This window comes from Acomys russatus, chromosome 23, assembly GCF_903995435.1.
Source record: "Acomys russatus chromosome 23, mAcoRus1.1, whole genome shotgun sequence".
NCBI lineage: Eukaryota > Metazoa > Chordata > Mammalia > Rodentia > Muridae > Acomys > Acomys russatus.
Window position 1 is genome coordinate 38,421,254 of NC_067159.1, and position 72,089 is coordinate 38,493,342.

Consider the following 72,089-nt stretch of genomic DNA (forward strand, 5'->3'; position numbering starts at 1 on the left):
AGAGCAGCAGCCAATACTACTAACTGCTAAGCAGTCTATCTATCTCTCCGAAAAGTTTCCAATTAGATGCATCTTTTATTGTTTCACTACACCTATAACCAGCAAATATGTCATAGTAAAATTTCCTGTATATTTCCTCCAGTGAATATGTTAAAATAATATTGAATTAACAATATATAATCTTTTAGATTGTTTTTCATATTCTAATTCACTGAGAAACCACCAACTTCTCTTATTTGAATTTTTATTTTGCTTTCAACTTCTGCTTCATACATGAAAAATAACAAAAACACTTTTAAATCAAGTCTCAATTTTTCAAAAATCAGGAATTAATGAAGAAAATTTGATAGACATATCAAGAAGTGGGAAGTCAGGAAATAAATATAATTTTATTGTGTATTTTCTTTTATGTGCACTTGTATTATGCAGGCATGCATGTCTGTACACCACATGCATGCCCACTTTTTGAGGAAGCCAAAATTGAGCATCAGCTCTCCTGAAATAAATTGACAAATGGTTATGAGTTTCCCTGTGCTACTGGGAATTGAACTTGGGTCCCCTGGAGGAGCAGCCAATGATCTTAACTCTCTCCAACCTCCAAAAAAAATTTCAGTGTCTCTATACTATATGATTTATTTCTCCTGAAAGAATATATATTTCTCTTCTGTTATGTGTTTATGTAAATACCTACACATGTATAGATACATATTGCTGGTTTCTAGTTCACCATTGTGAGTAAATGTGTTTTCAAAACTATTTGGTTGCACATTACAGCCACATAGTAAAAGACTCACAGGGCAGCTTGAATTCAACTTAATCTGTGCTATGCACTGATGACTCCTGAGGAGGACATGACCTTCAGATAAGACAATCAAGACTTCATTATTTTTGCCAAATCTGCCAAGAAAAACCAATTGCTTCCCTCAAAAACAATTTCAGTAACAAATCTTTCCCAAGGAAGTTACACACATTTGTTTATGTGAGTTAAGGTTGGTTTTGTGTTCCAAAATTCTTTATTAAGAATGTATTGTAAAAAAGTGAGTCTAAACAAATAAAATTTTGGAGTTTTGGAGATGATAAAATTTTATGCATAAACAATAGCCAGAATAGGCACTGAAACAAAGATACTCAATAAGGGGTATAATTTTTTTTTATCAATTTTAGATGTTGACTTCCTTACACTATAATTATTCACTTAATTACAGAACTTTCAAGAGCTACAAGAAATAACAAAAGGTGTTATTTCTTAATAGAAATTTTTTATTCCCTTGAATTTATAGCTTTGTTAATGTAATTTTCTGCTCCTCCTCTGAAAGAATTCAATGTGTCCTTCCTATGTCACCTATATGCTTATTTCAAGCGACTGCACAAACTCTGTACATAAAAGAGATAGCAAAAGATTAAGAATTTTATTTTGTAGAAAGGAAGGTAAACCAATACAATTATATTGTCATGATTATGTCACTAGCATATACATGTAAGTATATTACAAGAAATACATTTATGAATATATTGCATTTTAACTAAAATATAGTACATGAAGCATTTGTTAAATATAATGAAGACTGTTAACTTAAAGCTGGAAGGTTTCAATCTTCAGTATTTAAATTAAGCACCAAACAATCAAAGGCTCCTGTCATTCTTATTCTTGAAAGGGGTTCTCTGCATCATGTTAGAAACCCTTGGCATGTTTGGATGCTTCTTGTGGCAATAGTAAAAGAATTTGTCTGACAACCAGTGACATCGAACAAAACAATGCACGTATCCTGGGTATGCTGCTAAAAGGGCACAGAAAACTTACATCAAAACTATTTTCCTGAAGCGATAGCAGAGATGTATAAATCCGTCACACACAGCTAGACACACATTTGTTTGTGCTTATGGCATGACATGGGTTCATTAGGTAGTACTGTGTAAGAACATAAACCTTAATAGCAGAAAAATCTCACTGCAAATCTTTGCTTATGGTCAGATTTCCTAACATCTAACCCTTGGTTTTCATTCATGGAATTGAAAACTGCTTCATACTTAGAAAACATTTAATGGGATTCTTGTACATACTAAAAACTCCTCCTTGTTACTATGAGGAAAAATTGTGACATTAAGCGAGTGAAAATGCCTGATGTGGCGGATCTGGGCCCAGAATTCCTGCTCAAACTATGGCACCAGCCAAAGACAGTACATGCAGTAACTTCAAACCCCTACCCATATCTAGCCAATGGACAGGACATTCTCCACAGTTGAGTGGAGAGTGGGGACTGACTTTCACACGAACCCTGGTGCCCCATTTTTTACCATGCCCCCTTGATAGGGAGGCCTGGTGGCACTCTGAGGAAGGATAGCAGGCTACCAAGAAGAGACTTGATACCCTATGAGCATATACAGTCACAGTCATAGGGGAAGGGAGTAAGGGGGAAAGTGGGAGGGAGGGAGGAATGGGAGAATACAAGGGATGGGATAACAATTGAGATGTAATATGAATAAATTAATAATATATAATAAAAATAAAAAAGAAATACTGAACACACACACACACACACACACACACACACACACACACACACACACAGAAAATGCCTGATGTGATGGGCGCAGTGTTTGACACACAGCTGGGATTTTTGGCTGCCTTTACATCACGTGTACCTGACCTTTAAAGTATGGTGTGTGTCTCCACATTGCACCACCTCTACATTCTGCCTTCAGCCCTGGTCACACTGTCTTCACTATTCTACACAAATGAACATTGACAAGGAAAATTCCCATGCTTATGGCATGACCAAGGAGATCACAGTGATGTTGTTAGGATCTCTGAGGGTTTTTGTTGTCTCAGAATAATGTCAAATACACATAACCTCATTTGGCTTTGAAAAATAAAAAGATATACAAGTTGTATAAAGTATAGAGTCAAAAATGTTTGTGAAAATAGTGAAGGCATCCTACTACGAAAGGCTTTCTCTCAAATATTTTAAAACTAGGACAGAGATTCAAGCCATTCACACATAAATATTAGGAAATATAAGTGAAACCTCAGCTATAACTTTGAGTGCCAGTGAGGAAGGTGATTATGTCATTGAAGGTATGCATACATTTATCTGCTTTCACCGCTCTCAAGCAATACTGCTTTTTGTATAACAACAAGAGGCTCCTTGATCTTCTGGGCAATCCTAAGTCTTGTGTTCATTGTTGTCACTCATTCAGTGTTGCCTTTTCATTTGAAGGGTCACGTGATCAGAACTGACCAGCACTAGCTCCACGCTAAGTGTGACTTCAGTGTTGCACTGGGTTCCCAGAGCTCCGCGCCGCACCTTCCCAAACAGCTCATGCCGTATCTTGAGGTTGATCAGGAAAGTCTTTGTGAACAGCCAGATGGTATGTTGACCAAAGGAAATGAGCCTTTAGCTACTGGAAATCCACTGTGCCAAGTACAACATTCCTAAATGAATATGGAAGAAGAAAACATTGTTTTGGTCTACTTAGTTATCCCGCGGAGTTGCTGAGTCCTGGCATTCCAGTTAGGCTGAGGATGGGGAGGTGCAAAGAGACTCGGGAGACCACTTGAAAGCCTTTCCCCTGCTTAATTAGGTAATAAAGATTTTCCAGGAAACCGTACTTCCCAAGAGCCAGAAGAGCCTTAGTATTGCTGACCTAACACAATTCAAAAATAGACACACGGAGATCCATTTCCAAAAGTCTACCCCATCCACTCGACTGCTGTCATCATGCTGGCCCTAACTCCAACTCGTTGTCTGTCCTCTGAGGCACTTGCAATGGACTACTGGTCAAGCGCTCATCTAGTCATCCCTACATACACGTGACAGATGAACTATTTTAAACTATAAATCAGACTGTGGCACTTTTTTTTTCCTGAAATTGGCTCCCTATCTAACTTCTAACTCTATACAATAACAGACAAACAAACAACAACAAAACCACAGTACTGAAAATGGCCCCTAAGTTCTAACTGACTTTATGTCTGAATCCTGTCCTCAGTCAGCCTTCACTCAACAGACTTACCCTGTTTGGCTTTACTTGCTGGACTTTGAACATTGACCTGGACCCATCTCAGTGCTGGCAGAGCTAGTGTCCACTCTGTGAGAATGCTGGTTCAGTACCCAGTGTTGAGATAATCACACAACTCTTCTCTTTGCCACATTCAGGCTTTTGTTCAAATCATATTTTCTCATGATTTCTTTGATCACCCTATATATAATCCTAACACTCTCTAATTTCTGATGCCCATTACACTGTTTTATAATTGAATTTCTCTACTCTTACAAACAGTATTAAATTGTTTGTTTACATATTGCCTCTGTACTGTCAGAATGCCAACTCCATGCAGATTGAGATTTTTATCTAGAACACGTGGTTCAGAGAAGATTCTCAGTAAATAATAATGACTAAAGAAAATGGATGAAGTATAGCACAGATCAAGCCTTCCTAATATCCATGGATACAAGAATGGGCCTACAGTCTGCTAGGGGTTGATCTTGAGAATCAATTTGATGGATTTTAGAGTCTCCATGGAAACACAAACCTTCATGTGTTTGCGAGAGTATTTCCAGACAGGATTAAGTCAAGTTAGGGGAGACCTAACTTGAATACGAGTGGTATCTTCCCATGGGCATGATTCCCAGAATAAATGAAAAGGAACAAACAGAAAATGAAGAGGCATAGGGGTTTGACTCTTTTCTTTTCTTTCATTCCTTTCCCTTTCTTTCTTTTTTTCTTTCTTTCTTTCTTTCTTTCTTTCTTTCTTTCTTTCTTTCTGTTTGTGGACATAATGTGACCAGCTGCCTGATGCCCAATGTCCCTGTTGTCACAGCACAAATCATTCTTTCCACCAGACCTTCTTCCTCAAACTGTGAGTTATAATAAATCCCTGCTTTCTTAATGTATTTTTGTCAGATATTTTTCACAACAGCAAGAAAAAAAATACCAAAAACAGTTGCCGAGAATGGGGTCATTGTTTTGATGGACTTGATAGTGTGACGCAGAGGCTTTGTGAGCTGGTTTGCAGAAGGAATGGAGAAGAGTTTGGAACTTTATACTAATTAAGACTTCAGATGATGTCAGGAGAGCTTGTCAGGACATTCCGATGACACGTTGTAAAGCAAAGAGCCCCAAAGATTTGTAAACAGTGGATTCCCAGCTCATGAGGCTTCATAGAGACACCATGACAACCAGAAACCGGATATGGCATTCATACTCTATTCTGGCAAAGAATCCAACTTCATTCTGCCCATGTCCTGAAAGTTTCAGTGAGTCTGACCTCAATGGTAAAGACTAGACTAACGTTTCTCTGACAGAAGAAATTACAAGACAAGAAAGCATTCAGGCTGGGACATGATTACTTTTCACCGACATTATCTATGTCTTCAATGAAAAACAAAGAGTAATAAGTTGTGAAAAACATACTATTTGGCAAGGAAAGAAAAAAATAAGTGATTTTAAAGTTGCGTATAGTGAAGGTACAGACATAGTGTCTGTGTCTAATATAGAGATTGGCACCATGAAGGGTAAACATCAAGTTCTAGTTTGTAGTTGGAACAATAGGAAAAGTGCCCTGAGCACAAGACCCCACCCACTGAAAGATCCAATATGTGAAAATGAAATTTTATTTGAGAGGAGAAAACTTGAAGCAAGATTGTCTTCCACTAAACAAACAAACAAACAAAACCAGCCAATCAACCAAAAACAAACAAAAAACTATCTGTGGAAATGGCTTTCTGTAGTCCTCCCTGAGAATAGACATAGGCGACTTTAATTGTGGTTCAAGGAAGCCAGACTACAGGGTTGACAGCGTCATACGTGTGGCCCTGGCTTTATGGGCATGAAAGATGCAAAGGATAAGGGTCCCATGAAAGCTTTCACAAAGGTTCTAAAAACCCAAAGAGGTGACTTGATAGCGTAAGATTCCCAGCAAGAAGGCTGTGAAAGGCCATTGCCTGATGCTGGAAAAATGAGGCCTATGGTAAACAGAACCCCAGGGTCTTGGACTTGCCATCACTAGCTAATGCTTGCCCTGAGGAGAGCTGATGCAGAGTAGAGCCATCTTGAGGAGATAATATGTGCTATAGGCAGCAGAGTTGGAGGGAAGAGGCCACCCATGTCCTTCAGAGTCAGGTGATTCCATCAAGACCTCCCATCTTAGACATGCGACTGACGGCTTAGCATTTGTCCCACTGTGTATATTTATTGCTTTGCTCTGATCTCTTCTTTCTATGCTCTTACCAATCCGGTATATAGACTATTAAAGAGTTTCAGGACTTTTAGAGATGAACTAAATTTATATTGCATTATGAGCTGACAATGAAACTTTAAGGGTAATGGAGTAGAATGGTATGATTTAAAATTATGTACTTGGCTGTCAAATTAACAGGGAATGGAGACATGACAGTTAACAGTCCCTGTCAACTTGACTGGATTTAGAATTGCCATGAAAATACTGCCTATGAAATAATTAAAAAAAAAAAAAACTTCACCAAAGAGGAGACACAGATGTCATTATTCCAAGAGCTATGGTCTCAGACTGAATAAAAATGGAGTTTACCACCAACACTGATCATTCTCTGCTCTCTATGAATTCAGTGTCCTATCTGTAAGCCAAGCCAAAATAAACTGTTCTTTCTTTAAATTGCTTTTATCAGGCATCCTGTCACAGCAATAAGTAGGGGGCTAGTACATGACTGTGTCAATGATCTTACCTTGGCTGCCTACTAAAAAACTTTTAACTGCTTCTCTTCCACCCAATTAGCTAAAAGTCAAAGGACTTCCTTGACGCTGCATGTTAGTCCTTGTGCTGCTCCCAGGCACCTGCATGCCTTTTAATACACAGGGCAGCCCCATTGAGGTGCTAGGCTTTTAAAAAATTATTTATTATTTTTTTGAGAATGTGATACAATATTTTCTGATCATATTCACCCTTATTCCTCCCCTTAACTCCTCCCTAATCGACCGCATGTCCACACTTAACTTCGTGTCTTTTGTCGCTGTTGCTGTTGTTGTTGCTATTGTTGTTGTTGTTGTTGTTAATAACTCAGGGAGTCCAGTTTGTGTAGGTGCATCAACTGAAGCATGATCCACCTCCCAGGGGCCACACCCTCAATGAACATTGACTCTCCCATAGAGGCTATTCATTGTCCACTGGGGTGGTTTTAAGAAGCATTTTGTTTACACAAGTCTATTTGTATTATGTTTCTTTTTCAACATATACATTTATATTATTGCATATGAGTAAAATAAACTACATACAGCAGGAAGAACTATGAGACAATCAGGAATTACATAAATGTTATCTGTCTTTCAGTTAAGCTTAGTAGGTTAGGGGTTAAGAAGCATTTTTATGAGTGACTCTCCCAGAGGAAAATGAAATGTCTAGATTCAGTCAGAAGTAAATCTAGGTAGTTTTTAACGTAAATCCTAGTAGTATTCTAAGTCAGTAACAGAAAGACGCTGTTTACTTAACACTTCTGTACATGTCTCATAGCTTAGACATATTCATGTGTGCCAGCATCCTCACTGACAAATGCAGAAGGCAGGCATACATGAGCCGAGCACATGGACAACGGGTGCTGTTGAATGGCAGATGGAAGCAAACTTTTATCTTATTCTAAGCATGTGAACTGCATTAACGAGAATAATGTATTGGTTAATTCTTCTTTGGTACTATGGACAAATTAAGTCATTATAAAATCCAATAGATAAAAGAATAAATTTTAATTCCTATTTAAGATGCATGTAAATCATGCTACCTGCTGTTAAGGTTTGATTGGCAGCTATCTGACAAAGTCAAAGTGTCATACATGTGATAACAAAATCAGGCATTATGTACTTGTCTCAGAAATTTTCATTTTCTTATGAAATACTGATTTATGTATACTTAGACTGAGGAGAAGTTTTCCCCAAGTAAGAAGTAACAGAGGCTAGAGAGATGGTTCAGCAGTTAGAAACACTTGCTGCTCCAGCTCAGGACCTGGGATCAGTTCCCAGAACCTACATAGTGGTTCAGAAGCATCTGTAACTCTAATTCCAGGACATCCTACACCCAGGTACACATGTGGTACATATACATTCATGAAGGCAAACACTTATAAACATAAAATAGCATTAAGTCTTAAAAATAAACAAAACAAATGAGGAACATATAGTTTATGTATGTCTATTTCAGAAACATTGTTACAAAAGACAATAATATTCTCAGTTAGTAGAGGGCATTACATTAGATCGTTACTTTATTTTCCATATGAATGATATAACTGCTTATCAAAAGTTACACCATTTTGTGAAAATACTTGAATATGCAGTCTTACTATTTCTCTGTTTCATTCGTGACTGATGTGATTCAGACAGGACTTGTGTTGACAGTGACAGTGGTCTCCTAAAACACCTCATGATGGTGGACCTCAGTTCCTGTAACTGAGGCTATCCCAGATTTGGGGCAGCACAGTTCTCAGTATTTCACAGACTTGGTCACTTAAAAATCTCACAAAGTAGAAATGTTTATGCCCATTTTCTAAGAAGAAAGCTTATGCTCTGGAGAAGACAGACATTGCAAAGAGCTGGCAAAACTGAGATTTCAAGCTAATCTATGATGCCCACAGCCCCTGCACCCTGGTAACTTTCCCAAATGAGCTTATATCTGAATCAAATTTATCCCATATACACATGAGAGAGTAGCCTGCAAGAAGAAAAAAAAGATGAATTAGTATTTACTATGCATAAGCGTGTGCTCAGGTGGCTCTATTGTTTCAAGAACCCATTGAAAAATACTGAGAGGAAGATGCCATTATCTCATCCTCCAGAAGAAAAAACTGACTTTTTTTTAAAAGACAACTAAGTACACAAAGATACCAATGTTCACATAGGGGTTCTCTCTTAGATTTGCTGAGCACTAAAGAGATGCAACAATGCTGTAGTGGATACTCAGGTGGCAAAGGACCCTGTTCCTAGAACCCACTTTACCCAAGAGGGGCAGAGGCCATGCTACTGCAGGAATGTTCACGTTGCGCTCTGAGTTACCTGCAAATGCAGCAAACAGGTCAAATTGTCTTAGAAAGAGAGAAAATACAAATTATGCTCTGTGTTTGTCATGGACAGACAGTCTGGCAAACATGGCTGAACAGTTTCACCTTCATCAGGGAGCCACGTGAACTATCCTGCTTGTCTCCCATAGTCACCCCTTCCAACATGCTCCGGGAGGCCTGTTTCCAGTTAAAACAAGTGTGTTAGAGAGGAGAGGGAAAACAGACTTAATAGCCTGAAAGGCTTTATTTTTATTTCCTTTCCTCTTAATTCCTGAAATTTTCATGGGGGTGGAGGACATCGTGTTTTCTGTCCTCAAATTTCCCATTCATAAGCCAAATGTAGAAAGCCATCTGACATTCCTATGTTTTAGACACATAGGCACAAAGCAAATCTTGGGTGTCACAGATTGTAACAGGTGCATCCAAGGCATCAAGAAGGAGAAAATTGTTTAATGGATTAAAACGTTCCTACTAATTGTCTCTCTGGAATTTTACAGCTTCTCTGCCAAATAGCTATTGCGTTCAGCTGTTGGGAAGTGCCCTTGCCTTGAAAAGACTGTCTCATGTTCTGACTACATTTAGTGCAGGAAAAGCAGTTTGTTTTTATGCTTTTCCTTCCACTCTAAGTGTATTTTTTATAGCTTCAAGGGACAGAAAATAATATAGGTGCATATTGATATCAATAGCAAACTTTAAAACGCTCACTAAAATATTTCCCTGGGTTTTCAGGTTGTGATTTTTTAAAAAATCTAACATAGATGAGATAAATTTACAAAGCAAAAGGAAGAACACACAATGCAAACATGTGACAATAACCCAGCAATATTTTCACAGATGTCTTCACATACTATAGGATAGTGGCACCTTACCTGTTCAATAGACATTTAAGCTGTTATCCTGACTTGGCATAGCACACACACACTCTGTATTAGTTTCAGAACCATATACCTAATAATATGGAACAGATATTTTCCCTTGGGCCACGCACATGAAGAACAGAAAATGCCAAGAGCTGACGTGAGTCTTTGAAATCTCACTGGTGCTTGAATCCTTTGAGAACACAAAGGCATGTCTTTCCTGTGAAATCCAAGGGAACTAGTGACAAGGGACATGATTTCCTGTTTTGATTTTTGTTCCTGTAGTTCATTTTATCTCTCTGTGGTCCCTTACCTCTTATAGTTTCTCCTTTCTAAAAAGAGAAAAATGAAACCTTATACTTTCACATCACTCTAGCCAAGTGTTATGTTCCAAAGCCGATATACGTGTCATCAACAATTCCTGTCTTAAGACTAGTGTCCACAGGCCACTGCGGTCTGCTGGGCCAGCGGTGCACACCAGGCTTCCCAGAGGAGAGTGACAGGCTGCAAGCACACCTGAGAGCTATACTCCAGAGATCATACACGAGGTAGTTAATTTCAATGGAGAGGTGACATTTCTGAAAGAAAGCCGGCGTTCCAGTGTGGAAGAAGAGGGGATAACTTGTTGCTACCAGGTGGCACGGTGATCTCTCTTCCAAGACATCTTCTGATCGGAACCCTGCCACTATTTGAGGTTTCAAGGCATCTCATTTGTTTTTCTTTTTGCTTTTGTTTTTTGTTTGTTTGTTTGTTTGTTTGTTTGTTTTTTCCAGACAGAGTTTCTCTCTGTGGCCCTGGCTGTCCTGGAATCACTCTGTAGACCAGACTGGCCTCCACCTCTGTAGACTAGACCCACCTGCCTCGGCCTCCTTGAGTGTTGATATTACAGCGGGCCCGGCCTGCCTAACCAGTCGTAATACAACGCTTCTAGCTCTTGGTGCCAGGCTGCTCCATGCACACTGCTAGGGAGGTTTAGGAACAAGATAGAAGGGAAATACGGTGCCTCTGCAAGGTCCTGTTTGCCACTCCTCCTTCAGAATTACCAGCTTTGGAAACCTTTACAATCAGTGATAATTTCATTTTCACCCCAACTTCAGTGGCCAAACCTATTTATTTATCAAGAATTTTGCTAATAATTTTTCCCAATTCATGGAAATGTACACTATTGTACATTTTCTCTTGTTGAAAGGTTGTTTTAGAGAAACAAATTGAAGTCTAAAGTGGAAAAGCATTGTATGAAATTCTTTTATTGAATGCTATTTGTGTTTAAAGAAGAAAGTGCACTTTATTGTAAGGACTTAGAGCATATGGGGGTGGGTATCCACCAACCTGGCAGTGGATAATAGTGAGACTATGCACTGAAGCTCATCGTGACTGTTCAGAGATCTTATCCAGAAATCTACTTTCTTTCAGATATATTGATTTTTTTTCATAGCCCTTATATGCCACTCAAGAGGAAGGGAGGTAGAATTGGCCTTACTTTCCTTCTGTAGACATCTCTAATATGCTGAGAGAGTTCTGTGAGCTGGGTTTTAGCAGACACCCTCTATGGTCATTCTTTAGCTGAAACATAAATTATATTTTATATAAACATAAATCCGCTGGGAAATGCTTTATTTTAGGATGCTTAAAGTCCTTGTGGACTTTAATTCCGAATCCAGCTGAAATGATCCTTCTATATCTGCCATCTTCCACAGGGATGAGACCGCACCAATCCAGCTGCCGTCATGTATCTTTTTCAGTCAGGTAAGCCATGTGACCTCTCTAACTGCTCCCATGGAAGGAGACTAAAATGGTCAGAGTCCATCCCAAAGTCACATCTTGAGGGCCATCATTTTGGACTAACTAATGAATTGAGGGCTATGTATTTCAGCTTGGAAATAGAATATTTTTTTTTCAGATTACTTTGTTTCCAAGTCCACCTTTAACATTTTGACGATCTTAAGACACAGTTTAAATTTATACCTAGAACCAAAGAATAAAGGATAATCAAGGAATTTTATTTCTTAAGAAGATTCTCAACAAAGTTCATGGACTTGAAGGATTTGCCTGCTAAAGCTTTCAAAAGAAAAAAAATCAGGGTACCACTTCTGCCCTCTACTTGTGCTTACCATCTAATCTTTCCCATTTGCATCCTAGGAAAATGATCAGCTGTGGGGTTCTTTTTACCAGTGAGCAAGACAAATCCGCAGAACTCAGTTTAATCATCATTTCTCTCAGAAGGCAGATGTGGGTGAGATGAGGTGAGGCCATGAAGGTGTGAGGTAAAGGAAAATGGTTTCCTTTTCTTTACAGAGCACAGCAAATGTTGCAAGCCTGACCAAGTCTTCCAAACGCTGACAACAGCTCAGCCTTCTGTCCTTGTCGTATGATTCTCTGGGGACCCTGGTCCCTGCTAAGAACACACAAGTGCTGTGTAAAATTACAAATTCCTTTTCTCATATTCAATCCTCTTAATCCAAGTATATTTTCCTGGTTCTTCTCCATTTCCATTAATGCTGGCAATTCCCACATACCTCTCCTCTAGGCAATAATTCAAGTTACAGGCCCAGTGTGCCAGGATTGGTAACATCATCTTAGTATATATGAAGAAATGAAGACTGTGCTCAACACATTACTGCTAGCTAAACCTTTAACTGTCCAAATTTTATTATGATAAAGTCATTTTTCCATGATACCATGTTCGAGTTATTTATAGTTTTTCTTTGCTCAAGTTAAAAAAAAAAATTTCAGGTATTTTTTGATATGGTGACACCAATTGTTTTTCTGTCTAGTCCTTTACCATTGTTATCTGGGGAGGATGGTGTGTCACACACACAAAAAATGAAGAGGGTGGTGTCTTTGGCCAAGGAGTCCCATCTGTCAGACTGTGGGCAAGAATGTAATTGAATTTAACCTTGGTTTCCAAGGTTATAGATAGAGTAGATAAGTGGGAAGTGGCCTCTCCTCCCACATCCTGCTCATGGAATGTAGGAAGTGACTAAAATAGGGAGCATGGGAAGTTTACTGCTTGAGGTAGCAAGGATTTGGTTCCATAGTACTTAAAACAAAACAAAACAAAACAAAACCAGGAACACTGTTGTAAGAAAACTCCATTTCAAGATGAATTAAATGATTTGGAGACTTCTGCAAAAGCAATTTCCCCCATTTACATTTGCCATTCAGTAAACAGAGAATCTTATCCATTCAACCGAAACCTATTATTTTGTTTTCCCAGTGCAAATAGAATTATTAAAACACTGCCGACTTATTCCTCTGGCTGCTGCTCAGTAATTTGCCATTTACCTCTCCTTTTGATGACTCCAGTATTTTACAAAAGCGCAGTCTGCCTTTGACTGAAAGCAGAAAACGCAGGGGTGAGGATTTGTCTAGCTTTCCCTCTGACCAGCATGGCATACTGTGTTGGTACCAGCACCCACATAAGACACTTGTTTAACTTGCCTTAATGAAGATAGGAAAATAACAAAGAAGAATAAACACATAAGCCAATGACCTCGGGTTCATTCACGGCCTTGTCTCTTGTGGACACTCAAATCCGATTAAGGGCAAATCCAAGCTGAAAGCACGCATTCAGGATGTGTGGGAAACTGAAGGCAGACCTGTGTGTCCTGCTGCTCATTGTTCACAAGCTGCTTTCCTGACGGAGGGTTTTATGTTTGCACCGATTTGGGAGCTACTGGGTCATTTCCTCATCCAGTCTGCTCCCTTGTCCTGGTCTATCAGGAATCCTTCTGGATGAAGAGGGAAAACGAACACCCTTCCCCACATGAAAGGAAGGTTCAACACTCATTTCTCTTATTGTGAAAATTCTCCATCGTCCCCTCCTCTCATGTGGTTATCACTGCTCTTTCATGTACCAGCCCCGCCTCTTCCAAGTACAGACCGATGAGTTTCCCACGTGGAAGGCATGGCATGAGAATGATTGACATATCCTAGGGAGTTTAAAAGCACAGTTTGTTCCTGATTTGTTGTTTTAGAAATGGAGACAGATGAATAAAAATTCCTTTCTAAAAGATAAAGTAAGAAAGCTGGGGTGGGAGACAGAGGGTTGTTTTGATTTTCTGTTGTTTTTTGTTTTTTTCTGTGTGAGTCCTCATTGTCCTTCCACTGACATCTAAATAGAGTGGAGGAAGTCATTTCATGTGCTGAAAGCAAAAACAGGCCCAGGCCCAAAATGAAACCAAGTTTTAGAAGCAAACCCCACCCGCCTGTCATGCAACACTTAGTGTGCACAGGCAAGGGAGGAAGTTGGCAATGGGGGTTGGGGGGCATTCCCCGGGTGTAACATCACAGGCATACATGAGTGGTTTGGCGACGTGGCCATTCCCCATGGTCATTTTTAAGAATGCTGTTGAAATGGAACATGAGGAAGGGCTTCCCTCTTGTGTGTAAACCCAGTGAGATGCTTTGAAACTCTCCAGTACTCCTTATGGTTCCTTGTTCATGTAGCCTGTGAGCAGAAAGTTCTGGAGCTACTGCCAACCCCTCGGACATTGATGGTCCAGATCATTTAAAATCTGTTTCAGATGGTGAAATTCGGGAGTCCATGTTTACGTGTTGGTTTCTCTTTATTATTCTTCCTTTTCCATTTCTCTCCCACTTTTTTCTCTGTTCCTTCTATGTTTCTTCTGAAATATTCCATGGAGCCCTGATTTAAAACTATTACTCAGAAACGTCTAGAGGAACCTTTTGAAACTTCTAAGGAAATAGCAGAAAGTAAAGATTCATTGTAACACTGTAAGCTAAAAATGTGTTCAACCGTGTTATGAATCTACAGAAAAAATGAAATAGAAATCTTAACAATCAAATGCAAATCTATTCTATTTAGTTCAATAGAACTAAAGTAAGTTTTCACCACTGTAACAGGAACATATGTCATAATACCCGTTTGGTGCCGAATACGCCAGTATACTAGCCACCTTCCCTTGGTATGAACATTTGGCCTCATCTACTAAAATTTTAAATATACATATGCTTTGATCCAACAGTTCTAAGTGTGAGAACTTTGTCTTAAATATCTACTCATTGCATCAGGTAGGAATGTAAGATTGTTTAGTGCAACATTTGTATACTAGTAAAAAGTCAGGGGAAATGTCACTGTCCGTCGGCAAGGCACTAGCTGAATAAACTATGGAAAAACTAATGTGTGAATTTTATGACAGCTTCTTAAGACCACCCCTTCGTTTTCATTTGGAGAAATGCTGAAGCATAACAAGTGAAGCAAGGGATTCACACATGAGGTGTGAGTTCCAGAGACATGGAGAATGCCCACAGCAACTCTCCAAGGAGCAGGTACAACCGGTGGTCAGGAGTATTTTCTGGTTTTTATCTTGAGCCCATGTTAAATCTTTAAAAAAGGATTTTGTTTTGTTTTGTTTTAAAATCATATCTTGTTTTTTTTTAAAGAGTAATTTTGAATTGGACAACTGTCAAAAGTACTTCCTTACACTAGTGAATTTATAGTGATAGTTTATGCAGTAAATTTCCTACTAGACTTTTCTGAATAAATAATGGAAAAAAACTTTTCTTAATAAATAATGAAGAAGTGTACTCGACAAAAGCTCCAGGCCAGTGAGTCTCCTGGAGGTGGGAGTCACCAAAGCCCCAGGCACTGCCCAGACCTCCAAAGAGAACCACATATCTTACAAAAGAAGTTCTCTCCAGCCACTGTGACATCAACTTCCAGAAGCCTGCTTTTTTCATTCCATAAGCATGACTATGCTTTATGCTTCTAAAAATGCCATGTGCATTTGATATTTAATCATTTGCTCACAGAGGGAAAAAAAAAATCAATGCAAACACTTTCATCAAATCAAGATCTCTCTATTTTATCCTTGGAAAAGAAAGATAAGAAGATTAGTGAAAATGCCATCTGGTATTTGGAGAAGGCTCTTCTACTCAAGACAGTGACATCCAATTCATAATGCATTTCTATGGATCACTGAACTAATGATATAGACTCCTCGTGTGTGGCAACTCCGTCTACGCCACATCCCTGCTTGAGTCAGAAAGTGAGCATCTCATACTCCTGTAATCGCACTGAGGTACCTCTAGTCTGTCAAATTGTTTATGTCTGCCTTCGAAAAGATGATACCTCCCTTTATATGAGGATGCAGATGTATACAAAGGAAAATACATGACTGTATCTTTAGATCTCTATCTGTAGACATGGAAAAAAGAGAAAAGCCTGTGAATTATTAGAGAGGAGCACAGAGAAAAGAGAAAAGTGGACACACGGCAGAAAATAAAGGGGAACAAAAAGAAAAGAAAAAATGGAAAGCACTCAGAGAAAACAGATAAATAATAAAAGATAAAAAGGGGGAAAGAAATCTACATTTCCCACAACGTTTCCCTGAGATTTTCTGGCAAACGGCAATGTCAGGAGACACAAATTTTACATTCCCAACCTACAATATTACTCTATATGCTAATAATTAGAAATACAACCTTCAAGCTTTCAACAGATCCTTGTTTTACTGTCTGGAAAACACTGTGGTGATTTCTAGGCATATGGTGGCTAACAGAAGAAATAAGTTCCTTTTGTTTGTCTGTTTTTCTGTTACAAGAAAATAAAGGAGGAGGTTATCTTTACAAAGAAAATGGACTTAGGTTGCTCATAGTTAATCTTGAGTTTTCTCCCTTCTGCTGAGGACCCGCTGGCTGCATCAGATGGCCAGAGGTATGTGCTAAAGGGGACCACATTGTCAGACAGGTAATCTTCTTCACAGAGCATGCACTCAATGGGTTAATGCCTCAGTAACCTTCAGTGACCTCACCCCTATCATATCACCACAGTATAGATCATGCTTCAGATAGGTAAAATATTTTGGTGACACAGTACCTTGGCTACTTGGTAGAGGTGGACTTCTTCCAAAATAACAACTAGGCAAATTAGGCACTTCTTGGCCGTGAGATTTTTGTTCTTGGGTTGTCTGTACCTCATCTTACCCTTCTCTAGCTCTTAAGATAGTCTGGGATGGCGTGGATGGAGAATATACTTGCCTTGCTAAATTTATGCATGTATAAAATATCAAAACATTATACTGTCTAAGAAAACTATATTTTATTTTATTTTATTTTATTTTGACCCATATAAACCCAGAACATGCAGTGAGGATTTGACACTAACAACAAAATAAAATATCTCCAGATGAACAAAGAAGTATATTTCAAAGCCCCTATGGTGACAGTTTTGCTCTTTGAGTGTCTATTCTGAATTTGGTTGCCATGAGATGTTGGGGGCATGCACTAATCTTACAAGAAATACTGTGGTTGCTTGAAGTACCAGGTCACTACATTGCCTTAGGTTTGGTTAAGTGCAGCTTGTTGATCTGAGTAATAGACACACTGCATTCTCTGATGCTTAGCATACGCAGCTTTATGTTCATTCTCTTCATAGCCCAAAGACAGAACTCTGTGTCTGGGTAATTTTAAGATTTTTCTCCCCTTGAATTCCACTGTGCAATCCTGCTGCCAAAACTATCATCCATTAATTAAACAAAACAAAACCCTTACCTACTTTGATGGGATTTCATAGAAAAAAATTTTTTTTTAATTTCAGGGAACACATAAGCCAGCAGATGGCTAATCATATTTTCATTCACACACTGAACACTAAGGAAGAGCACAGGAAGTGGTGCAAGGCTATAAACCTGTAAGGTCCACCCCCCCCACCCACACACACCCAGTGATGTGCCTTCCTCCAGAAAAGCTCAGCTGCCTAAGGATCCATAGACAACAGCACCAACAGGGACTGAGTACTTGAGCCTGTGAGTGACATAGCTTACTTAAGCTACCACGCCGCACCCCTGGTCCCCATGGGCTCATGATCATAGCATGATGAAAAAACTTCCATATGGCTTTAAAAATTCCCATCATCCTTAACAGTCTCAACACTGTTCAGAATCCCACAGGCCAAAGTCTCTTCTAAAACTCAAGGAAATCACTTCAACTGTGACTACACTCTAAAATTAAAACAAAACAAACAAACAACAACAACAAAAATACCCAAAACAAAACAAACAAACCAAAAAGTTATGCACTTCTAACATGTAAAGACTGCACCAAACAAGATGAGAACCCACCAAGGCAATACCAAATCCTGTGGATCTATGTCTGGGTTCTGGGGCTTCATTTTCTCTTCTTTTATTTTTCATTTATTTTATTTTATAATTTAATTTACTTATTTCATGTATATGAGTGCTCTATCTTCATATACACCTGTATATCCCAGCTTCCTGCTGAGGGACAATGCAGCCTTAACTGGTGTTGCTACTTTCTCATGTTTGCAGCAGTGGTTATTATTAAGTGTTTGAGGCTCAAAAATGAAACGCACAAAGACCTTGATTTGGAGGGTGGCTTTCTAAACTGGAATATGCAGAGTCAATGTCACATAACTGAAGTAAAGGAGAAAATTTCACAATGTGTGTCTTATGCCGTCTTGAAGCAGAGGCTTTTTCTCATCACTCTTAACTCAGAAGTGAGTGTTATCTTTTGATGCAATAGCTCTGTCATAACAGAAACTCTCCTATGGATCTCCAAACCTTACAATGTGTTCATGGCTGGTGAGTTCCTACGAGACTTTGCTTCATACTTTTCTCAATGTTTCTTTGTTGTTGTTTGTTTTTGTTTTGTTGTGGTACTTAGGCAATATTAACTCAGCAAAATGTCCACTCCATTGGTCTTCCTTCTGTTCATTAAACATGCTATAATGTGCTCGCTCATCCAGATACCTCTCCTCGTTCCTCCCTCAGGCTTCCCCACAAAGGACTCCTCCTATCATACAGAGCAGCTGTGTAGATTAGCCTATCAAATGCACCACATTTGTGTCACTGGCTATCAAATCATCCTGCAATAGCTCAACAGTAGTTATCAGTACCTAAAATAGACTGTCCATCCCAGAGTCTTGGTCTTTTATTTAAATACATTTTATTTTAGTTTGTTTTATTTATTTATTTTTTTGAGACAGGGTTTCTTTGTGTAGCCTTGACTGTCCTGGACTCACTCTGTAGACCAGGCTGGCCTTGAACTCACAGCGATCCACCAGCCTCTGCCTCCCGAGTGCTGGGATTACAGGCATGCACCACTGAGCCCGGCTCTTGTTTTTTTATGATTACACCCTTGGAATGTAATTCTGAGAAAATGAGTAGTGAGCGAGCATTCGAGGCTTTGAGAGCATACAAATGTAGCTCCTAAATTACAGAAAATTGTGTTATTTACTTAGAATGCAACACTCATTTGAAGAGATTCTATATTATTTGTATATAATTCAAATAACTCAGAAGTGTGATCGAGTAAAAAAAATGGGGTCAGGAAAAAGGAAGTTAGAAATAAAAACAATTTTTAAGAATGCATCACAATGTAACACATGACTTACTATTAGGGTATGACAAGTTAGATAATTTTAATGCACTTTTAATTAGTTCTTGATTTCAAGTTCTGAAAAAAAAGATAGCTGTGCCATGAAAAAAAATGTGGGGACATTTGAAGGAGGCTTATTTGGCTGACATATTTAACATGGCACATATTGAATGAACAGCTCACAGCATCCTTTGGGGGCATGCTTAGTATGTACCCGAAAACAGAATTTTGAGGCTGGGGGCACAGATTTGGAGACAAACCTGGGAATGTCCCTCACAGAGGTAGTAATAGTATCTGTGGGAACCTGTGAGGTCATGTAGAGCATATTGCCCTTACTCCCAGGCAGTCATGGAAATCACCTCTGTAGAGTTCTTCCTTGGGATTTTCAGGGCTTCTTCTTATGCATCAGTGAAAATGCCTGTAGTTTCGATGGCAAAGTTGAACTGATGGAGAGATGGTTCAGCACTTGTTGCTCTTGAGGAGGAGTTGGATTTCATTTCCAGCACCTACTTTGGTATCTCACAGACATATGGAACTCTATTCCCAGAGGATCCAAGACTATCTTCTTGTGAGGCATTGTGATAAAAATATCTCTTGCATCCTAAGAGACTGGAACTTTTTTTGCTGGACTTCACTGCCAGAGTTAACAAGAGACCTTGAGGCTGCTAAGGACCGAAGACTGCTAGCCTACTATGTGCTCCGTCAGCTTGTTTAGCCTGCTATTAAGAGAACAATGTAACAATCAACATTACCTGCCTTGGATTTCCTATATTATCAACTTTTATAACCTAAGCTGAGGCATAGCTACAATCCTAAAACATGTACTGTTCCAGGCCCCTGTCCCAGAATAATGCATGTGTGTCATTTGATGACAGCAGCAAATACTGAGGTTGAAAGCAATCTTGTAAGATCAATATCCTCCTGTGGATACTGATTGACAAACAATGGCATTTTTAGTACTGTTTATTGTCTGAGTCAGTTGAGATCAGTTGGAGTCGATGGCTTAATCCCATATAGACCTCTGTTAAGGATTTTGATGAAGGTATCTTCTGATTTCTTCTCCATGTGGTGCTTTCTGTGCTGCTCAGTAAGGAGAGAGAGAGAGAGAGAGAGAGAGAGAGAGAGAGAGAGAGAGAGAGAGGGAGGGAGGGAGGGAGGGAGAGAGAGGGAGGGAGGGGGAGGGAGGGAGAGAGAGAGGAGAAGGAAGAGAGAGAGAGAAGAGAGAGGGAGAGAGAGAAAGGAGAGAGAGAGAGAGAGCGGGGGTGGGGTGGGGTGGGGCAGAGAAACACAAACACAGGGACAGATAGACAGGACAGATTCAGACCCACATAAAAGATAGACACAGGATGGAAGACAGTGGATCATGAAGTAGAGAATTCAAATCAGACAGACTATTTGTTAAATTATTCTCAGAGGAACTGATTTTTCTATTTTATTTCTTTCTTCATGGAATACCGATATATTAGTGGTAAGTAGGAGTTAATCACAAACCCATTTAATCCCTACGTCTTCTGGCCTCCACAGGCACCAGGCACACATGGGGTGCACATAGATATGCAGAGGGAAAAACTCATATACATAAATTAGAAATAAATATTTTAAAATAAATAAGCTGTGAAATTATTAACATAGAGGCATTAGACAGTGATAATATTTCTAGACATTTTGTAAATATACTGATGCTGATAAATATTGGCTAAATCTGCAAGTATATATTAATGTATGTTAATGTAATGTTAAGTAGGGGCTTAGGTAACCTGGATCTGGCATCTCCTGAACAATATGGACATATTTGCCTTAATGTTAGAATTAGTGCTTCCTTTGTGGATGTGGTAGTGTATGTCTGTAAACTCTGCACTTGGAAACAGAAGCAGAAGTGTTGCTGAAAGTTCAGGGTTAACATGGGCAGCACATTAACACCAGAGCAGTCTGGACTGCAATATAAGCCTGTCTCAATACAACAACAACAATAATAAATCAGACCAGTGATCTATTTAATAAACCACTTGCCATTTTAAGAATGCAGGCGAACTTACAACAGAACGGAGTTGCATATATCTCAAGATTTCTTATTGTTTTCCTTATGAGTCTTTTTTCAAAAGTTTTAAGCAATCAGATTCAGTGAGAACATTTTCAGTGATTCTAAGGTTTAAAAACATAAAGTTGTTAGGTCATTTGGTGGAAATCTCTGGAAGGCCTGCTCTTTCTTGTGAGAGGGGGCATCAGAAGGAGTGGATCTGTGAGAAGAGGAAAGGGAGAAGTGGAGAGAGAGAGGAAGTCACAGTAGAGATGCCATGTGTGAGAGAAGAATGAAAGTGCTAAGAAATGAATTGAGGAGGACAACTCATTATGACATAAACCTTTGAAATGAAAAAAGGAAAACCTTCATTGTTTGGAGTATTAAGATTTACAAGGAACTGAATTTTTTGTGCTTCTTGTAATCTCTCATATGATATCAACTGTGTGTTCCTGGCTAGCAGATACGTTATTTCTAAATTGTAATGTTAGCTTATCTGGGCTTTGTTATTTGTGATGCTTTCCCCTTTGTGACCTTTAAGAGGGAGCACTTTGAAAAGGCACATGCTCTTTCCATTGGTAGCCATAATCCTTTGTAGGATAAACAGACCCGAGAAGGTTAAGCTTCTCCTCCAAATCCTGGTTTACAACCTGTTAAAATCGTGTTGCTACAGGCATTTTAAATCACCAGAACTACTTTGGTACTTAGAAAAACAGCTGAAAGTGAAGTTAAGTCTTTAAGTGAAAAAAAAAAAAAAGGTTGCTTTCATCATTTTGGAGGCATAGGCCATATTCGATACTACAATACTTGAAGGAATTCTGTTTTAAATAAAGGAGGGCAAGTATGTTTAATTTATTTAGAATGTCTAAGGACATTTTCTAAAACACCACACAAGAGGATTAGAAAAATTTTGGCAGGTAAAACATGAGAAAGGATCACTGTTTTGGAGTTTTAAAGTGGTTCTAAGAAAATGCTCACACAGTTGAAAAGAGTAGTCAATATTTGATGGAGAAAGTTATAGGTAATTTAAGGATTGCCTTGAGGGTGTCCATTAATGGCTTATAAGAAAAGGTGACTAATAGGCTATTAAATCTGGCTCTCTTGACATTCTAATCTACTCAAAAATAAAAAAATGTCACTTTGGTTAAAAAGGAAATAAAACACGTTTTTTGCAATACACTTTTGAAAAGAGAAACTAAAGAGAAAAGAAACTACGATAACGCCTTTTAAAATTGAAATCTTTATTGTAGATCAGAAATCATACAAAGAAGCCATGCATTATACGATTCAATTCAATTATCCAACTGGCCTGAGAAGTAGCTAAAGATTCATGTCAGATGAGACTTGAATTTTTCAATTGAACTCGGTAAGCATAAAATGTGATAACGAGAACCACAGTTAAGACCATGTGGTGTTGTTAATGCTACAATGAAGAGTTGTTGTTGAAGGCTTCCTTTAATGCTATAGTGGAGAATCACTGTTGAACACCTCTTTTTCCTTGGTAACATACTATAATTTTCTTTATCAGATTATTTCTCTTAATGTCTTGGTCTCTTAGTGAAGTTATAAAACAATATGTTTTCCAAATACCGGGGATGGCCAGAACAAGCCCAATCTCAGTTTTACCAGGGTGGAAAATATATTTAGAGATAAGACCCACCAGATTTAACTGTCAATAAAGCTATTATTCAATTTCTATCGCTCAGGGTCCCCATAACTGCCCTAACTCTAGAGTTTCCTATGATATATTGTCTCAGGAGCCTCTGTGGTCTGCCAAGCATCGAAAGAACCTTTCTTTGAGTTCCTTCTGTCTGTAAATAATTCAAAGTTGATCGCTAGTGATTGTAACTAAGTGGGTTCAGTAGAGGAGAAACAAAAATTTCTGACTCTCCTTTTACTAGTTCTACAAAACTTTCTAATTGTGGAAGTGCTATGTCTCCATGAGAGAATCTGAAAAGGTATGGGATGTATAAAGAAGACCATAAAGTACTCTTCAGTCTCACAGGAGACAGCCACTGACACCTCCTGATTTCCCCTTTGTCTCCGCGTGTGCCTGTTAGTGCATGTTCACAGCAAAGAAAATTGGGATCATATTTACTTTCTACTTCCTCTTCTTGATAGTGTAAATCATGAGATTTATCCAAATAGCTATTTAAAGTTCTTTGTTTATATTTGTTTTTTGAATATAGCATATTTGTTTTAATAAAAAAAAAAAACTTGTTCAAAATGCCATGGACAGTCCCAGTTATCACCTGCAGCTTTTTAGCAAGTATAATTTACCTTCATTATGAGCTACGTTGGATTTCCTCAAATTCATATGTATAGCTCAGAGCCCTAGGACCTCAGAGTTTGACCGTGTTTGAAGATGGACCGTGTTTTAAGCAGGTGATTAGGTTAAATGAGGCTCGTGAGGTGAAGTCCAGCCTGATCCAACGAGTGTTCCAACAAGTAAAAGAAATGTGGGCATGCAGGAAGGTCGTTGGGGAGGCGCATGCAAAGAGGCAAAACCACGTGAGGAAACAAGCTCGATTGCACTGTAACCCAAACTAAACTTGCCAGACACTTGATAACAACCTGCAGAAATGCAAGACATTAAGATGCCTGGGATGTGGCGCTTCATTACAGCAGCTATGATAAACTAATATCGGACGTTAGTGCTGGAAAGAACGATTCTGCTCTAACTGATGTGAACATAGTTTTGTCAGGCCATACTGGATAGAAGTGGGTGGAGTTTGGGGGAGCAAGATAGAAGAGCCTGGGTTTCAGGCTGGAGAGATGGCTTGGCCATTAAAGGCTAGGCTCACAACCATAAATATAAGAAGAGCCTGGGCTTCTTTGATGAGCTATTGGCAAAACAGGGGTGCTAAAGGTCTTCCGGTGGACCTCAGATGGAAACAAGAAACAAGCTCCTTGGCCCCAGAGGAAAGGTAGCCTTCATGGGGCAAAGAATGTGGCTGAGTTGTGTTCTGTTGTCTTCTGAAAGCTACAACTTGTAAGATTTTCTTGGATTTTAAGTTTAAATATTTCTAAACAAAGTTGTGGACCTCTGGTTGCTCTTTACATAAATGTAAGAAAAAACAGGATACATTAAAGAAGAAGTTGTGAAGCAAAAACAAAATATAGAAGACTTGAAAAAAATCATAGATTAAAATTTTGCTCTATTTTGAACATGTAAGAACTGAGCTACTATGCTATGTCAGAACATCAGAGATACAGTTAAACAATCACCTGAGGAAGAAATTTGAGAAGTGACCTACAACTCTGATCGTCTACAAAGTAGAAATGAGAAGAGGCACAGCAACAGCACAAAACAGGCTAGACTGCAGGGTGAGAGGAGGAAACGGAAGAAGCCTGTGTGGGCTTCTCAGATGTTAGCATGGGAGGCTGAGCTGCCAGGCCACACCATTGTTCAGGGAAAAGAAAGAAAGATCCCGGAGGTGGACAGGACCTCAGCAGCTGTCTCCCTAGTTGCAGAGAGAAAGTAATACTCAGAGCAGGGGTTAGAAGGTGAGCCCATCTACCTAGGGACAGATTCTGAATCTAAACAGATCTATTCTGGAGTCTTCACGTCTGAAGATATTTTCCTGCAAATTTTTATGTTTACTTGGACCCTGAGAATTCATCTCTCTCTCTTATTTTTCCCTTTTGGAATATGATGAATATTTATCCTCTATCTATCACCACATTAATTTTGGAAGCAGACAATTTGCCTGGTTAATAGATGGAGAGGAATTTTGCCTTAGGATAAATCACACTTCCAGACCCACCCGTACTTTATTTAGATGACATTTAGATGAGACTGGGGACTTGAGTTGGTTCTGGAGTTAGCAAAGTTCTCTGGGCTGTTTTTATAGGGTGTTTTTCCCTGAAAGGCTACTAATTTGGGGTATCATAAAGGTGGAATGATTTAGGGTCCACCAGTTCATATACGGAAGAGTTTCCCTAGTAACTTAGGAATGCTTTTTCAGAAGTGATCAAATGAAGATGATGCCATTACAGGAGGATGAATTTAGTCTGGCTGAAAATCTTTATCAAAAGGTTTATGTAGGCATAGAAGGAGACAGCTGAGATGTGCACTCACAAAACTGCCCTGTGTAAAGTATGTAATTTCAAGTCAAAGAGAATAGCCTCAGAAGACAGTGATTCTATGAATATCTTGAGTCAGGTCTTCTAACTCCACAACTACAAGACTACCCATTCTGTCATGTAAAGCACCAAGTCTGCGGTGTTTTATTTTAAGGATTGTATTTATTTTTAATTATATATTTATGAGTAATTGGCTGTTTGTATGCATGCACACCATGTATACACCTGGTGCTCATATAAGCCAGAAGATGGAGTCAGATCCCCTGGAAGTGGAGGTTATAGACACTGTACACTGTCTTGTGGATGCTGGGAGCCAAACACAGGCACCCCGCAAGAGCAGCAAGTGCTTTTAACCACTGACCAATCTATATGTCCCCAAATGTATGGTATTTTGTTATGACAATCACAGAAACCACATTTTTGTGTTAAATGGGTCATGGTTAACATGGTCTTTTCATCTAGAAGTATCGAGAAACAAGTTGAGGGAGCTGAGTTTCACCCTCTCCAGTCTTTGACTTCTGTATCACTTGCATACTAAACTGCCCATCTTGTGCTAAACTGTCTGAAGACTCTGATTCCTTTCCCATTTAAATGTAAAGCCTTGCTATGTGATGCTAAGCTGCACTCCTCCTGGCACAACACTCAGCTCAACTGCCACACAGTACATCTGGCAATCAGTGCTTCCCAATAGCACAGAACAACATCAGGGCTTCAAAAGGTTTCCCAGCCAGTTGCTTCCCAATCCCTTTTACATTACAGGGAAGTCTAAACAACAAGTGTGACTGCGCTGTTACTGTACATAGAATGTTGTGTACATTTGAGTTGATTATTATTCTCAATAAAAAAAAAAATAAGATTTCAAAGAAAGCCTGGAAAACTTTTTTTAACACTAAAGTGTATGTGCATTATTATGTCTACAATGCAGAACTTGGGGACTAGTAGTAACATTTTGTGAAGCTTTTCTTCAAACTTTTATTTTTTGCTTATATAATTGTGTCCATGGTAATGTAATATATACTCCTAAAATAAAATTGCTTATGGATGCAATTCCAACTCTATGGAGACAATTTGAAAATAGTTGTAAAATTATAAAGAAAACAAATCAAAGCTAAGAATATTGCTGAAAACTAGGCAATATTGATGTGGCTTTAACTTATCCTCTATTACACTTTTTGTGCCTTTGAGCTCATGCATGTAAATATGAACCCAGGACAAAAACAGCCTGCCATGGCTCCTAGACAATAACACAGGTAGGATTTATTACCAGTATTTAACTTTGGACTTTTTCGCTGTCACTAGTAATAAAAATAAATATAAAAATACCTAAGAAACTCAGTATGTCATTTTTAAAAAATAAGCTGAGAACCATTACTGAGCTTTTGAGCCATTAAAATGGCCATTTCCTCCTTTCTATCTTCATCCATGTGCCAAAGAAAGGGGTCCTTATTGATACAGTGTTTTTTTTTTTTTTTTTTTTTTTTTTTTAGCAGAACTCACTTGCTGTTTATTGACAAAAGTGATTGAAAATTAGGTCATTTTTCTTTCCTGGCAAGTGACTTATTTGTTACATCTGCACGTAGGTCACACTGGTAAGTTATGAGGTTTCTGATGTAGACGTAATCTTTGGGGGCGCCAACATTCAACCCTGTAGCTTCTATTACAGAAAAAAATTATTTAGAATATATTATACATAGTATAAACCATCAAACTTAAGTTAGAAATCTCCTTGGCCCCTACTCTTGGTTCCATTAAAAATAAGTGTCCCAGGGAGCAGGATAGAAGGATACTTGCCGAGCATCATCTGCTGGCAGCCATCGTTGTGTCTTGGTGTCTACATGAGCATGAGGTTCCGCCTTTCTCCCTTTCTCTTGGATGCACAGTGTCTTAAAAACACAAATAAATTTTTTTTGTGAAGAGTAGCTCAACCACAACCAAACAGTTACTTAAAGGTCATCAAATATTTTAGGGGTTGTTATTGTTGTTTTTGTTATTACCGATAGGTAAAATAGATTTTTACCTGTGTAACAGTGAATTTATAATTAAAGTCAAATTATGCTGTTAAAATAATGAAATAAGTCAGAGGTAAAGTTAAGATGAAAACAAAGGATTAACTTTAAAATGAAAGCAAAATTCAACGATATGGCTATATTTCATATTCAAAATTTAATAAATTTACCAAAAATCCAAGCAAAGAGAAGAAGTTGGAAAAGAATGTCTAGGAATCAATTTTATTTTTAAACATCACCTACCTAGTTAGAAGGGATAGGCTTGAAAATGAACTTTGTGTTATGTGTGTGTTCCTGTGGTATATTCATTTTTTATGGCTATCATGACAAAGAATCTGAACTTGGATGGCTTAAAGCAATAGAAATGTGTTCCCTCACAGTTCCAGAGCTGAGAAGTCAGACCCTCACTGCTACACCGACACCCTAAGCATTCCTACGTACCCTGCCTCTCTCTGAAGGAACGAGGGAGAATTCTTCCTTACTTTCGCTGCTATCGTCTTCAAAAGTCTGAGTCAATGGTCATACTTCTTCAATGGTTGAAAGTCAACTCTTAAATTCACTATAGCCTTCAAGAAAGAGCTGGAAGCTAAGGACTGGACATGAAAAAAGATATGAACCCATGGGGCATGTTTCAGATTCAAGTCAGAACATATTGGTACACTTAGGATAAATTCTTTTTGAAACAGAAAAATTGTTAAAGAGATGTGACTACTCCTCTCTTACAAAACTAATTTGTATTTCCTTAGAAATATGTGGTGCAGATTGCTTCATGGTAAGGATTGAAAATAATTTTCTGCCCGTATAATCAAATGTCACTGTATTAACCTCATAGGAAGCCTTGTCTATGGAGAATCATAATTCATAATTCTTTGCTTTGCACTGAGCAAGGTAAGCACATAACACATATTACCTCAGCTAATCTTCAAATCAGCCTGTTAAGAAGTGTAATTCTCATCAAACAGAATGAAATCGAAGACAGAGAATTGAACCATGCTGAAAGGTCATTTGAGCAGTAGCTAATTTCAATTGGTTGGATTCTAAGAACGGTACAAGTGACTATAAATTCTGTGATGCTTTTATTTGGGGAACCCAAGCAGCCATTACAAATTAATAGTCAAAATCATCTAAATCGATACTCTAAGGTCTGCTTTGTGAAATAGTAATATATGATGGTTTCTGCTGTGACAAATTTGTCCATAATCAGGTCCCCATGATTGTACAGCCATTGCATTACTCCATGATCCATCTTCCCAGCCCCGAGTTCAGGAGCTCTGCCGAGTAACCAGAATACTTGTGTCTTTGGTGTTAGGGTGATTTTGTCACTGTAAAATAAGCTTGAAAATATTTTCTTCTCTTCAACTTTATAAAAAAAACCTCCAACTGGGGAACTGTTTCGGACATACTAGAAGCTTTAGAAAGTTCTAGTTTAGAAGGTTACTAAGTTAAAGTAATTAGGTGGTTAGTAGTGTCCCCTTGGAGGCTCTATCTCTCCCTCTGGCCTCTTCCTTCTCTTCATCAGCATCTTGGCCACCAGCATGTGATCAGTCTCTGTCTACCATACTCGCCTGCAACCATCATGTTCTCACTTGTTTGAGGCCCAAAGTAAAGGGTATATGTGACTTTGGACTCAAACTTCTAAACCATGAGCCCAAATAAACAGCTCCTTCCTTCAGGTTACTTCAGTCAGGTATTTGTCCCACTAGTGCCAAGGCTGAGTACCACTGGAAAAGCAGTGGAGACACTGGTTTTACAAATTGCTTGAAGCAAAATTGCTGGCAGTATTATTGAAATGATGCTTCTTTTAAAAACACTTAGAATTCTATATTTACCCCCACACAGATTATGGCTTTGAGTAGAAAGTATTACTCATCAGAATGTTTTTCTTTATCATTCTATTAAGGGAAGATACTATTATTATTATGGAAACAAGCGAACATAAGAGTGTATTTATGTGTGCTCTACATCTCAAACATTCTTTCTGGGTTTTATTCTAAATATGAAAAGCCCCACCCTCCTAGGTTCATAAAGATTTGGTGCTATAATGTAAATGAACAATGTCCACCCACCTGGTTCATATGTTAAAGTCTTGGTCTCCTACTCGGGGAGCCCTCTTGAGAAATGCTAGAAACTTTAGTAAATGGTGTTCAGTGAAGTAGATTATCATTAATGTCCTTTGGGAGTTCTCTAGTCATAGAGTTGAGGTAGATGATAGCCAAGCACCCCACGAATTATTCTGATTTTATCACTTGTTTGTGTATACACCCACACATAAGCAGAGACTAGAGAAGGTGAGGAAGTGTGTCTGCAACGCTGTTTGCGGTGGAGGTGGAGGTGCTCAAGGTGGCCATTAGCAAGATGGTCAGTCTAATTCTGACTTGAAATTGTTTTCTTTACCTCTTGCTTCACACCTACTATTGCCTCATTTGCCTTTACTTAGAATATTTACTTTCCCTTTGCCAAGGCACTGTCACTTCTGGTATAAATCAGGTGGCAGAGGATTGTGGTTTCACAAATTTGGGACTCCCACAGTGGCCCCTGCCCATGATGTAGTCTCGTAACATGTGACTCAGCCCTGGAAAACAAGTGGGCTATTGTGCCTTGGCACCCAATGTTATATGCTTGGCATGCCAAGTTTTTTTAAAAATCCCACTGGATAATTAAGGAGTTCTCATAATGCTTCTTAAGTCCTTTCCTTGGCAGGCATTTCATAGGGCATGCCATTTGGGATGATATAAATGGTATAAATTAGAAAATCATAGGTCAGACGGAAACAGCCATACAGATGGGCTGTCTGCTAGTGAAGACGATGAGGAAGATGATCAAAACAGCACACAGAAGTCCATTTCAATTAACATGTTCAGAAACTATAATCAGGAGCCCTCTGGGTGATGTTGCTACAAGTTTAGTGCTAATGGCCATGAGGAGAGTAGCAGGCTCTGTGTTCTAATGGGTCTGAAGGACCTGTGGCTAGACTAACTACAGTCGAAACAGAATGCCCCATGTATATGTAGATAAATATGAGATTACAAGGTTTCAAATGCCCTCAAAAGGAAACTGGATACAAAGAAAAGACCTGCTATGTGACCAACAAGGGGTATGTGGGTTATAAAAAGGGAGCAGGTGTTTACACATTTATGTATATCCAGGTATAAAAGGTAAGATAAGTAAAGCAGCTTCACAGATTGGCTTGAGAGCTATTGTTATGAATCTTTGTGTATGGTGTGTGATGTGTGAGTGTAGATACAATTGATTGTGCTCTTAGGTGTCGCACAGCGTGCATGTGGAAGTCAGAGAAAAGTTTTCAGAAGTGCCTTTTGGGTTTTCCACTTTGTTGGAGATAGTCTTTTCACAGATGCATAAGCCAGTCCAGACTAGCCAATCCATAAGCTTCAGAGACGCACCAGTCTCTGCTGCATCTGGCTTTTATGTGGGGTCTAGGCATCTACACTCAGGTCATCAGGCACCAATGGGTAAGCACTTTTACCTACTGAGCTATGTTCTGAGTCTTTGTGCAGCTTTTGATCTTAGCTTTTTGATAATTGATTTAACACATTATATATGAGTCACTGCCTTAATCTTTGGTGAACTATTGGGCATAACAGGTGTTTATTACTTACGGTATTTGAAATGCCTTTATATTTTCGGTCCAGTTTTTAACTGATCACATCATATCAAATATATTCTCAAAATAATTTATTCAGATGACAAGCCAAGACAGCAATCATTCATCCGCTGCATTTTGACCCGTAACATCATTGGATTTCAAAAACAAGCAAATATCTAAGCAGTACAAGATTTGACTTAAAGACTATATCTTTCGAGGAATGCTATTCAGCTACTGGAGCTGTGTAGCTCCTAGGTAAATCCAGATCGATTATGGCTAGTAAATAAAGCAGTTGACTTTATTTATGTACCTTGTTAGCAGTTTAAGGAGAACCACATTTACCAACTGTTCATTATACTTAGAGGGTCCTGAGTCAGAAATATCTCAACTCACATACAATTATACCAGATATTAACAACTCATATCAGGTTGATAACAAGTCACTCTGGTCATTGTGAGAAAAACAACCAAGGATTATTCTGTTTTCTTTCCTTTTTTTGAATCCTCTACCTTTAAAAAAATTGTTCCATGCATGCTAAATGCAAACATTATTTCTCCTAACTGATAGAGGATTGTTAAAAATACTCTCTATCTTGTAAGAGTTTACAATGAAGAATGGAACAAAACTAGTATAAGAAATATAAATGTAAATGTTATGTGATAGGGAGTATGCTGAAAAGACATACAAAGGGTCAGTGGTCCCAGAGGCAAGTTACTCTTGCCAGTAGGGAATGTGAAAAAGGTATTTATAAAGACTTTCTAAAAAAAATCCTCCCTAGATTCAATCAGAAGAGTAAGGGGGCTTGGGGTGCACAGAAGAGAAACTGTTATTACACAATAAGGGATGCACTGGGGGAAGGGTTGAGTCAAGAAAAGCACTGTCACTATGTTCTCAAATCCCAAACAGCTGCAATACCTGAGAAAAATAAAAGATAATGGAAAGGAAGGAGACACACCAGGGAAGAAGAGCTGCAGCTGGATCTCAAAGAGCTTTGGGTTGTGTGCTAAGACATCCTTATGTTTCCTGAAGACCACAAAGAAGGAACAGTGGGAAGTTCAGTGGAGAAATGGCTTAGTAGTGCATAGCATTTGTAGCCATCTTCTCTTTTCAGGATAACCTCTGTTTCCGAAGAGTCATACTCCTTCCTTCCAATATGACTTTGCCTACCTAGCACAGCACGCATTCTGTGATTTAAGTTGGAGCAGCCATCTGTTCACTAGTAGGCATTTGACTTTCTAAGATGCTGTGTTCTGGGTGAGCTGGAAGATGGAAGCTATGGGGGTATTCCTGTATTTGGAAAGAAAACTAAGATGCATAGAGCTTCCTCAAATGGAAGAGTCTCTATTATGTAAAAGAATGTTTGAGATTATGATTAGGCTGTGAACATCAATCTAAAAGGATGAAAAAATATATATTTTTTAAAATGCCATTGTATGTATTCATTGTTCATTGCACTGTGATGCATAAAAACATTTTCATTAACATATATTATACATTGAGCGTCTGTCCCCCACACCCATTACCCACTCTCTATCCCTCCCATTAGCCATTTTATTTCCTTAGACAGTTTCTCGTCTACTTTCATGTCACATAATCATACATGGTTTTGTGTACTTATATAAAATCTAAGAAGCACAAATGAGATAAAACACTCTATATTTGTCTAGGATGTGTCATAATGTATACCAAATACCCAGGATGATGGACCATTAGGGCTGAGAAACAAAACTTTAAGATAAATTGTAATGTGCTTAATAGTAGCAGATGGTTGAGTAGAAATAATGGTGCTGATACAGAGAACAGCATAACCAACTAATGGCATGAAAGTGGCTCTTAGTAGAAGGTAGTAATGTCTGTGGGTAGGCAGCAATGCGAAGCAAGAGCATTGGGAGTAATGAGAAAATATGAGAAAAGAGATGCTCATATTTGTGTTTATGTGAACAGTCAAGGTTTTTACATTATTTTGTTTTGCTGGGTTATGAGAGACAGAATCAAGAAGAAAAAATTCAAAAGAGATACATATAAAAAGTAAGTTGTCTTGGAATGGGAGTTTCAGAAGATCACTGGGTACCTGGAATGGGAGTTTCAGAATATCACTGGGTACATACACACAAAAATGAGAAGCACAAAGCCGAGTTGAGGGAAAGCACACTGCATTAACACTCTCTTGAGGTCCATCTCACTTTGGCATTGATGAGGAGACCAAATGTCAAAGTGGCGTTCTAATTATAGCTAAGTTAACGGCAAAGCCTAAGTGTCTACAAAGTGTTTGTGGGCAAGATTTGACTCAAAGCATAGTTTCATTTTAATGCTATTAAAAGCTCATCTCTTTGTTCTGTTGACAGTGTCTCCTGCCTTACAGAAGCTTCTAGTAGGCTAGCAAGAAGAGACTTGATACCCTATGAGCATATACAGGGGGAGGAGGTCCCCCTCAGTCACAGTCATATTGGAGGGGAGTAAGGGGAAAATGGGAGGAAGGGAGGAATGGGAGGAGACAAGGGATGAGATAACAATTGAGATGTAATATGAATAAATTAATAAAAAATATTTTTTAAGAAGTCATAGTACAGCGTTTAAGCCTACTACTAAGTTAGAAAAGTTTAAACATAAACAGGCCTACAATATATTTTCCCTTTGCTACATTTTTACAGGACATAAAATGGGAATCCCAAATAGGAGGAATCTCTAACAGTTTTCTATTAATATGAAATTTGAAGTTAAATTATTTTAACTTTGTTTTTTTCATGAATGGGCTGGTTTTTTGTTGTTGTTGCTATTGTTGTTGTTATTGTTGTTTTGTTGTATTCCCTTATTGGTTTAAGATATCTGTACCATGCATGGACTGGACCTAGGCCCCCTACAAAGATGTAGCCAATGAGCAGCATCTCAGCCTTCATGTGGGTCCTCTAGTAAGGGGAGCAGGAGCTTTCTTTGGCATGGACTCTGTTGCCAGCAGTTTGATCACTTCCCCCTGGTGGGACTGCCTTGCCATGCTTCAGAGGAAGAGGATGATCTCAGTCCTGATGCAATCCTGCAGTGGACTTGGGGGAGGGGGAGAGGAGGAGAGGGTAGAACTAGGAGGTTAAGAGGGATGGAGCTTTGACCAGGTTGTAAAGTAAATAATTCATTTTTGAGAAAACAAAGCTCATCTCACCTTGGTTGGAAAGCTTTGGAGAGAATAAGAAGTTATCCTTCTTATGGGCAGATACATAAAACACATGAAAAAATAAGAACAGTGTCTGTGATCTAACAGGAGATGAGGTGCTTCAGAGCAGGCTCTGGAAGCAGCCTGGTTTTATGTCACTGTGACACAAGCTAGTATCATTTGGGAAGTGGAGGCCTCAGTTGGGTAAATGCTACCATCAGACTGGCCCTTGGGCATGCCCGTGTGAGCATGTTCCTGATTAATGATTGATGTAGGAGGGTCTTTCTTACTCAGTGTGAGCCATGCTACCCCTGGACTAGTGGACCTGGGTGTTTAGGAAAGCAAGACTGAACAAGACATCAGGAGCAAGCCAATAATCAGCACTCCTCCATAGCCTTTGTACCAGTTTGTGCCTTGAGCTCTTGCCCTAATTTCCCCCAGTGATAGGTAGACTATGACCCAAGAGTTATAGGCTGAATAAACCCTTTCCTCTATCTACAAGTTGTGTTTGGTAATGGTGTTTTGTCACAGCAATAGAAACCTTATGACACTGTGTCCTCTGTGAGAGCTGATCCTGGTCATTGGCTAGAAATTCTGAAAGGAAGACTGTATTTTATGCTGATGATGTGTTGAGACCCATTTTAACACATTATTTTGAACAATAAATTAAGCCCCAAAATTATACAAATAAGTAAAATTAGATTTCTTCTGAAACAATTTATTATGTCTAAATATTAGTATTTTTGTTTACTGGCTCTTGTAATTACCATGGTAGTGTTTGATTATCTGAAGGAAAATAGTAATTTAGTGAAAATATTTATTGTACAAAATGCTTACTATGCAATCTTATTTAGTTCTTGTAACAGACCAATGAAGTTAGGTGTAATTATATTTCTTTGACCAATGAGGGAGCAAATGAGTACTCAAGGATGATAAGTATAGCAAATAAAAATAATTTGATAGCTCATGACTTTATGTGTAACTGCCACTGAGTTAATGAGAGATTTTTTTCATGTCACATGCACTTGGATGTATATGAATACAGAATATCATATGTACAGGTGTGTGTGTGTGTGTGTGTGTGTGTGTGTGTGTGTGTGTTTAATCATTTAGGATAGTTATTTATTTTTCTAAATATTGTGCCTAGACATTTACCAATCTCTTCTATTAGACACTTTTGTCACCACTGTAACAAAAGCATCTTAAGGGGGAAAGGTTTTATCCCAGTTCAAAGTTTGAGAAGACGCTCTATCATGGTAGGAAGGCATGGTGACAGGAGCCTGACGTAGCTAGTCACATTGTATCTGTAGTTAAGAAGTGGAGTCGGGGATCCTGACCGTGGAATGGTACCAGCACAGTAGGATAAATCTTCTCACCTCAATTAACTCAATGTAAATAATTCCATATAGACATGTTCAGAAGTTGTTCCCCAAATAATTCTAGATGCTGCTGAGATTCAATATTATCATCACAACTATTACTTCTGAGATGTCACAAGTTTGGGCATAGAATATAAGACATACCTAAATAATTAAGATTTCCTACAGATGGACTTACCCATATTAATAATAATTATATATTTTCCAAAATGTAAATGATAACATTATATTGAAATCTTTAGGTTAATGAAATTTTTAGATTTAAATATGAAACAAATAATAGACATTTTAAGAAATAGATTGTAGGTGAAATAGATTATCTTCTTAAACGAATTTTAGCAGGTTAAATCTCTATGTAATTTAATTATTGTCAGAAAAAGAACAAATTGACATTTTGTTTAAGGTCTGAATTTTATTAGAATATTGAGACATGTGTTTCTTCAGTTTAGCTCTTCTGCCAGGCCACAATCAAATACTGAAGGAGAGATAAAGATGTTTTTGTTGTTGTTTAAATCCTAAGTGTGGGATGAGGAACAGACTTGTGAGAGAGCAGGTGATGTTTATCCCCTTAGAAGTTGAACCACCTTGTGGGGGAGGTTGGTTGTTACCAGCTTTAACATCCTCAAACACATTCTTAGAGGAGATATAAATGTGAGCCAGAAACAGGAGCGGGCCCATCTTTGGAGACTTGGGATAGTTTGGCTGTTCATTGCTCCACTTAAAAATGCTGCTAGAGAGAACCGCTTGAGGGAAGGCTTCAGGGTTCCAAGCTCTGCTGAGGCTCCAGGTTCTGGTTGCTCCAGGTTCCAGCAGAGGAAATCCTGCTGATGGTGCCAGGAGAGTCATTCCTGGGAACTGATACCCAGAAGGTTTCATTTTTTGTGTTCTTTAATCTCTTTTTCCTCTTGTTTGAGCTAGTTGGGTTGTAAGGTAGGTACACTTGGTTAATAAGTTCATAATAAAATATAATTGTTAAGAAAATTGAGACTACAAAATACCTTGAAGATAACTAGAATTTAACATTTAATTTTTTAATTCTAAATACTTAATCTGGTCTAATATAAAAAGAGAATCAAAGCTGTCAACTGGCTGTCATTGAATTACACTTAGAGTTTTAACTCTTTTTTTTTTTTTTTAAGCAGTTCCTCGTGAGTTGTGCTTCCTTCCTAATTCACCTCCTACTCCTTAACTCTTCCAAATTCATGTCCTCTTTTTTGATAGACACATCACTGAATTCAATATGCAGTCCACATAGTTATGGGTGCTGACATACAGTGGAGTATGGCAGAGCTACCAGTGACCACAGCCCTGAGGGAAACCAACTCTCCTGTCAATAGCCCTTCTGCTAGGGTTAGAAGCTGATGGGTCCTTTCCTGCTCCATTCTGGACTGCACGGCTGTTATGAGTTCATGGCTTCATTAATCCCATTATATCCAGAAGAAACTGTTTAGCCCCATTCCTCCTCAAATTCTGGCCCTTATACTTCTTCCTTCCTGTCTTCCATAATGCCCCCTGAGCCTTCGCAAGGAGGGTGTGTGATATAGAGGTCTCATCACAAATGAATACTCCATCTAAGTACTTTGACAAGTTGTGAGTTTCTGGGTCAACTGCCGCCCACTGAACAGAAGTTGCTCTTATGAAGGCTGAGATTACAGTGTTCCAGAGATCAAACCATCATCCCTAAGTAACGTGCTATCGTATCTACCAACATGTGTTTTTTAATTATGGTAAATTGCTGACAAAACACCAAGCTACTGCTACTACGGCAACAATTACAAAAACCTATGCAAGAAGTTTAAGTATATACAGCTAAGTGAAAGAAACCAATCCAAAACAACTACGGAAACTACATAGTGAATGTTTTCGTTATGAAAAAGCAAAGTTAGTGGTTACAAAGGAAAAATGAGTGGCTACCACAGATTCATGGTGAGGAAACGACCAATAGGGAAGGTGGCTTGTAGAGGACCCCCTAGGGCAGCTACGACGACGTTCATCATGGTAGACAGAGATCAACATGCACCATTCAAAAATTGTGCACTAAGAGTCACCCAAGCGGAAACTATAAAATAGTGTGACATCAATGTGTCCATGCAGGATCACCTGCAGTCACAGGGCTGTGCGGTAACTTTGGAGGACTATATGGAAACTTGATACTTTGTGGTTCATTTTCCTGTGCTTATGACATTGCTCTCGAAGAGGTTATTAATTTTCTGCTACAATTAAAAACACATTGAGCTAGTTAGTGTAGTTGTGAAATACTGTGCAAACTGAAAGGAGAACCCCCTAAGCATCGGTGAAGACTGAGGGTCATGGTTTGGTTGGGAAAGGAGGCCTCAAGACTCTATTATATCTACAAAGATGTCCACTGCAGATTAATTTACAAAGTGGAAAATCCATTGAGCAACGTGATAATGAAAAGTGAACAATTCTTCCACATAAAATTGGGTCAGCTTTGGTGTATAGGAGGGTTCTGGTCAGTTCCATGTCGAGTCCACAGACCTGACTCATCCTACCGCTCTGAGTCTGAACTATTTGCTATGCCTGTGTAGACACTGAGTCAGTTCCACAGACTTTGATGCCTGCAACAGGAAAGCCTGGGTGGAAAGCAGAACGCCAGTAGTACACACTGAAGGAGAAGTCATCAAGCCAGCCCCAGATTGATGGCGCTGTGAAAACACTGTGTACTGGTGCTGGGACATCTTCTAGCCCACTCGCAGAGCAAATGTGTTGATCACAGTGATGCACAAATGCAATCTGCTCTGCCTTGATCTAACAGTGCCTAAGTCTCTGCTTAGTCTGTTTATTGGGAAGCCAGTCACGGAAACATAATGAAAGCAAAGTATGTGATATATTAAAATGGAACCTGACATTTAACCAGTATGTCCTGGTATGGCATACTGATTAGGTTTTGATCTACTAACATTTCAGAAGTCATAAATAAGAACAAAGCAAGGTTCTCAAGATGCTGTGGTTGAAAGAGAATACGCAGACTATATCCCACTGAAATTTCTGATCAACTCCTTGTTTCTCTTAAAATGTAAGTTAGAGGCAAAATTCTGAGGGTCTTAGGAGAAAAAAAAAACAGTTTGCTCATATGTAATAGAAATAACTGGGCTCATAGACAGTTCTTAAAGGAGGCAACAACAGAGTAAGCTCCATGCTACAAGAAAAATACATTGACAGTTAGTTGTGTCTAGAGATGAAAATGAGTTAGTGATCTCCATGACTCCAGCCTTTGTGAGGCACGGTGAGGCTTGAATTTCACTGATAGCAACAAAATATGGGAAAGGTGCTCTGCATGACACACTACTGTGTTTGACTGTGTGGAGACAAGGAAGAAGCACATGCCAAGGGCAGTTTCACCAGTGAAGCTACATTATAGACACAGAAGTAGGGCCACTTTTTGATTCTGATAATATTAAATGTGAGATATTGGACTGCACAGGTATATTTATAGGGAGTTTGGATGGTATGGTACATACATGCACACACACACATTTATGTATACACATATGCATGCTTGTGCATATTGAACTGGGTGTAGATACCAATACCTTTGTTGCTCTTCAAGCAAGGATGCTTGCTGTCTTAGTTAGTGTTTTGTTGCTGTGAAGAGACACCATGACCACTGCAGTGCTTATAAAGGAAAACATTTAACTGAGATGGCTACGATTCAGAGATTTAATCCATTGTTGTCAGGGCAAGGAATACGGTGGTGTGCAGGCAGACATGGTGCTGGAGAAGGAAACGAGAGTTCTACATCTTGATCTACAGGCAGCAGGAAGAGAACTGGCTGGAGCTTCTGAGACCTCATGTACCTCTCCAACAATGCCACACCCACTCCAACAAGGACACACCTCTTAATAGTGCCACCGTCTTTGGGCCTATAGGGACCGTTCTCTTTCAAACCACCACACTTGCAGAGCACAGTAGTCAGAGGTCAGCATCCTGCTGTCTTGCCCAGCAGGTTCACTTTGTCTTCACAGGAATCTACTGTCTAAAGTCATGTTATCAAGCAGCTTGCCTGTGGCTGAACAAGGCAAGAGTGTAAGTTTCTGCCGTTTGTGACCTTTTACACAGCATTCCACTGAACAATGGCCTGTGAGCTCTCCATCAGTTCACTTCCTTTATTGAAATGTTCATCCTTCATGCAGCATGGTTGTCCTTTATAAACACATAAAACCTCAGCTGTCTGGGTGTCCATTTCTGGAAACCTAATCTGTAGTAGCAACGATGTGTCACGTTCAATTATTTTAGCAAACAATGAAATAACCAAGCAGTGTCTTTAAAATGCATTATCTCATAAATTGTTTAGAAGAAGGGAATTTGTAGAGATGACTGTTAAGTAACTCAATTGTCATCATGATCTCACATTTCTTCCAGAATTTACTTCTTCCCTTTGGAAATATTATCTTATCTGGTTTGTTTCTTTAAAATCAAAATATGATTGTTCTAAATCTTGGTGGCATGCTTTCAAAACCAAGTCCTAGGGCAGGCAGAAGAATAGATTGTGGTTTTTTTGTTTGTTTGGTTGGTTGGTTGCTTGTTTTGTTTTTGTATGTTTGGCTTCTACTCAGGTGGCTATTATGTGGGGTCCAATAGCCCAAGTTGGGCTACCCTCTCATGGCTCATAGATAGTAAAATGGGGGTTTCTAGCATGCTCAGATCTTATTAAAACAAACAAACAAACAAACAAACAACAAAAAATAACAAATCACCAGCAACAGTAAATTTGAAAAGAGATGTTTGTTAGATAAAAAAATCAATATGCATCAAAATAAAGTCTGAGTTTGATTTCACAGATGTAGTAGAGAAGGAATGCATCCTTTTGTTGCATTTTACAATTAACTTGTATTGGTCTAGAAGGCTGGGAGTTCTGCACATAGGGGGATTTCAGTCACATACATCAAAATGGCTTCACTCTTTGCAAGGTTATATTAGTTGATGTTACCTAAAGTTAGTTTCTAATTCTAACCTCAGTTAGAAAGTATTTATTCTGGAGTATATCTGTGGGATGATGTCAGAGGGCCCTGACATGTGGGGTTGAGTGACAGGTAGGAAGATACACCTTTAATGTGTGTAGGCAATACACGTTGTCCAGGATGCCAGAGAGGAATGACACAGAAGACAAAGCCTTCCCCACCACACTAAGGCATGTTCATCACACCCCCTTAGCATCAGAAGATCACATTTTCTGGCCTTAGTCTTTAGTTCTGTATGTTCTGTGCCTTCCTAAGGACTTTGAAATGGAACTGAGAAACGCTACTGGCATCCCTGGGTCTGAGCCCATCCATAGTTCCAGGCAGGTTATTAAGTCTTCACAATCATGTAAACAGAGTCATTGACAAATCTCTGTCTCTGTACTGTCTTCTACTGGTTCTGCATCTCTGGAGGTTCTTGACTAACACAATGGAAAAGCATAGAGGATGCCTAGTAGTCATCTGCCAACAGCGGCTCTACTGAGTACCCCTCCTGCAGTACACCTAGTCCCTTCATGCCTGTTACACAGTTCCCTTACCACTCTTGCATCTGATGAAGCTAGAAAATCCCGTGCTTTGGGCACTTCCATCTTACAGAAGACAGTCTTCCAAAACCCTCTGTCAAAGCTCTGCAGCCTTAAAGCAATGTCGGGCCCTGACAAACAAACAAAAAAACAAAAAACAAAACAAAACAAAAACAAAAAACAAAAAAGCAAACAAACAAACAAACAAACAAAAACCTATGAACCTCTCATATGTCCCAGGGAGATCTGTCCTTCCATGAAGTCTCCAATCTTATCTTCTCTTCAAAAAATGGGAGGATCTTCTCATGGAGTTTCACCTTTGACCTTATGCCCTGTAAAAATCCTCAAGATGAGGAAACGCTTACATCTTGATTATTACTCAGAATTAAGGGAAGGGTAAAATGCAGACATCAAACATACAAGAACAAAAGCATCCTGATCCCCATTCCTTAGCTTGCCAGAATTAGCAAGTTAAAATATAGGAAACCTGGCTATATTTTCAGGTAAAATAAATAACAGCTGCGTTTTCATTGTAAGTATGCTGTGCAAAGATGGGGCAGTTTAATCCATATACAGGTTACTAACAACATTTTAACATCCTTGCCCTCGGTCCAAAAACAAAACCAATAAGAATAACAACAACAAACTACAAAAAGAGCTAGAGACAACTAAGGAAAGTTGAGAGTGAGGGGTGGCCCTCCTCAGGGAAAAGCACATCAATTGTTGTACGATGCCAAATGGCCAGTGCTGAAAATGCACATATGTGTACCATTATACAGACTGAACAGGCTGTATTTAAAAATATGTATGTATATACATATATGTGAGTGTGTATTTGTGTGTGCACATGTGCACGCATGTGTACTATATATATGCATGCAATAACAATTTGTATAAAAACAGAGGACATAAATTTGAGGGAAAGCTGAGAGAAGTGTATTGGAATGTTTGGAAGGAAGAAGGAAGAGAAGAGAGAAATATTGTAATTAAATTAAAATATGAAAAAAAATAATTTAAAATAAATTCTACAAATTAAATTGTCAACATTGGGTTAAAATGTGGAAGGCAGGGTGCTACTGAAAATATAGATTTCACAGACTCATTTATTTCTGTTAAAGCTATGGTAAAAGATGTGAACTTCAAGGGACAGATAAGAAAAGAAAAAGACAGGCCATATTCCCCTTTGGGTCTGCAGTAGAGAAATGATCACAGAAAATAACCAAGGAACAGAAAACAAGAATCAAGCATGGAGTTACCTACTCGGCATAGAAGAAAGTGAACTGAGTAGCTGACAAGGTACTTTTCACTGTTGCTGAGCATACTCCTTCCCTCCTGTGGCCAGTTTTCCAGACTATGCCATGCAGACACCTGTGGTAATCGCTGCATCCAGTCTATAAATTCTTATGACCAGACAGATTTGTTCTTATCCTCTGTTTCATCATCATTTGACTGTCTGTCTAAGATTGCATTGTAAAAGATTATCTTATGGATAGATAACTGGGAAAATTAATTTGTATCTCTAAACAGTCTCAGATAACCCATGGTATCAATAAAGCCTTAAACACTGAACGGTTACAAAAGTTATACTACACAGTTGGTGTTTGATGTCTGTGTAGACAACTTAGCTTTGTTGAATGTTCATCTGAGGTTTTGGGGGGCAGTTTGGCACTGTTGCGCAGGCGTTAACATTAAGTTCCTTAATATAAGAGATTTTTAGAAGTATGACTTCAGTTGCATTGATTTGGAATGCTCTCAGGGTTACTGGCTTTCCATAGAATAATGAATAATTCAGAGAACTGCCTGAGACTAGGGGAGGACACTTCTGCATGATGAGAAAATGCTGTGGAGACAGAGCCCAGATTGCGCGAAGACAGTCATGAAGGGGACCGTAGCCTCACAGTGGCAGCTCCCAGTCACCACGAAAGGTTTTCATTCCATTTGCCTTTGACAAAGGCCACAGTGCCTTCCACAATCGCTAATACATTCAGGTGGGATTTATACTTCTTTCTGTTGCAATCACCTTACCTAATAACATTTCCTGGAAGGAAGGGCACCTTAATGCCTAAAGCTTCCTTTGGACCAGAAGCCTGTGCAGTAACTTCGGTGACAATTAGTATTCCGTCTGGTGATGTGGTTATGAACATTCTGGCTGAGAAAGTGTGTCATATGCACTCTTGGTGTCCCTCCGCTCCCCAGAGGAGGGAGGACAGCCAACTATGCAGAGTGCTGGAAACATGAGAGTGAGGCGCTGACCTTGAAGCTCCTTTGGGAGTTCGCAGCCCTTTCTAATGCAGTAGTGTGGCTCTGTTTATGCATATTTATCCAGCCCGGCTCTTCAGATGTTCTGAACTGAGTTCTATTTTTCTCAAGCTGGCCTCTGAACCCCACGGTACGGCACCGGAGATGATGATGAAGCTGAGAGAGAAAAGGACACAAAGCAACATAAGTGTAATTTAAAAACTTGGATGTCACCGACACTCAGCAGCTTCAGCAACCGCTGTTGCGCATCACACATCACTCCGGTCAAGAGGAAACACTGGGGCAACTGTATCCATTGGCTGTAAAGGCAATGGGGGTTGGAAGACCGACGGCAGCCATTGATTCATTTGAATAGAAACAAAACCATTACTCTAAGCCATCAAATTTCTCAAGGAGAGCAGAAGACACACGTCATGGAGACGCTTCTGACTCAGGAAGTTGTGGCACTTCAAGGATGCAGTCTGTAGTTCTAAGATGCTCCTAACTGAAGGCTTTGGCTCTTTTCTTTTTCTTTTTTCTCTTTTTTTTTTTCAAGTATGCTCTTCTCCCACCTGTGTGTTGTCATGAACTGTGTTCTTTGAAAATAGCAGAGGTGGGGGGAGTGGGGAGTAGAGTGAGAGAGTAGAGGTATTGGCCACTTTAAGACACTGTACATGAGATGTGTCATCTTTGTGATTTGACCTCTCCAGTGAGCCATAAGAACTAACTCCATGAAGTTGTGGAGGAAAACAAATCCTTTGTGCATCAGAAGCCCTTACAGTGTCTAAATGTGAAATGACTCATGCTAGCCTGTGAGACAGTCTTACTTACAAAAGCTACTGATTACCTAAACGTTTCTCTTCCTGTTCTCAATGTAAAGTTCCTCCCACCTACCCAGAGAAATAAGCTTGAAGTCAGAGAGCTGTCCAAAGAAAAGCATGGTAGATAGTCATATGCATTATGACGGGGTTACAGGACTCAGATCTCAGACAACCTACAAATGAGGCTGAAGGTCTCACTGTATTATCTTCCTTGGCTCAAAGGAACCGATCTCCTTCTTTCAACCAATCTCCATTTCTTTGGTTGCACCATGTAAATTCTTACCATAACCCATGTTGTGGAGCAATACTAGACTCTAGAGAGTTTCGCTATCCCCAGCTAGTTCCCAAATCATCTTGGATTTATAAGAACTTTTTGTTTGTTTTTTGTTTTTTGAGGCAGGGTTTCTCTGTGTAGTGTTGGCTGTCCTGGACTTGCTTTATAGTCGAGGCTGGCCTTGAACTCACAGAAATCCGCCTGCCTCTGCCTCTCTGAGTACTGAGATTAAAGGCTGCACCACCACATCCCACTGGATTTAAACCTTTCAAGCACAATGACTGGGCAAGGACGAACCCTCGAAGCTACTTTGCTATTTCCCAGCTATGTACTCCATGTTGCTTGCCTTACTCGTTCCTGCCTGGGCTGCTTCTGCTCTATCAGGCCAGCCCCCATGGCCACATGATCATGGTCCATACTGCCCTGTGGTGACTTCCTTTCTCTGCCTTTCTCTCTTCTTGCTGCATCTTCTGCTTCAGCCTGGTGGTCCCTCTGAGACCTCCTTCTCTTCTGCCCAGTCACAGCCTTCAGCAACTTTATTAACCAATTCACTTTTTGAATTATGTACAGGAAGGTTTACACAGCAGAACAGGTGTATATGAGAATGTGCTTGTTGGGGTGGCAACCAGATCTTGGGGCCTGGTAATCAGCATTAGAGCACCAAACCAACCCCCAACATTGCCAAGTTTGACAATTTAAAATGTCCACAGTGATTCAGAGCCTAGATAAAGTCACAGTAGCATTTACAAAGAGTAATGATAGAGTCCCCAAAGCCAAGAACAGCAAACCAAATATGAAATATGAATAAAATTCATATCAGCAGCACCAATACTTTTCAAACAAATGTAGTTTTCCATGGAATATATTTGAGATTTTGAAATATTTATGAATATTTTATAAATTTAAGAAAATGATGGTTGCTATTTCTATTCAATCCTTTCTTAGTTTTTTTCATAAGAAGGTACTACTAAATATTTTAGTATGGCATCTTTGCAACCTGGGTACAAATGTAACTTACTGCTCTATGGAGTAATAAGCCCATAGCATGGTGACATCCATCTCTCCAGGTATCCTGTATCCTCAGGCTGCTCTCTCACCTCTTTAGTTCTGAATGTTTATTGACCTATAGCTGTACCCCTGGGCTATATTCTCCCAGGACACCCTGATTTTTGTAAACATCCAAAATAAGCATCCATAGTGGGCTGGTTTTCTAAGTTCTAAGTGACATTATCTGAATGTCTTTTTAGAAAATGTTTTATCAAATATTTATTGAGGAACTACCTATTGTGCACCAAATATTTTAGTCATTCATGAAGTAACTCATATAAAGAAACAAAATAATAACATGGCTCAGTGGAGCATGCCTGGAATCCCAGCATTTGGGAGGCAGAGGCAGGAGGATCTCTGTGAGTTTGAGGCCAGCTGGTTTACAAAGCAAGTGTAGGACAGCCAAGGCTACAAAGAGAAACCCTGTTTAGAAAACATATATATATATATATATATTAATGACATATATGTCATTGAAAGGGGTAATAATCACTAAAGCAAAAGGTAAGGAATGGGAGGAGCCAGTGAATCTTGAGAATGAATGAAGACATTTAAATAAATGTAATTTTATTTAAATTTAAATAAGGTGGTCATGAAATGCCTTACTTACTCAAGGGAAACTTTTTCCCAAAGACTTGTGTATATGAGGAAGAAGACTGCAAATCTGTAAGGAAGGATTATTTCATGAAGCCAACATGCCTTGAGGCAGAAGCATCTCCAGCAGGTTTTAGTTGTGGCAAAGAGGGTCAAAGTGGACAGTGGGGAGTGAGGTGCAATGGTCATGAGAGAGAACTTAAAGGTCAGAGGCCTGGAGAGATAGGACCTTTAGGCTACAGTAAAGAATTTGAGGGCCAGGCGTGGTGGTACACACCTTTAAATCTAGCACTTAGAAGGCACAGACATATCTCTGAATTCCAGTCCAGCCTGCTTACATAGTGAGTTCTAGTCCAGCCAAGGCTACATAGTGAGACCCTATCTCAACAATTAAATAGAGGAAGTATGTAAGGTGTGCTATCTTGGTGCTTGTTGCTCAGCCTTAACCTTGTCTCCTGCTCAGTGCTAGTTTCTCCAGAGAACTAGCCTTCCATTTCACTTCCCTCTTCTGCATCTCGGCTTCTGGATTTGTTTTGATATAATTTTCATTTGTTCCTTAAAATTTCATCATACCTGTATACACTATAATTTGCTCATATCCATTCTGCACTGCAACTTCTTTCCTCCCTATATAATGCTCTTTTGTGTTTAGTGCTGCCTGTATTCTCCTGGGTAGGGAGCCATCCACTGGAGCGTGAACAACCTACCAGGGGCCACACACCAAAGCAGCCATCAATAGCTCCTCTGCTAGGAGTGGGCACTGTATGTGCCCTTCCCCATCTCATGCTAGAATAGAATTTTCATGGGCTTGATCTTGTCCAAGTCTTATTCAGGCCTAAAGCACCAGCATTAATGAATCTCTGATCAGGACTCATTGCCCCCAGAATCTACTCAGGGAATTTTATGCCTCACCAACGTGGTTCTTATTATGTCACAGATAGAGCAAAGTTGTGTGTTTCTGTGGCTGTTCAGTGATCGTACTGTTCACTACCTATTCATTAGTTAGCTTTGCCCCTAGCAGAAGGCACTCTGGACATTTGACTCATTTGCTCATTTACATAGATGATTTTAACTACCATTGTTTCCATCTCGGCCCCTTATTTATTTTGGGCCCCGTGACAGATGAGCTCATACAGATTTTAAAATGCAAAATTTAAAGTTTTGTCAGACTATAATTTGATGCTAACTTTGTTTATTCCCCTCTTCAATTACTGAAGTTACCAGTCTAATCTCTGGAAAATAACTGGAGACAATGTCGTTGGTAGCAAATTAGGAGTTGACATTCTATTTCTCCCTGAGTGTGACTCTGTGTATGCAATCTAATTATATCAAAACTACACATTATGGCACTAAAGTAAGGTTTCTTTGTTTTCCTTGGAAATGTGGGTAAGTGTCTGTTAAGAGTGGAAAATTTCAAACCTCAGACCACTGAGAGGTAATGCATACTGGTGATGTTTATATAAAGTCTCATTGTGCCTCCTGCCCTACCAGGAAACCCGAGACCAGGAACTAAGGGAAGCTCATCCTTTGGACTTTAATTGGGAGAGAGTGTCAACATTTGGAAGCCTCCATATTTGAGCAGGGCAGTAAACCATGATTACGGTTGTGGCTGGGAAAATGTGGAGTAAGGTGAGACACAGGACCAAGACTGTCGGCTTTATGGACTCTGTGGTTTTTATTTTCAGCACTGTAAATCTGTCATCCTTTATAAACAGAACAAAGTGGTCAATTTTTCACAGGGCTCTGCTGGCACAGTGGTACCAAGGGCTTAGTGTGGGAACAAAGTCATTAAAAATAACTACTTACAAAGAACTCAGTCATAAATAATGTGCCACAAAGGATTCAAAACTCCAAGACTCAGTTACTTTAGTGTCAAAAACTCTGTTCCAGCCTCCAGGCCCTAAGAACAGCGAATCTCCAAGGGATTCCTGGTCTCTCTCTATTCATTCCCTCCATTTTGTTTCCTTTCCTACCTTTTATTCTTCCCATCCCATTGTCTCTCAGGAAGTTGACAGTTAGTCATTCAGAATATCAACTGGAGGAAGAAGGAATAAGAACAAAATGAGCATTTGCCCCCTTGTCTTGCCATTCTGACTTCACACTGAGATGCATTTCTGTTTTTCCTTTCCCTTGTTCCTCTTGTATTTAAAACGTGGTTTTCTCCAGACTTCCATTACAAGAAAACATTAGAAAACAATAGGGAGACTGATGTTGGTTTGACACTAGAAATGTAAAGGCCCCTCAAGATCTGCACTCACTTCTTTCCTTACTTTTCTGGCTTTCAGTGTTTAATAACTTACTGTTTCCTCTGTCTTGCTCTTATTGTGTGTAATGATGTAGCAAATTGGCTGTCAACTTCATGTCGCGTGAATATATATAAAACTATTTCTTCTTAGGAATTTAGTAGCCCCAGCCTTTCCATGATTCCTAGACTAAGGATTGCGTTGGCTCTCTACAGATGTCATGTCTAGGAAAGTGGCCCTGGCTCTCTGCTCTTCCCAAGCATAGTTACCACCTCTCCTCCTTGGGTTCCAAGTTCACCTCATCCAACATTTAATCGATCAGGCATGTACATACCCAACTGCCTGTCTTACCCTGCTATAGGTGAGCCAAGAAAATGTTGTCTTCTCTACTTTGTCACTTAGCACTTGTTTGTAGTAGGTCCTGGAAGATCCTTTTATAGTAGCTTTTATATAGATGACACTAATCTGTAAACAATATAAGGTTGGTTCCCTTCTGCTTTTAACCATTTTCATATATATATGTATATAGTGTCTATATATTCACTATATATACACCTATATAGCGAAACATATATATATATGAAAGAATATATATATATATATATATATATATATATATGAGAGAGAGAGGGGGGAAGAGAGACACATATGAAGCTCAGAGGCTGTAGCTGGTGAGATAATGTCTAATTATTAGTCTAATTATCAGATCACCATAGCGCCTGATTAAAACAAAATGTCGGACCATACCCTTAGAATTTCTCACTCACTAAGTCCAGCCTAGAGCCCAATAATTAGTACTATTTACAAGATGCTGAAATGTTGTTAACACTGGTGCCAAGACCATACTAGGAGGCCTTGAACCATGGAGAACCTGCATCTTGCTGAGGTAATGGGTGAATTAGATGGTGAGTGAGCTCTAAGAGCTTACACATTAGGCCTGTCAGGAAAAATGTGTAATAGTTACATTCTATCTTCTCTATCTATCCATGACCCTGAAATCAAGTGTTCTCTCTCTCTCTCTCTCTCTCTCTCTCTCTCTCTCTCTCTCTCTCTCTCTCTCTCTCTCTCTCTCTCTCCTGTGTGTGTGTGTGTGTGTGTGTGTGTGTGTTTATTTGTTTCCTCAGTTCATTCACATCCTCCCCAAAATAAACTTGTCCCAGAGCGGTGTGTCTAACAACGGTATCTAAAATACCACACTGTCATTCTGTCCCAGTATCTTACTCTCTTTCTTCATAGCATCTTCAATAGTTCTTAATACTGATATCACAGAAGATATCACACTATCCAGTAATGTAGATACTATCAAACAAGGCTACATTTACTTCTCACTACAATCCTACAGGGTAGATACTTGTGTGGCACCAATTTTCAATGCTTAGACAGACTTTAGCACCTCGCCCTGTGGAATCCCATTCCCTACTACAAGGACACCTGTTCTTAAACACCATATATCAGGGTATTCTTTTATTGACTGGTTAATATCTATTGTCTCCGTGTTAAAAATAGGCACTTGGAAGAGCAGAGATGGATAGATGGTGAAATATTGCTGGTAATGAAATGTCCAGACACCTGATAGATTACTAAGGCGATGGGTATGAAAAATGATATATGCTTCCCAGCTTTCAGCAAGCAATTGAAAATGCCTCCTTTTATGAGAGGGTCAAGACAGTTTCATTTTAGCATCTGTACTTACTGGCAAAATTGATTTCAGTATGTGCTGGGAGAAATGCTTTGTTATCTCCTCTCTCTGGCAGAGAGTGAAAAGAGGAAACACCAGAAAAAGGAAAATATGTGTGTTATCCATAGAACGGCTGATGAGTAATTCACGGAGCAGCTGAAGAATTCTAAATTGCAGGCCCTCTTGGCACTTTTCAACGACCCCACTCACTTCCTTTGGATTCCTTTTCAGTTTTGTCGTGCAGAACCTGGACCTGGAGCCTCTTCCATGTTCTCATGCCTGAGAGTGACAAAATGCCCTGGGCCATGCTCCTCTAATAAGAACTGAAATCGAATGTCACTCAAAGAACCCAAAGTAGAGATCTGGCACAGGCTGCACTGGCTGCTCTCACTTTAGCTCCAGGCTTGATCTAAGCCAGTAATGCTGGGAATTTATTTGACAACATGGCTTTACTCTTTGCCTATACCTATCTGGAACGAATCAGCCCCACTAAAGCTAAAAGATCCTGTTTCTGTTCCCTTGGGGACAGCTCAGTCCATTCTTTCTCATTGCCGGTACCATATATCTGTTACGGAGAATTAACATTTTATAACCTGATCCCAGAAATCCAGAAATTGATTTGAAAGTCGCGTTAACATATTCAATTTTGTCATTGTGTTTTGTAGGAGACCAACAATCAATTAAAGTTTTTTTTTAATGCATAGTTTGTTTGGTTGGTTTTTTTAAAATATATAGTTCAGAGCTTGTAGTTGATGCATTTCTCTGTGTAGGAAAGCCATAGTCTACAGGGCTCTCACGTTTCCTGCAGTCAGTTGTGCTGACACTTGATGCTTTGAGCAAAGCCTGTTTCATGGCTGAGGGGGACCTCTTCAAAAACAAAACCAAGGGTGCCCTTTGCCTTCTAGGATCACCTGCTTTCCCTGGCTCAGTTTAACCTCAGCAACCTGAGGAAGGTTGTTAGTTAAATCACACACCGGTGCCCAACTTCCATCTAGTCACTGATATTAGAAGATTTATTTGCAATTCATGACCAAAGTTCTCTTTTAGCTCCTCTTCTTCACAGGCAAAGAATAAAAACATTAATAGAAAGCCGAGCATATGCCACTACATTGTCATAGATATGCAAGAAAAGTAGGGAGGCCCTAGAAAACATACCAGGAGTTCACTGAAGAAGAAATTGAGGGCTGGAGAGATGGCTCAGAGGTTAAGAGCACTGTCTACTCTTCCAAAGGTCCTGAGTTCAATTACCAGCAACCACATGGTGGTCCACAACCATCTACACAGGGATCTGATGCCCTTTCTGGCCGTTTGTGCAGGCAAACTTGCAAATAGAGCACACTTGATTAAAACAAACAAACAAAAAAAATCATTTAAGGGGTAAAAAAGAAATGACTAGAAAATCCACAAAGAAAAATTGTGATGTCTTAAATCTATTTAACCACAGATGGAATATAAGGAGCCTGTTGGACTTAAGCCGGTGGAGGTATTTCCTGGGTCAGGCACTCTGAAATGCCAGTTATGTTCTGGTCATGATGGGAGTTGGTCATCCTACTCATCTTGACTTCTGAAATTCTGTTAATCGTGTTCAGTTGAATCAAGGTGCTCTTCGTGGCTTACAAACTTATAGAAAGTGAAAGGGGCCAAGGTAGTTTGCAAGTACTGCAAAAACTACTTTTTAATATGAACTTTCTGGCTTAACTTTTCTTTTCATTCTCCTCATGTTTCTCTGTCTTCAAGTTCCTTATATGTTCCCTCCCAGTAAAGACAACCACTGATCTGCAGTGATAAATCCAGCTGTCACCTTCCTTTCTTGCCTACAACACAAAAACATTTAGCAGCGTCCTCTGATTTCACAGCCTCTGTGCAACAGCTGGAAGGCCGATGATGCAAGCCCTTCAGTAAAATAAATTAATTAAAAGGAAAAAACCAATCAGTTATGGGCAATCTGAGTTCAACCACCAATTCTACGATGGTGTGTATCCATAGGACAATAACAACCACAAGGCTTTAGGCTATTGATTAATTAAACAAGAACTTTAATTATTTTCTACCTACCTGTGACCTTTAAAGAAGAAATATTTTGAAGTCATAGAAAGTTTTTAAAAGATAAATCTTGCCTAGCTGTTATTGTTGATGCTTTGGGAGATACAAAATAAAAGCAAATAAAAATATCACAATATTTTTCTTAAAGGACTTCAGGGCAAGTAGGAGGAAGGATTGTTTTCTTCAAGTTTTTCTTCTTAACGCTCTGGCTATTACCTCACAGTTGAGGAATTGGTATTTCCCAAGAGGTGAGAATATCTGGGCCAAAAACAGATCGCTCACTGCCATCTCAGGCATGCACACATGGAGCCAACTCCTGGATGTCCCCATCTGCCAGGAAGGGAGCCAGTTTCAGAGGTGAATTCACCATGAGATGAAGGCAGACACTTGTGATGCTGCCCATAGTGTCTCCCAAGACGAGGCTGTGACATAGCCACGTGAAATGGATGGTGGTGAACATAAAACTGAAAGATTTCCACAGATTTTTCAAATAATGTGCCCAAGAAATCCTATAGTTTATTATTATGTATTAGTAATGTGCTTATTTACTAGTTATCAATATTAATTCTTTGTGGACTTGATAGAAACAAAACCACCTATGAGTTTTCAATGGTCTCTTTTGTAAAATGAAAACAAACAAAATTTTTATTCCTCAGAAGTGATTTTTTTCCCTTCTCATTGCTGTGTAGTAATCCCAACTGTCTAGTAAGCTCCTTATTAGGAGCTTCATGATCTAAATACAACTCCCACTGAATGTTTCTTTATGAAATGTGTTCACAATATTAATTCCTTTCCACTTCCCCATCTTCCTCAAGTCTAAACCACCACCCCACATTCCTCTGAACAACCGTCATAATGCCTATGCAGTAGACTTGGTCCTGGATTTAGGTCTTTTATAGACTGCTCTCCCTGAGAGTCATTGTGCTGAGAACTGGGGTCTCGGGGGCTAAAGTTCTAAGAGTGCACCTTTCATGAATGAAAACGGTGAGGACATCACCCCCCTAACCCCAGAGTATACGTAGTACCTTCTGCTACATGAGGACACAGCAAGAAGGAAGCTGTGAACAGGAAGCTGTCCTCAACAGACATAGGAATGCCCCACTCTATAACTGCAGGAAATCTACTGCAATGCTGTGGCGGTTTTAATGAAAATCTCCCATATAATCATCATATATTTAAACACCTTGTCCTTAGTGAGTGGAACTGTCTGTGAAGACACAGAACCTTTACAACATGGACCTGTACAGGGTCTCTATGTCACTGAAGCTGAGCTTCCAGAGTCTCTGAGACTTCTGCTCTCTGCTTCGTTTTGTGGCTGAAGATGTCACACACACACACACACACACACACACACACACACACACACACACACACACTAATTCCTGGTGTGGCCAGCCTCTGCAGTTGCTCCCCTGCCATTAGGTGCCTCTCTCTGGAACCATAAACCAAAAAAAAAAAAAAAAAAAAAAAAAAAAAAACCTCACTCCCTCATGAGTCATTTTGGTCATAGCATTTGACCAGTGTAACAAAAGGTAGCTGATAATTCAGATGGCCAAGTCATGCAGCCCATGGCATTTTTCTTATGGCAGCCTGAAGGAAGCAAGACAACCCCAATCTCATTATCTCTGCCTCCTTTTGCCTCTTTTAAGATAACTCACTACCTGTTTTCAGTACTCTTAACGTCACTCCTTGTATCTTCCATTGCCAACAGATCTCGGCTAGTGACTTCCTAAGAGATGTTGGACATGACATGGAGTCCCAGTGTCCAACAAAATACTAAACAACTTGAACTCAGCTGTCTTTTCTTTGTCCTTATATACCCATGCACTGTGCTACAAAGTACCTCCAACAAAACCATTCTGCAATCAGCTGACATGTTATCTTACCCTATACCTGAAACATATCTCCCAGAAACTGAATAGCTATTGTATCAAATAATAAATTACAAAGTCCCATCCTATGCTACAAAAAAGCAGATATTTTCAGTCTCTCCTTATTTCTACTATTATTTTATGGAGACTCTGTTTGGTCTTCTGGTCCCTGGTACCCTGCCTTTTCTTCCCAGTCTTCCCTCCCATCAGTCTGTGCTACATGATGCATCGCAGTGACAATATTCAGACAAGTTCAATTTGGGGAACTAGAGGATGTTGTTAAACCAATTCATATGCCTACTTGCTTGCCCTTGGTATCTGAGCAGGCAGAGACTTCACATAACTGTGTAGAGCAGCCTGCTGTAGACAGTTAGTGCAGCTGAGAAACTCTTTGGTATGTCTACAGTTTTCCATGGTAACTATGGAAAACTTCTGGCACACTGGTCAAACCACCATCACTTTGGTTTTCTTTGACTAGCCAACTTTAATGTTACCTTTTTCACAAGAGAATAAAGGCCAGAGTGAATATCTTTAATTCATCCAGTAAGTGGTCACTTTAAAAATTACTAATCTCTGGGTATTCTTCTAGATACTCAGGCTACATCATTGAGTAAATCAGGCAATACTCCTACTCTCATGTAAAAATTTTAACACACCTGTTAAAACCATTCCCAAACCATGCAATACATATTTTGAAGTGCCTATTTCATGCTAGAAGGTCATTCCTTCATAATGTATTCACTTCTGTGATGTACAGAGAGATGAAAATAGCTAAATTAGTATATAAGTGTGTATATATATATATATATATATATATATATGGCATGTGCTATTCTATATATACATAATATGTTCACATTATTAAATATAGATGGATACAGTCAGAAGAATAGAAAGTGGTAAGGAACAGAATGTGTAATGCCAGCCAAATCACCTTCCATTTATTTTAAACAACTTTTTCCCATTAGTATATTAATTATTTCCATGATTACTGCACATGTGAGTGTAGGTACACCTATGTCAAGGCATAACTCTGAAGGTCAGAGGATGACTTTTGGACACTGATTCTTTCCTTCTACCCAAGGCTCTAGGCATTCATTTAACTCAGATTATCAAGCTTGTCTGTTATGCATGCCTATGCTCCACACTACCTCACCAGCTCATGAGCAGCTTCTACAAAAAGCACATGGCTTGCAAAGAACAGTGGGGTGCCTGCTGCAGATTCTGTAACCCTGAAGGAAGTTTATCAGCGCACTGTAAACAGCTGAAAAGTAGAACTTGTGGCTAATGTGTCTGTCTTTCCCCCGCTGCCCAAAACAAAAATGCTGACAGTGATATGGGAAAACCATTTTTAAAAAACTGTAAGTCCTCAAACAACTCCTGCTGAGGATCTGGCTCTGTAAAACCAATGATCTCTCAGGTTAGCATTGTCCTCGCACATTTTTCTAATCCCCCATCTGGTATCTGCTCCACTTGCACCTTACTGTACCACCACTGACAAGAATACAGCAACTGCCTCCTGCACGCGCACACAGTCACCCTACATGGAAATTCAAATTTCCACGAATCTCTCTCTCTTTCTCTCTCTCTCTCTCTCTCTCTCTCTTTCAATCTCAGTGTGTGTGTGTGTGTGTGTGTGTGTGTGTGTGTGTGTGTGTGAAAAAGAGAGAGAGAGAGAAAGAGAGAGAAGAGAAGAGAGAGAGGGAGAAGAAGAAGAAAAGAGAGGAGGGAGAGAGGGACGGACAGAGAGAGAGAGAGAAAGAGAGGGAGGGAGGGAGGGAGGGAGAGAGAATGGATTAAAATGTCTTTCACACATGTACCCCCAGCCTCTTCAGAAACACCCTGGACTTTGTTTATTCAGTTCCATCTCACTATCATCCCAACCAAAACCAGATTTTTCCTCTAATTGTACATTTCTAAGTTTTTTTTTTTTAAAGAAACTTATTTCTTGCAGACTTAGAAATGCCTTGTGGGACTTAAATAACACAAGTATGTTGATCTTTGGCCCCCTCGAATCCATTCGCTCTTGTCTCAGACTGCCCTAATCTTCCTCTGTGTAGCTTAAAGGGTAGCTGGTTCAAACTCAATCACAGGATGAGTGTGAGGTACAGACCCATGCTTGCAACCCCCACTAATGGGAAAAGCTATGTTCTGGGCAGCTTCAAAAGGGATCATGAGAGTTTTGTCAAGGCTGGTAGGAGACAGAGAACTGCCCTCCAACTGAATTTTAGGGAAGATGAAGTACAGCTGAACCCCCCCCCCACACACACACACAACATGCCTGGTTCACATCTCATGTAAAGTGAGGCAACTATCTTCTTGTACATCCTTTAAAGTATTAAACACAACCCTATGTGTGTTAGGGTTTCTATAAGAAAAGAGCCAATAGATTGAACATATGATTTATTAAACTGGCTTACAGGGCATGGTCTGGATAGTCTAACAGTAGTGGTCATCACATTAGCCAGTCTCAGAATCCGGTAGCAACATAGTTCGTGAGGCTGGTTCTCTTAGAAGTCTTAATCTCAAACTGAACGCCTGGAGAATTCCAGGAATTCAATCTGAAGTGAAAAGCCAAAGAAGCAGTGTTCAGTTTCAGTGAAGGATGGTTGTAACAGCTGCAGCCACAGCAGTAGGGTAGATACATTGCCCAGCATGAGGCTAAGAGCGCAACAGCTTTTCTCTTAGACCTCTTTACACCTAGGCCACCACCAGAAGGTGTGCCCACTCTGCATGAGAGCCCCTTGCCCTCGCTTGATCTTTCCAGGAAATGCCCCTGCAAGCCCACCCAGAAGCATATCCCTTAGTTCCTGGTTCAGTCAAGTTTTCAACCAGTTTAAGCAGTCCAAAAATTCTATACTCAAGAATTTACATGTGCGCACGCGAGCACACACACACACACACACACACACACACACACACACACACACACACACATTCTCATAATATTATATATAGAGCTCTTACAACCTTTATTTATGAGTCTCCTCAACTAGAAACAATAATTTTGAGAATAATTAACTCATAGAATATATACTCAATGGTGGATATTTAGCAAGGAAAAGAGCAAGCTTGATATGAAAGCAACACAGTGCATAAGTCTTGAAATCATTTTTCAAAGAACAAAAAAAACCCTCAAGATGAAAGAATATATATAAATGTGTGATTCTACTTATTTAAAACTCCAAAAAATACAACTTACTCTATAATGGTATAAAATACATTACTTAACATGGTCTGACGTGATGGGATTTATCTCCTGCAGAGAAGAAAGACAAAAAACAAAAAAACAAAAAACAATCTAGTGAAATTTGTAGGCATGTTTGTTCACTGATGGTGGTGGTGGGTGAAGCATGCACAACTGTTAATATTCATCAAATTGTTAATATGCCCAAGGATTATTGCTCCTCAGGGAGGCAGATGTCAAAAATAAAGATTAAATCAAACCAACAATAAAACCAACTTGGGATCTGTTTTTGTTATCATGAGGCAAGAATTCAGAATGAATTTTTGTCTATGTTCTTAACAAATGGTTCATTTTGTCTGTGCCTTTCATTAGAGGAAGATTAGTTCTGAGTCCTGGGAAAGCATTTGACCTCCAACTCTGAATGTATCCTCACAGGTGAATGTCCTGAGAACAACTTCTCTAGTGTCTGGGATGTCTTGGTCTTACTTCGAGGACAGTTTGCTGTGTGGCGGATATATTAGAGTCCGACCACTGTTTCAGTGAAGAAGCACTTCAGATTCTTGCCTTTGCTGGTCTCCTTGGTATTACAGCCCCATAGCTAATCTGAAGCTATGGAAATGATTTTGCTGAGTTAGAACAGGAATGAAGTGGCTCCTGTGCCCTAAGTGAACCCACACAAAACAGTGATGGGTGACCGCACACTGGCATGGACTAGCCCAGCCCCCATTTCTACATTGGAGCAGTGCACTTGAAGAAATGTGAACTTGGTGAGTACAAAGCTGAAGAAAGGCATCTTTTGTCACCCACTAATCATTCCATATGCAGGTGGACGCTAGAACTTTGCACACTGACTCTTCATAAGCATGTGTGTGTTATTTTTCTCTTTTTGAAATATGCAATGCAATTAACATTTAGCTGCAGTTTTCTTAGGCTCAGAGGCAGTAACTGCTTAGATAGATCTCAAGGCTGGGTGTTTCAGCAGTTACAATCTGGGCTTAAATCTGGAAGGTCCCTGGAATTCATGGTTTTCAGTCCATGAAAGGCTAAATGGCAGGATTCAGATTTCAGTGAAATTGTCATATTTCATTTTTTTCTTACATATATGGCCATGTGCACAAGTTCAACCAGAGAATATTTTATATAATATTCCTTTTTAATCATATTCATTAATGTTTTTATTTTCTGACTACTACAAAGATATTTTTTAAGTGAAGAGATTTTTTTAAGCATTTACTAGAAATTTCTGGCCTATTAAGCACATGAGTGAGTAGATTACTCATTTGAGTAAGTGTCAGAATATGAACCAAAATATATATCTAAGTGACATGGCAATTCACTATAAAACAAAAACAAATGGCAGACTTAGCATGTGTTTCTTAACTCATGCATCATGTTTTTGTTTTTGTTTATTTTACCAAAATACTAGTACGCAACAAGGATTGCTTTTTACGTCTTACCCATGCCACTACCAAAACTGCTGTGGTGTCTATTTTTATTTTTCCATTAATAAATAAATTGTAAGACCATCTTCTTGCTGGTGCTGGTGAATTTAGAGCAACTAGTGGGGCATGATCTTAGAAATAAGAGGAAAATATAAAATCAGATTAAGGGCCCACATCCCCTATGAAGCCCTGGGTCACTGTTCCACCCGCACAGAATTCCTCAGTCCTTCATGGCCCTTCCTGGTCTTCTCTAAGTCCAACAGAAACTGGAGCCTTGTGTTTTGCAGATTCCTTTCCTGGCGTCAGGCTCCTTGGTTAACACTTCCTAAGCATTTAGCCCTTGGATAACTACACTAATCACCTTTCAGCTACCACCGTGGCTATTTCATACATTCTAGCATTTTAGTGGCCCTGCTAATCTCTTTTCTACAGATTAGAAAATAGGTATGAGGACACTTTGCTCATGGTGACAATGACAAGGGGTGGACTCCAGCTCCATCTGCTCTCTTGTTCTGAAGTTTAACAGTGACACTAAGGATTGTGGTAGCTGATGAGCTTTAAATATTAAGGTCCACCAGCAAATCCTAATTCAATTTGGATTCTGCTTAGAAGCTCAGAAGCTTCCTGGTAAGAAATATGAACTCTTGGAATCATACTACAAGAAGAGGGATTGGTGTTTGCTATAATTCATGGCAAAAATTTCCCCTCTGCCCTGCAAGCAGACTTGTAATTATTGTTACTGCTCTTTTAATCTCCGTCCAGGTTAAGTCGGTATAACAGCAACTTACTTTGAAAATGTCATTAATTTTTAGTGTTAAGAGCAGGTCTGCCATGGCCATCAATTCTGAATACCATCAGTACGATAAAAAGAAACCAGTCTATTCATCTTCTTGGTTTTTTTTTTTTTTTTTAAGAAAAGCGTTTGCAGATAGGATTTCTAGTAAGCGCTAGCAGAACTTGTGCGCTTCCAATGTGAACAATGTCCCCACATTAGTTCACAGGCGATAAGGGGAAGGGTAGGGAAGACAAAGGGCTATTCCTCTGCCTTGAATTGAAGTGGTTATATAAATCTGTATCATATTTAGACAGTTCGCTCATGCATAAAATCCTTGAACTTAAAGTAATTTTACAGGAAAAAAAATGCGTGTACAGAGTACTCATCTCAGTGTGTTCAACTATTCCACAGACTGTGTTCCTTGCGAGAGTGACAGTCACTTGGTACAAAAGTCTGTATCAGTTATTGCTGAGAACACAGGCCCAGTTCTGTACCCTCGCTCGGCTCTGGAGAGTTTTTGTCTGCATACTGATCAACAAAGCACTATGCAAATATGGTAGCTCTGCTTCCATTTGGTCCTGTGAGTCCATGCCTGGAGATGCGTGATCAAAGTACCAAAGTTCATCTCCTCGGCATTGTTTACTTCAATCACTAGCTCCTTCTCATACGCCCTTTTGGTTTCTTCTTTTCCTTTTAAAGACATTTAGCTCATCTATCTAGCCAGTTTGTCCCAGGGATGCCCTGGCTTCAACTTTCAAGTGCTGGGATTGCAGGTGTGCTGCCACGCCCACCAGCTTTCATATGGTCCTTAGAAAGGTGAACCTTGGCTCTCACATCTGCACAAGCTCTCATTTACTGAGCCATCACCTAGGCTTTAGACTATTTTTCTATTTTAAGTGTGGAGCCACAAATCCTCCTTTCTCAGCTAATACTCAATTTAAAAAAAAAATTATTAATTTATTTTTGTTACATCTCAATGTTTATCCCATCCCTTGTGTCCTCCCATTCTTCCCTCCCTCCCATTTTCCCATTATTCCCCTCCTCTATGACTGTTCCTGAGGGAGATTACCTCCCCCTGTATATGCTCATAGGGTATCAAGTCTCTTCTTGGCAACCTGCTGCCCTTCCTCTGAGTGCCACCAGGTCTCCCCCTCCAGGGGACATGGTCAAATGTGAGGCACCAGAGTACGTGAGAAAGTCATATCCCACTCTCCACTCAACTGTGGAGAATGTTCTGACCCTTGGCATCCTATTGGGACTCTAAATGAGAGAAGCATGGGAGAATAGCAAAGTAGAAGGATCCAGAGGGTCCTAGAAACCTACAAGTAGGACATTATGATAGGCAGATTTGGGCCCAGGGTTCTCGCTCAAACTAAGGCACCAGCAAAGGACAATACAAGCGGTAAACTTTAAACCCCTACCCAGATCTAATACTCAATTTTTAACACTCTCTAGAAAATTTGTGTTTATCCTGTTAGATTCCTATTTTTTATTTATCTTGTCAGAGTGGTGTTTCATTTCTACTCAGAAATGCAATATATTACATTTTTGGCATCTGATATTTTTCTAAATAAAATTGTATATACTCATTCAAGATGAAGTTTTAAAAAGGTGACCCATCAACAGAATTTTATGGAATGCTACTAATGACTTTCTGACAGTGTCTTTCTAGGTAAATTTCAACTTTCAGCAACACATTAAACCTTCCTGTATCAAGAAACCTGAAGATCTCTAAATACTTGTGGGAAAATGTTGGCACTATGTGTTCAAACACTTTCTGAGTTATAATCAGTGTTCATGGAGTTCTGAAAATTATAAGGCTTGCTAGCAATTATCACTTAGTTGTAAACGATCTTATTGATAAAAATCTGTTATTAAATATATACTAGATGTTTTTTCTTTTTTGCATAATAATTTCTAGAGTATGTGTATGTAAATATTTCCTTTTAAATCATATTTGCTATATGCTCTAAAACTGTAAATATTTCTAACTTTTAAACTGTTAACAGGTATTTTGTACATAGCTTCTTTTGATGTCTCAGGCTGCAATTCATATGAACTTAGACGTTCTACTTTTTAGAGAAGAACAAAATAGAAAAGAGATGATTGCGTAGGAGATGACGTAGACTTGGGTTGCAATCCGAGTCTACACCACATATTCTGTTTTATTCCCCTGTAGGGTCATGTCCTTCTCAACTTCATTTTTTGGAAAAGTAATGATATCTTGAGCTTGGAGTGCATGAGTAGTGTGCACCAAGCCTCACTAGTGCCAGAAGTTCCTTGAACCCAGTGACTCATGGCGTCTCTCCAGAGCCTGTAAACGTGCACGCAGTTGTTTCTCAACAGTTACTGCTGAGAGAATACACAGCACATAATGGGTGTGTGTAAGTGCGAGGTTTATGTTTTTCCTCGTGGCCACAATGAGCTTAATTTTTTTCTTGGCAAACTTTTGCCCCAAGGACATTTTGAAGATTTGCCATTCTTATGGAAAGTGGGGGGGAAAAGTAGGGGCTGACTCACTCCCTTCTCTTTAACTTCACAGAATCTGGTCTAAGACTCACCCTTCCTTATGCCCTCTTGGTGTAAACAGTAGAAAAACAGAGACATTTTTCTTACCCTCAGCATATTTATTCTGAGTTTTAGCACTTTGTGATGAATTTTCTCATTGGAACACCTCACATCTTTCTTATTCAGTATACCTCTTCCTCAGTCAATGTTATGTTTTCAAATTCCCTGTATAGCCACACTGCAGTTCTTTATATACTATATGAGCCCTCTATCTTAGGTATGGCTGGAAACATTCTCTCACTCAGTAGACTGTTTTTCATCATATGAAGTGTTTTTTGTTATTATGCAGAAGCTTTTTAATTTCACACAGTACCATTTGTCAATTCCTAGTAATTTCCTGTGCTATTGGAGTCCTAGCCAGAGAGTTGTTACCTATGCCTATAGCTCAAAATGTGTTCTCTGTTTTCTCCTAATAGTTTCAGCATTTCAGGTTTTACATTAAAGTCATTGATCCACTTTGCATTGATTTTGTGTGTGTGTGTGTGTGTGTGTGTGTGTGTGTGTGTGTGTGTGTGTGTGCAAGGTAAGAGATATAAATCTAATTACATTCTCCTGCATGTGGGAATTCAATTTCTGCAGCACTGTTTGTTGAAGAGGCTGTTTTCCCCCAGTGAATATTTTTGACATCTTTATAAAGACTTATTTGCTGAGACATCTCAGTAGGTAAGGTATTTGCTACTAATCCTGAGGCTCCAATGAGAGGGAGTTTCTCTCCAGAGCCCAGGCTGCTCCTTGACTGGTGTCCCCCAGTCTTTACCTAAGCATAGCTGCATCCACTGGTTTTGTGTTCAGGTCAGCTCTTGTCAGTGTTCACGTGATTCATGGGTCACTAGCTTTTTAGTCAGTGGGGACCTGTCCATCGACAAATATAATACTGCTGAGCTTCTGTTCTCTCCGCCAGAGTGGTTTGTTGGTAGAGCTCTCCCAAAATTGTTCCTCCATTACCAGGGTGTGGCAGGTATGGATGTGCCATGAGCAGTGAGCTCCTTTTCACACTTGTTTTTTGCAGTGCCACGATCTGAATTTTGTCTTCCATGCCTCTGCTTCAGGATAGTATCCTTTGCTTTTGTCTGTGGACCCTGAAATATAGTTCTGTGCTCTGATTTGGAATCCGTTGGGTCTTTTGTAAATCCACTTCTCAATAATTCTCACTCTGCTATGCACTGTATACTTTCCACACATGGATTTGATGCTTACTTTCAGGTCCATGGGGATGCAAGAGTAAGTCATCGGGTTTTGTAGTAATTTTTAAAGTCTTACCTTGAATTGGGTTTGTAGCTCAGTGGTACAGTACCTTTCTGACATGTACAAGGTTTGATTCCAAAATACCATAAAAAATAAAAGTAAGAAATCAATTAAAATGAAAAACCTTTCTCTATTTTCTTTAGGATTTACGTATTAAGCTTTAACTCTTGGTTGCATTAAAAATTTATGCAATAAACCATTTTAGATTTATGAATATAAATTTGAAATGAGATTTTAATCATTAAAATACTATAACTTCAACATTATACCAATAGAACCTTACATTAATATTCTCCAGGATTTTTAAAATAAAACTTCTATGTTAATAATGGTTTTCAACATATAATTTTTCAGTATTTGAAATCATGGGCTTTGTTTACAATATTTAGTTAATATTTCATTACTTTGAGACACTATTAATAAAGAATGAATGCATGCTAGAGGAATTTCCAGTATCTATATATGTAGGTGGTCAGGAGAGAGAACAACTATGCAGTAAATGCTTAGATTCTTGGGATAGCATCTTGTCGTACTGCCTGATGCTGTCAATCAGGCCCAGAACAGGCTTCTTCTGAGCAAAAAGAAAAAGGATGAGCGTTGTGTCTGAGTACACCGCCATTTCATTCATCAGTCTTCTGGAAGATTAAAGTCTGATCCAAGCACAGGCATTTTTATTTGTTTCCTCTGAGAGAGCCAAGTGTAGGAGGCAATAACAATCCCAAGCCCGTGAGCACCGGGAGCTAAAGGCTGAAGCTGTTTCCTATTTCAAGGTCTGAAAAGATGCTCAGATATCCATTTGGGGAGCCTTGTGAAATAGAATCCCTTACATAGCAATAGGTACCCCCCACTTTTAATCCTCATTCCAGATTAATTTTATGACTTCTCAGAGAGCCTGTTCAATTCTCTAAACACATCCTAGAGCTCTGACTTTGCACTTCATGGCGTTCCTTACATGGATCTGCCTTATTACCTGAACTCTGATATGCTACAGCATGCCTATTCAACACAGTGGGACATATCTTAAAATAAACCATCGAGAGAAACTTATTCTCCTTCAATGATCATTTATTAAAGATTTTTTTTTATTTTTAAATTATGTCTATGGGTACGTGTCTGAGGGTATGTGTGTCTAAGAATAGGTGCCCATGGAGGCTATAAGCATCAGATAGCCCTGGAAATAAAATAAAAGGCATTTAAAAACATCCAAGTATAGGTCCTAGGACCTGAAATCAGGTTTCCTGCAAGAGCAGTAAGTGCTCTTAACTGCCAAGAAATGTATCTCCTCCTTTAATAAACATATAATATTCCATTTTGTCAGTTTTCTTCTTCATACATTTTTTCCTTTTTTATTATTAATTTCTTCAAATTACATCTCAGTTGTTAGCCCATCCCTTGTATTCTCCCATTCCTCCCTCACTCTTGCTTCCCCTCCTATTCCCCTCCCCTATGTCTGTGACTGAGGGAGACCTCCTCCCCCTGTATATGCTCATAGGGTATCGAGTCTCTTCTTGATGATCTATTATCCTTCCTCTGAGTGCCACCAGGCATCTCCATCCAAGGGACATGGTCAAATATGGGGCACCAGAGTTTGTGTAAAGTCAGATCTCCTTCTCCACTTAATGGTGGAGAATGTCCTGTCCATCAGCTAGTCTGGGTAGGGGTTCAAAGTTTACTGCTTATATTTTCCTTGACTGGTGTCATAGTTTGAGGAGGACCCCAGGGCCCAGACCCGCCTGTAGTTTTCCAGGACCCTCTGGATCCTTCTATTTCCTCATTCTCCCAGGCTTCTCACACCTAAAGTCTCAATAGGATAGTCACATATTAAAGTATTACTGAGACCCTACTTCATGCTAGCCCCTGTCTCAGATGGAAGACAAATAGGAATTGCTTTTCTCTCAAGTAATTTGTTAGATTTGGAGATATCAAAACATTTAAAATGTTGAAAAAATGGAAACAAATAGTTATAAGTAGTTGTTGCATTAGTACTTTCTGCTATGTGGTCTAGGTAGAACGCTATGTTCAGAGATTTCAATATTTTTAAAGTCTGCATTTGAAAACAATAAAGTCAGCCTACCTGTAACAGCACACTGACTGACCTTCTCTACTAGAAAATGTTCAGCATATCTAATAAATGCAATTTTCCCTCCGTGTTATAGGGCAACTGTTTATAGAGAACAGACTTACATCCCACAGATACCAAACCCTTGGGATACTCTACTCTCTGGATGCAGTGATTGTATTTGCATATAATCTAGATACATCCTCTCATGCAGTTTAGCTCATCTCAAGATTACTTGGGATACCTGATGCTATGATTTTTTTGTTTGTTTGTTGTTTATTTGTTTGTCTTTTGACAAAGGGTCTCTCTGTGTAGCCTTGGCTATCCTAGACTCGCTCTGTAGACCAGGCTACGATCTGCCTGCCTCTGCCTCCCGAGTGCTGGGATTAAAGGCGTGCGCCACCACGCCCGGCTGACTTGGGATACCTAACAATGGATGGAACTAGAAAAAGTCATCCTGAGTGAGGTAACCCACACCCAGAAAGACACATGATATGTACTCAATTATAAGTAGATTTTAGCCATATAGCACAGGATAAACAAACTATAATGCACAGACCCAACGAAGATAAGTATCAAGGAGGACCCAAGTGAGGATGCTTAAACCTCACTCAGAAGGGGAAATAGAATAGTCAAAGGTAGTGGTTGAAGAGAGGAACAAGATAGAGGAGGGAGCACACAGAGATATGAGGTGAAGATCAGACCTGGGGGAAGGAGAGGACAGAGGCCTGTAGAGAAAAGAGAAACTGTGGGTAGGGGCATCTCTGTGACAAGCTGGAGACCTAAGTCAGACTAGGCCTCTGAGAGGATGTGAGGGGGACTCTAACTGAGACTCCTAGTAGTAAGGGCCATGGAAACTGAAGAAGACACCCTCTAATTAGAAAAGACTCCTAGTGGAGGGAGAAAAAGACCAACTCACCCACAAAACCTTTGATCCAAAACTTACCCTGCCTACAAGACCTGAAGTGAAAAAGATAGAGCAGATAGAGCAAAGATTGAGGGAATGTCCAACCAATGCCTGGCCCAACCCAAGACCCACCGCATGGAAGAGAGACAACCCCTGACACTGTTAACTCTGCTATGCTTGCAGACACGAGCCTAGCAGAGCTGTCCTCTGAGAGGCTCCACCCAGCAGTGTTTTGAAACAGGGGAGAGGGGATAGGAAGTGAGGGTTGGATTAGGAGGAGAGGAGGGAGGGGGCTATGACTGGATGCAAGGCGAATAAATAAATTAATAAAAATATTTAATGCAAAAATGGTCTGTAGATAAGTATTACACAGTGCTACTCAGGGAACCACAGTGAAAGATTCATGTGTATGTTTAATACAGATAAAATGTTTTCTCTAATTATATCCTAGGCCAGTTTAATCTGCACAGGTGCAAAATTAGCATGCAGGACTGACTTAAAATATTTTTATGGTGATATGCTAATAAAAACATTTTAAGATTTTTTTAATTCAAATTTTAACTTTAAATCTTAATAAATTTAAGAAAGGGTAAAAATTCTTAATTTCACCTGTAAACTCAACTCATTATCAACTAATAATCAAATAGTCTTTTTTCAATGTATTTTTTATTTTAAGAAATTCATACATGAGTCTGTATTTACACCATTTTCATCCTTCCATTGCACCCCTTTCCAACTACTTACTCTCAAATTCACGTCTTCTCTTCTTTATTTTGCTATACACACACACATATACACGTGCGTGCACTCACACACATGCACACACATGCATAAATTCATGCACACACATGCGCGTGCGCACACACATGCGTGTGCTCACACACACGCACACACATTCATGCACACACATGCACGCGTGCGCGTGCGCACACACACACACACACACACACACACACACACACACACACACACACACAGAGGCTTAGAGAAGCACGGACACTGCACCAATAGCTCTTCCAATGCTGAGTTTGGTTTTTTCAAACTTGTCTTATTCAAACTCCTTTTCATTCCAATTAAATTTAAATTTAAAATGTGTATTTTTAAGGATGTTTGAGAAAGACAAAGGGAAACATATAAATACAATTCTCCCTTAATAGCCTCTTACATTAACATTTACTTATCCGGTTTTTAAAAATAAAACTATGCTAATTATGGTCTTCAGTGTATGTTTTCCTATGCTTGGGGTCACAGGCTTTGTTTGCATAGCTCAGTCAATATTTCATTATTTTAACCCAATATTAATAAAGAATTAAAAATGCTAGGGAAATTTCCACAGCCATCTCTATAAATCTGCAAATGGTCAGAAAAAAGAATGAATGTTAAGCAAAGGCTGAGATGCTTGGGATGGCATCTTCCCAAATTGCCTGGTGCTGTCAGTTTGGCCCAGAAGAGCAGGCTTCTTCTGAACAAAGAGAAGGGAGGCATCCCATTGAGGACTGAGTGCTCAGAAGTCTCTCAGTTGCTATGCGTAGTGCCAGTGTGAATCTCTTTGCTAATTACCACCTACCACAAGAAGCTTCTGTGATCAGGATTAAGCAATGCTGTGTTCTATGGGTACAGTGACATCGTTAGGAGACATTTTATTCCTGTGTTCTTTCAGCAAAATAAGAGTAGATTTTCCCATAAGTCCATGTCCTATCTAATCTTAGGTTCTTGATCGTTCTGGAGGTGCCAATTATGGGTTGCATCCCATGGAATAGACCTTTAATCTATGTTTTTTTAAAAAAGTAGTTGGTTACTCCCATAATATTTGTGCCACTGTTGCATCAGTATATCTTGCGGGCAGGTCTCTGTTATAGGTTACAGGGTTTGTAGCTGGATGAAATTCATGATTACTTTTCTCCTCTGGTAGCGTGTAAAGTACCTTCCAGCACCTTAAATGTGGGGCACCTGGACCCGCCACTGGGGAACCTGGAGTGCAGCTATAGTGAGGTCAAGACGTGTCCAAACCCTGAAAATCTCAATCTTGAGACCTGCAGGAGGGAGGATCGTTCGCTCCCTGTTCTGTGCGTGCATGTCCCTGCCTCCCCTCACCCTCGCAATTCTCCAGGTAGTCTCTGTAGCCTAGCACCTGGAATTCCTCTTCACGCATCTCAGCCCAGCCAATGATGTACACCCACTCTGAAAACCCCTTCCCGTTCCCCAAAATTCATAGAACCCTGTTCACCCTGCATAAAGTACACAACTGTTTCACTGAATATCTTAGATGTTGAGCTGTGGTTGCTGTACCACCGAGAGAGCTCTGAGCTAAAAGGGCTGTAACACTTAAACGGTTGTTTCAAAGAAGTCTCTCTCAACCTCTGGGTACTCAACACCGGACTGGGATCCTGAACCGGCCCCGCACTAGTAAGCTTGGGTCCAGGGCTGGCACGCTCCAGTGCCTGGGTGCCTGGACACTCCAAAGAGGAGATGTGGACCTGGGCTAGAATACTAGACAATAGGGATGAAGTTTCTAATTGGTGACCAGCTTAGCTTCTCCAGCTTCAGGAGCATAAGTAAACAAGTGATAAGTAGCCTTGGCAATAGCCTGTGGTTTTCCAGAGGCTGGTGGTGGTTATGGGGTGTTTGGGGCTAACCACTCAACAGGATGTAACCCATTCCTGGCACTGTAGGTTTTACTTTGTGGCATAAGATGTCTAGTTGGGGCATTCTCTCCCCTATCATATGGCTACTCAATTTAAATTTCTTTTTAAAAAAAAGTGAAAGGATTTTTGAATCACTGACACAGTTTGAAAAACAACTACATTGGAAGTGCCTACCTGTCTTCTTTTAGGGTTCTCTGTAAACTCACGTGAGTCATGCTCGAAAAGAATCTGCTCCTCCCCCCACAAAAAATCAATGGAAAATAAGATAGAATTAGTCGGTTTGAAACAAAGGTATTCAGACATCTGAGTATACAAGGCTTGTTTGGAAAGGTGCAGAAGCACTAACTGTAGTAAATGCTAAGTTGTACTGCATGAAGTTAAAGTTTTCTGGCAGGTAAGATTACATGCTGAGAAGAAAATGTTGGTCACAGCCTGGGGAATTAATTGTCAGCATTGGTATCTGACAAAGTCTTCCTTTTGTGTCTACTAAAAACAACTCCAATTAAAAAGAAAAACAAAAAAACAAAAAAACAAGCAAGCTCATTTTTCAAACAGTAAAAATTCTTATTCTAATTGTTTGTCCCTGAATAATTAAACATCCAACAGTTACTGGCAACATAAAAACTATCATTTCTTTTTTACATAAATCTACAAAAATGAGAAGGACTCAAAGGGGACAGTATTTATCTGCCCAAAGTAGCAATAGCATGGGTGACATAAAGGTGAATGTTGGCTTAGTCCCTGGGAGTTGCCATCTTCTGAAGATTTTCTCATTTGCATGCCTACCCATTACTTATGGGTGGAGATGCACATCTCATCAGTCATTATTGTCCGTAATAGTGCAAATGGACTGTGCATAGCTTGCCTGGTGTCCTCAGAGTGGGATGGTTGAGCTTCAAAAGTAAATATTTCAGGAAGAATTAAAAGTCAAAACTATAGATATTAAAGTCTAGTCTCAGAAGCCAACTTCCTGCCATATTGGGTTGATCAGAAGTTACTGGGGCAAACTTCAATGGGAGGGCTTATATAAAATATTGATTATTCTTTTACGTACGAAAGTGGATAAAATTATGGACTAGAAGCTCATTCCTGTAACCCAGCAAAACAAAAGTATCAGAGTAAGGAAAAAAATGAGAGGGAGAGCTACAAAAATTGAGAAGGTGGTTATGGGTTGCCTACGAACTGACAAGCTTAGGATGATTTACCAAGAGCAGCTAAGCAAAGGCTGCAGCTAAAGTCACATGGCTGACTGACTCGAGGAAGGAAGCAGAGGCCTCATGCTAAAGGCATTTCAAGTGACTCTGGTGAAAAGAGACTGGCAGGCCAATCTAGGACAAGCCCAGAGTCTTCATGAGCCACAAATCTGGTTTTCTCTTCCATTTGCTTCCTAAACCACTAACGTCAACTTTACTCCATATTTGGTATATAATTTAATAACTCTCTGTGAGATTTCATGTACTTCAGTAGTCCTCAGCATGTACTGAAAATGACCAGATCCTTCAATATTAAGAGATAGTATGAGTCTGCATTACGGTGCTGCCCTCCGGAGACCCTGGAATCTGCTTGCTGCCATCTGAAGAGAGAACTACAGTCTCCCAGAGCCTGTGGAAAGACTTCACCTTTTTCCTAATTCCTGACAGACTCAACTCTTAAATTCCCATTGCTGATCTTCAGCTTGCCTAGCTCAGGAGGCACCATCCCTTCTACTAACTGCTGTTCCAATTTAATTATAAACATTTAAAATATACACCACCATTTGTATTATGCGTTGGTTTAAAATAAAAGTAAAAAGACTGAGCAATCTCAAACCTTTCTCTCTTAGGAACATCTAAGAGCTTTGTTTTATTTCACTAGTGTGATAACTTAGAGGCCAGTGTCACTGTGTTTCTGAGACACATCGCACAACCCTTGTCTATGTTTGGTGTGTCAACAAAGTACAACAGATTTGGCTGTAGAGCCAATTAAAACTTTGGATTCTAAGGACTGAGACTCAGAAACCCTTATACTTTAGGCCCCGAGGATTAGGCACTGTAGGGCCTTCCCATTCCAGGCGCAGCTGAAGAGAAAACAACTGTTTCTGTCTGAGTGCCACTCAGCTACTTGCAGCTGAAGACCATGAAGGGACCTTGCTTAAATTCCCACTAAGATGCAGCCTCTGTAATCCAGCTTCACCACTGCGGTGAGCTCTGACTTCCTGTGCTAACAAGACTTATTTGTCTCAACTGGGAAGCCTCTTATCATGATGACTCAATTGCTCCTATTTCTTGGAACTGGAAAATTAAATGGAAACGTCCTCCCTCCCATACCAGAATTCCAGGCATGATAGCTGTTGGCTGGATGGGGCACTTGGAGGTACATGCACACCTGTCTGCCAACAAACACAAATACATTCCAGACGGGAAAAAAATACTTTTAAAAAAAGTGTATAACTTAAGGTCTAAGGTTCGGCTCACCTTGTTAATATGAAAATGATTTATCATTTATTCAAACTGTGTACCACATAGCTAACAATCTTGAGTCCTATCTGAATCTTAGTGTCCTCCGAGACTGGAATGCCACTAAGTTTTTGTTGTTCTACATAGTCTTAAAAGCAGGAAAGGAATATTTCCTCTATGGTAAATCACAAGAAAGAGAGGTTACCTCTGAGACAAATCATGTGCTAAGAAAAGCATCCTACACTCATTCCTGTACCCCATCAACGGGAAGTTGGAGAAGAAAATTATGTTTGTGGCTGACACCCTGGACTCAGTGTCTTCTACTGTCTATGTCACTTGGTGCATTTTTCTCAGCATGGCAGCTTGCTAACCCCACAGGTGTTCTGAAAATCTTTGACTTAACCTGCAGTAGCAGTTGAGAGTGGAGGGTCACTTCATTCCCTTCCTTTTTCTCTGTCAAGAAATTCAATCTAATCGCTCTGGAAGTTCATGGTGTCCTTTGTGAACTCCTCATCTTCACTCAGCAATTGAACGTTGAGGTGACCTCAGGCCCCTTCTATGTGCACAATTCTGTCCATTGCTGTTAATTAAATGATGATGTACACAAAATATACCAAATTCATCTCTGGCCTCTTGTGGGTTTTCTTACCTTCAAATGGAAAGATGCTTGTGCCTACTTGAGTCTCCTTGAAACTCAACATCTGCAAAACCGAACTTAGAAACATCCTCCTGAAAACTATATATTTTATTAATAGCACAGTTATTGAAACCATATTTCTTTAAATTGGGGGTTTTAGAAACTTCCCAAAAGTTCACTCTCCCTCAACACTTAATTCAGTCCTTCAAGTGCTCACAAAGTCACCTCTTAGACCTGTAGACTCTAGTCCCTTCTCTTTGTATCTACTACCTCCCCTCCAATTTATGTTTCCTATCATTTTATGGCTGAGCATCAAGAACCTTCCCATCAGCCTCTCCACATTGCCACCGGCTTTAAAAAGACCTCAGGCAACCTCACACTTGCTTGAGCATTTGCCAG